At 49.3% G+C, this 62602-nt stretch overlaps 1 protein-coding gene across 1 annotated transcript; it reads right to left on the bottom strand.

The window, feature by feature from the left end:
* Positions 1-8339: 8339 nt before the first annotated feature.
* Positions 8340-45754, bottom strand: SLC6A2 (solute carrier family 6 member 2). Its single transcript, XM_082606724.1, has 14 exons — positions 45469-45754; positions 33236-33367; positions 32267-32504; positions 23837-23975; positions 18945-19079; positions 17153-17256; positions 15784-15908; positions 14931-15043; positions 13540-13668; positions 12484-12583; positions 11409-11509; positions 10689-10856; positions 9082-9153; positions 8340-8449 (listed from the first exon to the last, which is right to left on the bottom strand). Exons 1-14 carry the CDS (start codon positions 45740-45742, stop codon positions 8426-8428), a joined length of 1854 nt encoding a protein of 617 aa, XP_082462850.1. The 5' UTR covers positions 45743-45754; the 3' UTR covers positions 8340-8425.
* Positions 45755-62602: the final 16848 nt, after the last annotated feature.

The raw sequence follows: 62602 nt of genomic DNA on the forward strand, positions 1-62602 counted from the left end.
AGTGCATGCATATATAACATATGTATATAAAGTATGTAGGGCTTCCCTGGTAGCACAGTGGTTGAGGGTCCGCCTGCCGATGCAGCGGACGCAGGTTCGTGCCCCAGTCTGGGAGGATCCCAGATGCCGTGGAGCAGCTGGGCCCGTGAGCCATGGCCGCTGGGCCTGCGCGTCTGGAGCCTGTGCTCCGCAACGGGAGAGGCCACAGCAGTGAGAGGCCCGCGTACAGCAAAAGAAAAAAAAATAATAAAGTATGTATATGTGTACAAATTACAAATGTGTATACATATAAATAAATTTATTTTCATATCTAGTACTTATTTGTAATTGAAGAGGGTGTTGGAACTAGTTGAGGACCCATGCCCCTACCAGCTGGATGGCTGGGGACCAAGGAATACGGCACATCAGCGTGGTTAGAAGCACAGACTGCAGCCAGACTTCCTGGCTTCAAATCACAGTCCCACCAGCTAGTGAGTTGTCTCTTCTCTTTGTGTCTCCATTTTCCCCACTTACAAATGGGGATAATAATACTACCTCATCGACTCATTAAGAGGATTCAAAGAGTTGCAATTTGTAAAGCACTGGGAATAGTAACTGTGGCAGGATAAGCTAATGTGCTTGTTAATCGAATATCAGCCCAGTGCAGTGGCCTTGTCCAAGGTGCTGATGCTCCTAAGGTCTCAGTCCTCCTGGGAACCATGACCTGTGAGACCTGGATGGCCCCATTTTCTATTTTAACAAAGCCAGCCAGGTACTGCTTGTGCCATGCTCCCTTCCAATCCCAAAACTCCAGTGGGGAACTCTATACATTTAATTGCTTACCTAAAAATTCTAGTCTTGGCCCTGACACTCCCTGATCTGATTCTGCAGCTCACTTGAAATGTCAGAGTGGCAACGTCCTTCCTTATCTGTGAAGTGAGTTTGCCTCATTTATCGGCCCTGCCCTCTCACTCCTCTCCATTGATAGGTTATTGTTACTGTCAAGTGACTGGAGATGGGAGTCAGGGGTCAATGGCAACTACCAGGGAAGTCTGGGGCGCCGTGGTGCAAGAACAGAAATGTAGCAAGAACCTGGGAATAGACTCATGGTGGGCAGTAGGCAGGTACCCTGTTGTTGGCCTGACCATGGCCTTCAAGTCTGCCCCAGGCTCACCATTGCCAGAAGCTGGGTTTTTGCTTCAGGCCTCTCCTCTTCTGACTCCACATCTTCCTGCCCTAGGCTGAGACTCTGGACTGGAGCCTGAAGCTGCAGTAGGTGGGGTGGCTGCTCCCTCTATATTCTTTGCTGTAGAAACAATCAACCGTGGCTCAAGGGCATGTTCTGGCCATGACCCCTGCTGGGCATTCTCTGGGGACAGAGATGGTTTCCCTTGATTTCCTGCAGCCCAACCCCTTACCTTCATGCCCTGCTAGGGGCCCAGCTCAGCCCCTCCCAGGCCTGATGACAAGCCAGTAGCTAATAAGAAAGACATCAGAAGCCAATCACTTGCCAGCTCTTTCAGGAGCCTCTGGTTACCACACTTCTGTCTCCAGCTCTTCTGGGTCATAGCTGAGGTCAGGGCCTCCCTGAAACATGGCCCAGCTGAGGGAGCATCTCCCTTGCCAGCAGCCTAATGGGGACTGACAGCAGAGGGCTTGTGAGGCAGCCAGGTCCTGCAGGAGGTTGGCTGCTGCCTGGCAAGGCTTGTGGAGGATGGTATTTCCGAAGCTGGAACTTCCTGCCCAGTGGTCACATGCACTCAGGCCCAAGGAGACTCAGATTTGGCTACTCAGACCCCAATTCAAACCCCTGGGGCAGTTTTCTAAGGAGGGGACAAGGGAACAGAGACATTGTTTCGGCTACATGAAAACACAGCAGTAGCTGGGTTGCCTTTGAAATGGGCAAAGATGGGTGAGAAGGAGAAGAAATAGATCAGCATTATGTAACTGACATGTACTAAACATACAACAACAAGCTGTGTAAACTAGCACTATTCTGAATCCAATATTAATATTTAATCCTACCTATGATCCCATGAGTTGGTGGGGTCATTTTCATTCCCATGGATCGATGATAAACTGAGGCAAAGGGAGGTTAAGTAACTTGCCCAAGTCTTCACACAATTGAGTGATGGAACCAGGATTTGGATCCAGGCAATGTGGCCCCAGAGAGGTTGCTCTTAAGTGTTCATCATCTTTATTTGATCCTGCTGACCCTCTTGGCAGTCTTATTCCCACTTTTCAGAAGCTAGAGAGACTCAGATTTTACATAACTTGTCCAGGTCTCCTCAGGAGTAAGTAGTAGAGCTGGTATTCAAACCCAGGTCTAATCTGGCTCAAAACCTTTGTTCTTTTCACTAATCCAGGGCAAACCACAGACCTCAGGCCAAATCCAGCCCACTACCTGTCTTGTAAATAAAGCTACTTTTATGCTACAACAGGAGAGTTGAGTACTTCTGACAGAGACCTTTACAGAAAATGTTTGCTGAAACCTACACTAAAAACTTAGAATGGGTGAAAAGCAGCAACTCTCACTTCTGTCTATCAGCAGCTGCCTAGAAAGGTAGTCATTCACATTTTATTTTGAATTCAGCAATCACATCTGTGGTCGCTCCCTGAGAGTATATCATAGAGTCAAAAACAGAAGGCGGGACTTCCCTGGTGGTCCAGTGGTTAAGACTCTGCCCTTCCACTGCAGGGAACTAAGTCAGGGAACTTGATCCTGTATGCCACGCAGTGCAGCCAAAACGCCCCCCAAACAAACAAAAAAACAAAAAACAGAAGGGACTTTACAGAATCACCTAATCCAACCTTTTCATTTTACCGATTGGAAAACTAAGGTTTAATAACTGTTGCCAGGAAAACAGATGAGATATTGGATCTGGGGTGGATTAAAATGAAAAGTCAACATAATGCAGGGTGATGGAGATTTAGAAATGAACTCTGTTGTCATACTGATTTCATTTGGAGTGAGGACAGAGAGAGATGCCATGTACTATTGGAAGAAAGAGGCCCCCAAAGTTAATATATACCTGTGAGTCTTCAATATTTGAGAATCTGATGAGTGTATCAATTCTCTCTCCTGGAAAGGTAGACACAAACTCATGCACACAAAAATTTGCGTTTCATTTCAGAAGGTTCTTCTGATATTTCTGAAGCCTATCCATGAACACTTAGTGTTAATAACCCCTGACCCATTGCACAGATGAACAAATTGAGGCCTAGGGAGAGACTCCACATATCAGGGCCTTTTGGAAGGAGATAAAAATGAAGCTCTATCTCTCCAAACATAGGACAGGAGTGCTATTAAAATTGGGACATTTCAAAAGCCTACAAGTTTCTTAAAGTGAAGCCCACCTGTGAGGCTTCTCCAACTACATTTGTCAGCCTAGGGGACAGAGTGGCAGCCAGCCCCCCAGAAGAGCTGCCCTTTCCCCCTCTGCTCCAGGCTCCCTCCTCCACTCCCGCAGGGCCCCTTATTAAATGTTGGCAGGCGTGAGGGGAGGGCTGGAAGCAATGTGGCTGCCTTTTGTTTGATTCATTATAATAAACCCTAACTCCAATTCTGGAGGTAAAATTTAAATGATCAGATGATAATACCCCCTCTGGGATGTCTGCCCAACTCCAATTCAACAAGCCAAACCCACCCCGACATCTTTGGCATAAATGTATTTGACTCTCCCAATGCTGCTGTGCAAGGTTGGGTTCATGGCTATCCAAAAGAAAATTTTAAAAAATTCCATAAGTTCCAAATGGAAGGGACCTTAGAGGTATGCAACCCCCTCTCACACCCCTACCTGACACTGAGTTCCCTCTGCAACCTCCCTAAGAGACATCACTGGGGTGCTCACTACTTCTGGCACCATCCCATTTTCTGTTTGGCCTCAATTCAGCCCTCGGGCCCACCACCCACTCCCTGATAGCCTTTACATACTTGAAGACATAGACTGAATTGTTGGTTGTCAATACCTCCCTTATATTGGTGTCACTGTCTATCTGCTTACTTGCGTTAAAAATAACAATGTAAGGTCACACCTTCCCCAAACAATACAATATAGCACTAAGGCCCTAAGCGTAAGTGTATCCCTCTTCCCAGAAAAATGCACTCAAGTGTTAAATTGCACGTTCATTTCCATCCAACTGGAAGTTCTGATCCCCTTGAAATTCAGCCCTAGAAACGAAAAAGCGAAACTACTAACTTGGTATCCACTTTCTACTTAAATAAAAATGTGTCGGGCTTCCCTGGTGGTGCAGTGGTTGAGAGTCCGAATGCCAATGCAGGGGACACGGGTTCGTGCCCCGGTCTGGGAAGATCCCACATGCCACGGAGCGGCTGGGCCCGTGAGCCATGGCTGCTGAGCCTGCGCGTCCGGAGCCTGTGCTCTGCAACGGGAGAGGCCGCAACAGTGAGAGGCCCGCATACAGCAAAAAAAAAAAAAAAAAAAAAAAAAAAAGTGTTAATCTCAGAGCTAGGATTACAGATTTAACTCCCCCCCAGTCTTCTGTTCCATAGGTTATCAAAAGAGTTGTTTGGGTGAAAGGTGGGCCACTATGACCAGAAGCTCTACTTTCCTAGCTGGAGGCTGATCACAGAAGACCCATTGGACTTAATTTGTAGCATTTTACCTTCACGCCAGAAAGAATTCCACTACCAGATACATGGCACAGGAAATATCCTTTATTATTCTGTACACTTAATTTTCCATGAAGAGAACAGCTTTTAAAATAAACGCACACACCAGATATAGAAATATGCATGACATTGGAACAGTCCATGACACAGGGCACCACTGATAGAGTCCTTATTTACATAAAAATGGAGAAACAGAGGGATGAGGGTGGGAACCCCAAAAGCTACTTCACATTCACCAGAATTTTGGTGACTTCTATGATCGCAGCTATAGCCATGCTGCACATCGCAGAGCTGTGGATTTTGGGACTCATAAGAGCATGACAACTTACCCTCAAATTCCGCAAAACAAAAGGGTTGGATTTATTTTTTAAAATACCAAGTGTTTCTGGCATCAGTTGAAGAAATATTGTCGAAAGAGGAACTACTGAATGTCCAGAAAAATCATAGTTCTGATATGTCTCTGCTCAGCAGTAGGTTATTGGTCACTAGGTCATTCTGGAAACTCCTACAATAAACCGTGTGCTTCCTTCATTGTAAATTTACAACAATAACATTGTTACGGAGACAGGAAATTTTTTTTACTGGATGGGACCTTTGATCTCTGATCCAACCCTTGCTTTTACAGACAGAGAACTCTGAAGCCCGCAGAGGTGGAGCCCCTCTCCCCAGGTGACCCAGTAAGACAGCCGTAGACCCAGGTCTGTGCAACTCTAAATGCTGTGCTGTTTCCCCCATGCCACACTCCCTCTCTGTTCTTCTCCCTTCCATGGCTTTCAAAGGAAATAAAGAAATGAAATGAGCTCAGTGGGCTTCTTACTAAGAAATGACATCTTTGGTAAGAATGTTTGGTCTCACATTAACGGGATCATTTGGCAAGAGACTGGCTCCCACCTGGGCTGGAACCTCTCTGAGAATTAAGGCAGCTTTTAGGACCTTTATTTGGCATGATATTTGGCAAGAGTTGGCAGGTCCCCTTCTCCTCTGTCTCATTCGCATCTAGAATGAAGACCGACTCACAGGTCGACACTAAATGTTATAATTAGACATTGAATAGTTGTTAACGGGATGGTATTAAACATATTTTTACACTTCATGGAAAATAATAATTCTTTAAAAAAATCTGGTAAAGTATCAAAAGTGCTCTATACAGTACAAGGAGCACCCTTATCCCGGATAACCTCTACTATCAAAAAAAGGCCTCAAATAAGATGTCAAACATTACTTATGATAAAGCCCATGCTCCCTCTCCATCGAGTGTGGGTGAAAGGTGAACCCAGAAGGTCTGCCAGCACCTCCTCGAAAATGTCCATGGGTGTCCCGGGTCCCCCCATCTCCAGAGCCCCTCCCCAGGCTCGGGAGCCAACTTTCCCCGCAAGGCAGCACCACTGGGTTGGTTGGTGTTGGTTCAGGTAGCACCGCATCTCTGATTTGCCTTCGGACAAATGTCTGGAGGCAGAAGGGCCACGTGCAGATGGCAAAGAGCAAACGTCAGGCTCTCTCTGAAGGGTGCCCCTGATACACAGGCTTTTCTGACTCATTTCTGCCAAGTAGACTCAGCTTTTCACAACCCACTGTTCCCTAGAGTGATTATTTTCATCAAAGAGAGCAGCTAAATCATTTCCTCTCTAGCAACCAGCTAGAGGAGAATAAATGACATCCCACCCCCCTTCTTCCAACGCATTGTTCTTTTGCTAGGAAATATGCCTTGGCCACTTGACCGGATGGATTTTTGTTTATGTTTAATGACAGCCCTGGGTGGGGTGAACCATATTGTGCTGGGAATTTCAAAGTGCTCTCAGCTGAGAGTGAGGGGCTCTGACCTGAGGGTCCAACTGGATGCCTTAGTAGCTGGGGAACCTTGAGCAAGAATGACTGAAATGCTGGACCTTGGTTTTCTCACCTGGAGAATGGGGACACAGAAGCCAGCCCTGCAGTACTTGCTGGGCGGATGGGAGTGAACATGGATGAAAGTGCTTTGTTAAAAACAAACAAACAAACAAAACTGTCACACCTAGGGAGGAATTACCCTTCATGGGCGGACTCAGTCACTTGTGAGGCCAAATGCCATCAGTGACGGGTCACCTTGCTCTCATTCTCAGACCCCTACCTGTTTGTTCTACTCTGTTGGATGCTCCCAGGCCTCATCTTTTTCAGGGTCCAAGACACCTGCCACTTGGGCTGTCTCAGATTTTGAACTGAACTTTTTATATGGAAAGATCCAAAGTCTCCTGATTTTCCTACTTTTCTTTAAAGAAAAGAAATGACATAAGGACCCTGTCCCTGGGAGAAAACCACCGCCCTGCCCCCAGCCAGCCCATCTTCCACAGACTGCATGATCAATAGATTAGGCTCAGTGAAACCCCACTTTCCCCAAAGCACCTTTTGGATGTGTGTCACCCTCTACTCCCAGTGGAAATGATGTGGCCTTTTTTTTTTGCCCAAGATTCTGCAACAGGGGCTCCTACAGTCAGGACAATAATCCACAACTTTAGATTGCCAATGAGAGCGTAAGAAACTCAGACCATATGTTAAAAAAAAAAAAAAAAAAAAAAAATTCCAAATGGATGCCGCCGGCTTACCAAACTACAAATCGCTTCTCTGAATGAGCTGAGACTAGCCACCAGCACCACCAGAGGGCACCACTTATAAGTTTGTATCAGAAATCAACCTGAAATTCTCTACAACCGCTGCTCCCTCAATTGAGACTATTCTCCCCTCAACCTGAGTGACCGGGGTGCTATATGCTTGGTTCCATGCTGCCCTCCACGGTGCAAAGTATGGCCCATGAAGAGAGACAAAGGGAGTTTTCAGGGCCCACTCCCCATCACTTGAGACTCCTGGTCCAGGCTGGGTGGGATTCCCAGGGACAGGCTTTGCAGGTGTCTGTGAACAATACAGAAACAGACAGCCTGTCGGGCTGCCCTTGGACACCCACCTGGCCCCGTGAGGACAGCAGAGGATCCCGTAGCGGAGACACGCAGCTGGCCTTGCTGGGTTCCTGTCCTGAGTCCCCCAGGAAGGTCTCAGGAGCCACAGGTAGGTTCCTGAGCTCCGTGCATCTGACAGAGGGAGACCCGCATGTGGTCTCTACAGACTTGTCTGCTTCTTCTGCAGAAGCAACTCACCGTGACACCCATAGCGCTGGATCCTCTGAGCGCCAGAAACCAGAAGAATATTCCAGAACACACACAAATTAAACCCAGGTCAACCAGAGTGAAAACTAACTATGAAGATTTCTGCTCACGATCCCCCAGAGCTTCTATCCACGGACTTCATAACAGCCACAAATATCCCCAAGCTCCCCAACCAAGGTCCAAACAACAGAGCACTGACCGGGGCAGACGAGAGAGGCAAGATCTCTGTACCTCCCAAACTCAGCTGGGCTTTTTATTTGTGTTTTGGTTTTACAGTGTCTGACCAAAAAGCAACATCCTCTGTCTGATTTGGTGGACTGAGGATTTCTTCTGCAGCCCAAAGTACCAGCAAACGAGGTGGGGAGTCCTGCCCAAGCCCGTGGACGTCAGCTCGGGCCGGATCCCACACTGGGTGAGACTTCCTCAGAACTAAAGAGGTTCGACAGAAGTCATTTTTCCTGTTCCCTCCTCTCCTTCTCTCCCACAAGGCTTACCAATCCAAGCTCACAGCCCTCAGGCCAGGTGAACAGAAAGTGAACGAAAACCAGGTCACTAAATCAGTTGTAACTTGGAAAAGAGGAAGAGGGGGGTCAGAGAGGAATCCCCAGACACTGTCTGGGGTGGTAGGAAACCTTTGACCTGAACGTTGGTGCAGCAGGGTTCCTCCTCGGGGTCAGATTCAGATGGCCAGCCAGTGTTCCAACTGCAGAGGAAGACGGCAAGGCTGTTAGGCCAGGGCCAGGGCGGGCAGGGACTGAGGGACAAGGGCCAGCTGAGAAGGGCAGTAAGACACATGGAGGGGCAGAAAACACAGCTGTTTCCTTCAAAGACCCGCAGAACACGCAGGCCAATCCCCTAATTGTCACTGGCACCCAGAAAGGGCAAAGGAGCCTTCACCAAGTCACACAGTAAGTCTGAAGCAGGGGGGCTCACCGGGACCCTCCTGGCTCCCCCACCCCCATATTTTACAGGGGAAAAGGGTAGGACTCAGGTCAACATGTTACTGATGTACCTACAGCGCTTCCTTCAAGAAGAAATCCTCAGCCTAGTTTGGGGATACTCCGTGGTCACAACTCAAAGAGGGAGAACCGAGTTTAGGAAACTCTGGGCATTTGGTAACTTAGGACCAGGAGTGGAGGGGCAGGCGAAAGCTGGTAGAAGGCAGAAGACAGGCCCCTCTCCTCTGTTCGTAACCTCACACCCCCAGGGGCTATAGCCCACAGCTGCTCTGGGTTTTCTGGAGTGTGGCGTGTGGTCTTGCCTCCGATAGCACAGCAGGGAGCAGTAGGGCCCCCGCCCCGTGGCCCCCATCAAAATGGTCCAAGCTGCACCTACTTGGAACTGCCTGACGTCCCTCTGGGCCACCAGGTGATGCTCGTTCTCTGGGGTGATGCCATAGGCCAGTCTCTGTGAAAGGATGGAGAAGGGGAGGAGGCCTCAGCTTGGCCCAGGGACACCCTTCCAGCTGCCCAGAGGACACCACACATCAGGGCCACCTGCTATTTGGCCCTGAAGTCTCACATGGACAGCAGGAGAGGTTCGTATAAGACACTCCCCACCCTGGTTTGTGGAGCTGGTTGGTTCACTTTGAGACATTCATCCAGTGAATGTTTCTTGAGTCAATGACTGTAGTCACACACTGGCCTAGGCCCTGGGGATCCAGAGTTGAAGGTCACCCACACATTCTGCTTTGGGAGAGCTTACAGCTCATGGAAGGGGCTGACACTGAACAGAAACACACAGAGGCAATTTTACAACCACGATTGGAGTCAGTGCTGCGGAGGACAAGTTCAGAGCACAATGAGAACTCAGTGATGGGACCTCAGTCCTGCCTGGGGATTGGGGCCGCCCCCTTGGGCTGTAGACACAGGGTGGACTCAGGGAATGCGTCTGGAATCAATGTCTGATCACTAGAGGGGGATCCCAAAGTGCGGAGAATAAAAAGCTCAAAGCAGGTCCTGGTTCCACGTCCGGGATGAGCCCACAGAACACGGATCCTCCCAGTGACCTAGAGGTTCCTGGACTTTGGGATTTCATGGACAGGAAACATGTCACAAGGGGGAGGGCGTCCCAGCCCTGCCTAGGACCCTCAGCCCTAAGTTCCTGTACAGCTCACTCCTTTACGTCCTCCTGTGTCTTTCTGTCCCCTCATGAGAACATGAGCTCTGGGGAGTGTGTCTAGTGCTGAGGATACTGCCTGCCCCCTACAGATTCTCAGTAAATATCTGTGAAGGGAGTGGATAAAGGAATGAAGGGGTGAGATCTTTATAAATAAGGACATGAAGAAAAGACTATCACCATTATTTATAAAAGGGCATTTAACAACCAAACTATAGGAAAGACATAATTTTAGTTAAAAGGCAGATCATGCATATATGTATCTGCAATGTACACAGGTCAAAGAAGAAAATGTATTTTGGAAATCTCTGGTTTAGGCTGATCAGGTATCAGGTTCACAATAGAAGCAGGTGAAAGCCAAGATACAAGGTCGCAGTGAGTTTGGATGGGGAGAGTGGGGGACATCTGGGGACATGACAAACCTTAGGAGGTGGGACACAGGAGTGGGCACAGTTAATGCAGATTAACTGCTCCTTAGGGGACTGGAGGGCTGAGCATCTCACATAAACAACGGTAGGAACAGAGTGGGAGCACACAGTGCATATGACGTTCAACACAGTAGCAGGTGCCACGTGGTGACCATCTACCGTGTGCCAGGCACTGTGCTAAGCACTTCCTTTCACCTTTCAAGGTCTGTATGATTACCCCAGGTTACAAATGTGGAACCTGAAGCTTGGGGGTAAATAACGTGGCCAATGTGGCAGGTCCGTCTGACTCTAGATTCCGTGTCCTTCTGTCTCCCTCTCTCACCCCAGCGGGAATGACTCGGGATGCCCCCTCCCGTGCTGTCCCCCACCCTCCCCCAGGCTCGGCCCAGAGCTCACCTCGCGAAGGGAGCCCCGCGTGCTGAGGAACTTGTAGACGACGTAGGCGGGCACCAGGACCATGGAGGAGCCCGCGATGCCCCACCCGACCCAGTTGGCCCAGAGTGGGAAGATGTAGTCATCGTAGGTGAGCGGCTTGAAATTGATGATGCTCACGACCACCACAAACTGGGGGGGAAGGGACAGAAGGAAGAGGGAGAGAGACAGGGAGAGGGGAGAGAGAGGGAAGGAGGTGGGAGAGGGGAGAGAGAGGGAAGGAGGTGGGAGAGGGGAGAGAGAGGGAAGGAGGTGGGAGAGAGGGAGAGATGCAGAGAGGGACCAGAGGGAAGTGAGGACCAGCGGGTGAGATGGATGCAGGAACGGAGAAGATAAGGAAGGAGGGAGATCGAGAGAGAAAGGAGGAAGAATCCAAGTAAGGAAGGATAACAAAAAGGAGACAAAGAAACAGGAGCAATACAAAGAGAAGAAGACTAGAAAGGTGACCTTGGAACTGAGTGGTGGCACAGACAGCCCCCGGCCCAGACCTGGCCCCAGGCTGGCGACCCCTCTCATGTGCAGCCTCCTGGGAATCAACAGGGCGGAGCATCCTGAGCATCTGTCTGTGTGACCAGGGCCCTGCATCCCAACCTCCTCCCCTTAGAAGCAAAGATCCCCACCCCCACCCTCACCCCAGACACACAGCAGCCCTCACCCGAGGATGCCCAACCCCACACTACACACCAGGAGGAACGCAGGGCTGACAAACTTCCAGCAGAGTCTCCAGTACAGGCCCGGCTTGAATCCCATCATCTGCTGGATGTCGTTGCTGAACCTGTCCACACCTGTGCACACACAGGGCAGGCCCATCACAGCGGCCCCTGCAGAGCCTGGGGCCACCCCTGCTGCCTTCCCAAGAGGGTCTGTCCCCAGGTGAAGAGCAGAACAGTATGTCCTAAGACAGGGATACCCTGGCACTTAGGAGACCTAGGGACAGGCACTTGGCTGGTTCAGAACAGGGGAGAGAACACACTCAGGGGTAGCATCCCCTCGTAGGTGCCGCCCCAATTCCTTTTTCAGAGGGAAAACCAGGGCTCGGAGAAGGGAGGGGACTTGGCCCTGGTTACACAGCCAGGGTGGCCTGACTCCAAAGCCCAGCTCTTCCCGCCCGCTCCCTCTCTCTTAAAACAATGATGGCTGTGTATATAGAGCTTTCCCCGACTTTAATCTGGTAGAAGAGACCAGACTCTTTCCAATGAGTAGAAAAGAGTGAGTGACACATGGGGAAAAAATGAACAATGACAACACATTTCACTTTCTACCATGTTCTCCCCATTCAGCTCTGGAATAAGGTTGCCAGAGAAGATAGAGGACACTCAGTTACATTTGAATTTCGGAGAGACAACAAAAGTCATTTTAGTTTAAGTAATTTCATGCAATATTTGGGACATATACTAAAAAAATGATTCATTATCTGAAATTCAAGTTTAACTGGATGCGTTGTAGCCCAGATTTGCTAAACCTGGCAACCCTACTCTAGAATGAATTACAGGGCTTGAGGAGCAGCAGCTTCCTCTGAGTTCCTCTCTAACAGCTGACACTGATGCCTTTGGGGCCTTTGCCTCCTCCTTTTAAAGGGAGCTCATGCAAAGATGAGCTGAGGGCTGGAAGAGCTGTGTCCAATAAGCAACTTGCTCAACTCTGGGATCAGCCAGTGACTGCCCTGGAAATGGAAAGCCCCTGTGCACCTCCAGGTGAAAAGGCTCCAGAAGCACACGGGGCCCGAGGCTTTTCCACACGCTCAGGACCCAGCACGTACCATAAAACCAGGAGACGCCTATGGCCTCCATGAGCACAGCAAACAGAATGGAGGTCCCCGCCGCAAACGTGTCCAGCAGGGTCAGCACGTATATTCCACCCTGGAGCATGGACAGAGAAAGCCTGAGGCCATGATGGATAGAAATGGCTATCAACTGTTACATCCATCAAAATTTAGCTGTGCCCTGTCCCGCTCAACTCAGAACTCACACCCACCCCCAACACAGGTAATGGGCTTTCTGGTGCTACTGTGCTGCTGCTGTGTATTCTGGGTATTCACTGGGTCTGAGGGTGGGGACTTCAGCCGGTAAAAAGCAAGATGGATTTTATCAGTGAAAAAAAAATGTTGCCTGCCATATCAGTAAACAAAAGATGTTGCAGCCATCACATTAGAGCCGCCGCTCTGAAGGTGAGCTCTGAGAGAATTCAGGATAGAAACAGGATGCCCGCCATCTAGCAGTCAGCAAAAAACTCGGATACTGGCCCTAGAGAGCTGAGGTCCATATCAAAGGAATGACTTCAGTGAGCCCAACCTCTTGCATCTTCCCATACACGGAAAAGCACGAAATTCCTTAACTTGAGATGTCTGGTTTTCTTTAGTCAACAGTAATCTTTTGATGTAACAACTACCTGGTCTTTGTCACAAAAACTCATGTATCCTGGATCCTCCCTTACCTCTCTGGAGCAGTCTCTCAGAGCTATCTGAGATGCTGTGTCCCGGGCTTAAGTCCTCAGTTTTGTCCACCGAATAAAACATAATTCTCAGCTTTCAGGTTGTGCACTTTTTCAGTTGGCAGTTTAAAATGGACTTTTGCTGTCCCCCCAAACCAACAAGCAGTTGAAAGATTTGTCTGGATATCCTCAGGCTCAGAAGGGACAGATAACAACGGGATGTAACCCTAGGGGACTGGGCCACGGAGTTCAGGATACCAGGCACTGCCACGGTTCCCCTGAGCTCACTCTAGCCCTACCCCCCAGCTTCAAGTCTGGGAATATCTGGCTGGATTGAAATGCAGCCTCAGAAGCCCCAGGTGACCCAGAGCCCAGCCCCCCTCACCTTGGTTATGCAAAACAGGGCCAGAAGGAAGGTTCCAAAGGAGACACCAAATGTGAAGAGTTTCCGGTGTCGTTTCAGGACCTGGAAGTCGTCGGCCAGGCCCGTGATGACCGCCTCCATGCCTCCCATCTGAAGGGAACCAGGCAGGTGGGATACAGGGGTGAATGAAAAATGTTGTCCAACATATCAGCAAACAAAGGATGCTGCAGCCATCAAACCATCAGCCACTACCGCTGCCCCTGCAAAGGTGCACCTGAGGGGGACTCAGGATGGGAAGGAAAGGATACTGGCTCTAGATAGCTCAGGTGCATATCAAAGGAATGATTTCAATGAGCCCAGACTCTTGCATCTTCCCATATAGAGAAAAGCGCTAAATTCATTAACTTGAGATGTCTGGTTTTGTTTAATTAACAGTAATCTTTTGCTGCTCTGACCACCTGGTCTTTGGTGCAAAAACTCCTACATATCCTGGCTCCTCCCTGACCTCTTCAGAGCAGTCCCTCAGAGCGGTCTGAGAGGCTGCCTCCCAGGCTTGAAGTCCCCAGAAAGTCTGCCAACTGAAACATAATTCTCAACTTTTAGGTTGTGCTTTTTTTTTTTTTTTTTTTTTTTGCCGCACCACGTGCATGCGGGATTGTTGGCTCCCCAACCAGGGAGTGAACCCGTGCCCCCTGCAGTGGAAGCTTGGAGTCTTAACCACTGGACCACCAGGGAAGTCCCAGGTTGTGCTTTTTTTTTTTTTCAGTCAACACAGGAGTGAGGGACTCTCCGAACCCCAGTCTCAGGCCTCCCGGCTCCCTTGGACCTCCCGCAGCCCTGGACTCATGAACCCTGGAGGCTGCCTTGCTTCTCTAGAGAAATCAGCAGGTCCTCCCTTCTCCCCATCCTCTCACCCCACTTCTGCCCTGTTCTCAACCAACCTCAGAACTCAGAAACCATGTGGGAGAGGGTGAAGAGTTAACTCCTGTCTCCCCCTTATCAACAGGGACCTGACTCCTGTTCACTCCCTCAGCCTGAGTGGATGCTGATGAAATACCGTGGGAAGAGTGATTGGTTAGAGAACAAGAGTTCTAACCACGCCCTCTCTGAATTCAGTTTCCCATCTGTAAAAGACGAGTATTGGGCTGGTTTATCTGAGGTCCCTTCTAATGTAGAGTTCCATGATGCCAAGTAGGTTTCTCTTGGTTCTTGGTTTTGGCCTAAATCTTGCCTTTCTGAGTGAGTACTGATTTCCTTGTTTGCATTTAAATAAGGTCTTCTGCAAACAACTACTGATTAGGGGCTTGAATGGGGGGGAACTTTAGACTGAGTAGTGTGAGTGTATTTAGGGGAGGGAGGGTCAGGTTTAGTGGTGTCTGTGGGGGGATGGTATCCCCAGCAAGGTCACTCACTGAGCTGTCAATTCCCAGAGCCAGGAGCATGACGAAGAACACAACAGCCCAGAACGTGGATCCTGATAGGGTGGAAATGGCTTCTGGGTACAGGATGAAGACCAGGCCAGCTCCTGTAAGAAACATCAAGGACCTCATTAATAGCTGGGACTGTTGGTCTGAGCTGCAGATGATAGGAGAGCATTTTGAGGCCCAACAAGCCCCAGCCCAGCCCCATGATATTTGGGCAGTCATGTGTGGATGGAGCAAACCAAGGTCTAAAAATGACTGATGAAGCCAGCTTCAGCCTGAGTTCACCTATGCACCAAGGAGGTTGACCTCAAACAGCCAAGCCAGAGGGCAGTGCCTCTCCTGGAGAGCTACAGGCAATGGGCCTCAAACCCCACCTCCTGCACCCCATGAGGGATCCTCTTACTCTCAAAACTTTGTGATTTTCAGAGTCCATCAGAGGCAGCCCCTCCCCAAGTCTTGGCCTGTTTGTGGCCATAAGAATATGAGAAGCAGTGGGGAAGGACACGAGCTGCTTGAACAACTTCAGTCGCCTGAGTCTCAGCTTTCTGATCTTTAAAGTGGGTCTATTAACACTTGCCTAGTAACACTGCAAGAACTAACCAAGATACGTCAAGTGCTTAGCACAGGGGCTGGTACAGAGTCAGTGCTCCAAAATCTATCTGGTCTGGCCTGACTCAGAAGATGATTCTGCCTGGACTTCCTACTGATGGCCTCAAAGAAAGTGGGCAGCTGGGAAAGCTCCGTGTCCAGTCCTCTCAGTCCCACAGCCACAGGAGAACTGCTAAGAAAGAGGTGAGTTTTGCAGCCCCCTTCTCCTCAGTGGGCGAGCCTGCCCACCCACCTTCAGTGGCAACATCCTCAATGTTGACCTTGTGTTCATGGGCCATGTAACCCAGGATGGAGAAGATGGCGAACCCAGAGATGAAGCTGGTGACACAGTTGATGGTGCTGGTGAGCAGGGCGTCCCTGAGGGAAAAGAAAGCACTGTTAGTTCAAGTGGTCTGACTCTCCCCAACCCGCTTATGGACTGCTGGACCATCTACGGAATCCACGGCTTCAAATGCCAGCCCCCTCTTCAGCATCCCTGCTGCCACATGGACCCCCAGCACCCCACCATCACAGGGTCAGAACCTGTAGGTGCAGGAAATAGGTCAGCAGCTTCTGGATGAAGCACTTTGATACCAGAGCCTGACATCAAACTCTTGCTGGGAAATCGAGTCACCAGCCTCCTTCCTCAACAAACTGTCTGTGGCTCCCCAGTGCCTCTCAACTTTTCAACCGGGCATTCAAGAGCTTTGCTGAGATGACCCAACCTTCTTTCCAGGCTTATTTCCCATGACTCCCCAACATGTACTCTCTGAGCAAACCAGTCAACTTGCTGGTTCACAAACACACCACCCCCCCTGGCTTTGCTCATGCTATAAGCTGTCCACTCACTCCGTGTCTGCCTATCCCAACCCTAACTATCTTCCAAGGCTCACCTCAAATGCACCTCTATGCTCTTGCTGATCCCCCATCAGATGGCTGATCACCCCATTTCCTTAGCCTCCCTAAAGCCTGTCCCACTGGTATGCATTCATCCTACTCTGTCTTGTACCAGGGAGGTTATGATTCTGTCTTAAGCCTTTGATGGAGAGGGATGGAAGCAGCCCCATCTGTGCCCATGTCTGAAGCCCTCACAGCACTGGGGCTGCAGGAGGCAGCATTAAATGCTTACAGGACCAGATGATCTAGAGCATGGTCTTCTGACTCTACGGCACTGAGCAAACTTCTCATTCTGCTGTGTGGTCTTAAGCTCTGACCCTGCTAGGCCCTCACCCCTCAAGCAACCAGCCTGGATATTCCAACCTTGTCTGCCTGGGCATAAGATGGACAGACAGGCAGTGCTGGCTGCTCTGAAAGCCACACGGTGCCCCTGTGTCCCAGCTACCCACCCTCATGATATCCCAGTGTTAGTGGCCTCAACTCTCCCAGCTCTTCACCCTGCATCTATCTGGGAGGTGTCCTGAACTGACATATGTTCATCGGGACCCCCATAGGCCATGTCGGAGTTCACAGAGCATCCAGGATGGTCTACTCTGCTTCACTTCACAGGGAAAGAAACCCAAGAAGAAAATTTGACTTGTCCCAGACTGGAGCCCTCTCTCCCATCCCTGCAAGGGTTGATTCCCAGGATTTAGAGCTTTCCAGAGCCCCAGGAAGGATCTTACCTATAGCAGTTGTTGTCAAATTTGTTGTAACTAGCAAATGCAATCAAGACACCAAATCCAGCGCCCAAGGAAAAAAATATCTGAGTTGCAGCATCAATCCATACCTGAAATGGGCAGATAAAGGCCATCACCCTCTGTTTCCACAGAATTGGACTACCTCAATGCTCCAGAAGGGCTGGGAAGTCCCAGGGATGCCCTAAGACCTGAGGAAATGAGGTCTGAACTAGAGATGGGCAGCCATGCAACTCTTGCTCTCCAGCAGCCTGTACAAAATCACTGTGGAGAGAGGCTGGGGTCTCTCTAGCATCTCCCAGCCTTGGGTGGTCATGAGTGAGCTCACCCCAGAGGAACTCACTGGCTCAATTTGACATCCCGATTTTCAAAGAAAGTTAATAAACAAAATGTTCTAGGCTAGAATGTGGATAGCGCAAGGGCAAAGGGTTATGACTATCTCAGGGGTTATGGAGACATCTTCAGAAAGGGGTAATGATTCCTAGTAGCTTCTACCAACCCATAGACAGTGGTGACTCCTTGGTGGCCAGTGGGGTCTACTTCCTTCAACTTTTGGATGATGAAACTGCATGGCTGGCAGCCCGGAGATATGAGCTCCTCTCCAACCTCTCAGCCTCATGGTCTTGCCCTGGTCAATTTCACTGTCTATATCTCAGTTTCCTCATCTGTACAGTGGGGATAATTTTACCTAGCTCACCAGGACTAAGCCACAATTCGGATTTGTGAGACTTCTGTCATCTCCCCACTCATGCTATTCTAGACTTCCCCTGCTTTGTAAGCAAAGGGTGTAATGAGAGAAGCAATCTGACGGAGGAAGATAGATCTGCCCCCTGAGACGGCACTCAGGCTGAGCTTCTACTGTCCAGAAAGACTTAGGATATTTAAACAATGCAGAACAGATAGAACTCTGACTTGCTTCACAATTTACAAGGCTGTTTCATGTCTTAATGCTCTGTTGTTTTTCTGACAGTTACTAAGGAAGTACGGTTTTCTCTTGGTTACTGGGCTGTAACACTGAGTTGTGCTGGGACAATGGGAGGTGTGTACTGGGAGGCGTCCGTCCTAATCCTGTGTTCATGTTGCCTGCCAGGATTATTATGGGTTCAAGTAGAGTGTGGGGAAGTCTTTGGGGATTATGAGGGGAAATACTGAGGTGTGGTCACTGAGGCAGAGGCGAGGGAGGAGGTTGGAAATAATCTCAGCTGTGATTTGAAGATGCTCAAGGCACTAGGAACCTCTAAGATTGTCCCTGCTCCCAGCCTCACTGCGCTACTTTGGACTCCACTCCAAATTCACCCCACCTTCATTGTAATCTCTGCCTCTGGGCAGGACAGTGAGCTGGAGGGGCTGCGAGGGGAGAGTCAGCAGGGTCTGGGTCTCCCTGTGGCTGATGCTGCTCCTCATGCCAACAGCACAGATGGTATCAGAGGCCAGGGTTGGAGACCAGAGTAGAAATAGGGCTAGGGTGGCTGGGGTGAGGCTGGGGCCACGGCACAGGGCAGAGGTAAGAACCCAGGACAGGGTATTGCTTTCTTTGAAAGGAGGGGTCTGCAAAGGCCACTCAACAGAACCACAGGTCCCAAGCCATCCGAGCTGGACAGGCTCACGGAGACTCTCAGGTGCAAATCAAATTGGCCTTGGTCAGGTAGAGAAGCTGCAGCCCAGAGTGGGAAGGATCCATCCCAGGCTACGCAGAGCTGGGACCAGATTTGCTTTCACTGCCTGCACCGAGAAGCCTCCCCAACCCTGGCCCAAGGGTGGGTGGTCACTGGGCACTGACCGTGGCCTCTTTCAGACGGTAGAAGTCGATGTGCAGGTAGGCGTTGATGCCATTGGAAGCGCCGGGCAGCGTGATGCCGTGGACCAGGAGCACAAACAGCACGAGGTAAGGCAGCGTGGCCGTGATCCACACCACCTGGCGGTGGACAAGCTCGCAGTGAGAACCTGACTCTGCTGCCAGCGGGGGGCGAGCCAGTCACACCCTCCCCACACCTTCCTTCACACAGTGCTTACGCTAAATCTTCCACCGCTAGGCCAGGCCTGGGGCACTCCAGGACAGAGTGGACAGACCAAGGCTGCACCCAATGAGAAAGTCAGCACCCTGGGGGCACCGCTGCCAAGGAAGCCAAGGGCAGTGAGGACGCAGACTCTCTTGGTGCCCAGCGCCTCCTGCTCTACAAGCTTCCTGCGCTGACTCGCCCCCGGTAGAACTAGCACCCTCACCTTTACGCCCTCCTTCCTCCCTTCTCTCCCCTTCTCGTTTACCTTCATTCAAGTGTATCCTCCTAAGCTCACCGCCCAGGGAGGGATGTGGCTGGGCAGAAAGCAGAATCCTTGGCTGCTCTTTATTTGGGGACGGATTTAGGGCAAAGACAAACTGCCTCGTCCAGAAACCCATAAGGGAAGAAACTGTCCCCAGACTGAAAAGAGACACCAGCCCACCCTGCCCACGATGAAGAAACAGAGAAGAGACGCGGGGAGAGGAGAAGGCTGCGTAGGCTTCCTCGCTGTTCCTTCTCACCCCTGGCTATACATTAGACTACTCTGGGGGAAGTTATAGACAAAAATGTCCAAGTTCAGACTCCATTTTTGGAGTTTCTGATTTAATTGGTCTGGGATGGGGCTTGCACTCCATGCTTTAAAAGCTCCCTCAGGTGGATGCAGGGGACAAAGACAGATGAGGATCATTTATTGAGCAATTTCCATCTGCTAGCCCAGCAGTGAGGACCTCTCACCCCATCCCAACTGCCCTGGAGGCGGGCAGGATCATGAACTGCCCTCATTTTGCGGGTGAGGACACTGAAGCTTAGGGAGCATCATTCATCCCGAGGTCACCCATTAGGGAATGATGGTGCCGGGACTCCAACCCAGGTGGTCTGACCACAAAGCCGTGTTCTTAATCACTCACGCTACTGCATATTTGAGACCAGGTTCAAGTCCTGGCTCTGCCAAGATGGCTGTGAAACCCTGTCCCTCTCTTGGCCTCAGCTTCCCCATCTGTACAAGCAGGCTGGAGTAGATGACTTTGGAGAACCTTCCAGTTCAACATTTAGGCATTCGGTACAGGCTTGTAGTTGCTAAGTGCTGGTTCAGCCAACGTCTATGAGCGGGGGGTGGGCAGACAGGACTCCAGGGCAGCAAGCAGCACTGTGTGCATACTTGCCCGATGCCCTGGGGGCTGACTGGCCTCCGCCCTCTACCCCGCGGTGGTCGGTGGGCCAGGGTCACAGAGTGTGTGGTCTGCAGTAACCCCTTTCCCTGATTCAGACTGTACCTCGACCCCCAATATCCCAGCTGCCGGCTGTGGAGCCATCTTCCCAAGAACAGAGCCTTCACCGGCCAAGACAGGAAGTTTGAACACTTGCAATTCATTTCAGGCTGGCTCTGTGGCTTTGGCAGCCTGCTAAGAAAAGATCTGTGTCCTGTTCCAGACGTAGTCTGGGAAGAAATAAGCAATGCTCTTGGTTTGCTCATGAGCCAGAGTATAAAAACAATTAAAGACAGGACACAGCAATGTCCTGCATGAAGTTCCTTATTCTAGAAAGCCCCTCCCTATGGACTGCAGGGGTCCTCGCCTGCTCTGGAGGCAAAATGTGGGCAGGGACTTCAGGCGACAAGTTTCCATCTGCGGGGGGCTTCCTAGGGCAACACTTCTGCCCCACTCGTCATTACACTCCTCAGGGGAGGGCGTGAGTCCTCCTCCTCCAAAGGTGACTTTGCACAAAGAAACGGAGCATGCGAGGCTCCACTCCTTTTCTCTTTAGCATCAGTCTCCCCATAGACAACTCTGGCCTGCTCCAGCCAAGTGCTAAACAAGGTGGGGCAGGCTGTACCCCTTTGGTGATGGCTACAGGAAACTTAATCTTGGGGTGTAATATTAGAAGCCCGTGGTGGCCGCTCACCCAGGCCAGCAGCAGTGGTAAAGCTCATACACCTTCTGCAGCTCTGCTGCCTGCAGAGGCCAGGAAAGCCCTGCTCCTGATACCCAGGAGAGGCACAGAGAGGCTGGACAAGGCTGGCCTGGGGCTTCTGTAGTGCCCAATGCCACCTTCTCCATGGTCTTTGCAGACCTTCTCAGTCTGAAGAGCTTCCTTCTTCCACTAATGTAACATCTTATGCTTTTTGGACCATGGGAACGCATGGTAAGAAAAACCTTAATTATCGAGACGCATGGGTTGCTATAACTGAAACACAAAAATTCCACAAGACAGCTCTAACTTTAGTATGTGCAATGCACGCTGTTATTATCCAGACGATTTCATTTTGAAAAATTGTGGTGACCCACTAAATTGATTTAATGACAGTTGAAAAACCCACAGTTTGTATTTCAATTAAAGTGCAACCTACCTGATGTAAAATTGTCTTCAAGGTAAAGTTAAGTTTTTAAACAGCAAGATCTATAATAGTGCGTATAGTCTGTGACCATTAGTGTTTATTGAAAGGGGGACACACATATGTCTTTGAACGGAGATGCAAGAAAATAATAACATTGACCTACACCTACCTGGCTATAACACACATAATACTACAGTCAATTGAATCTGTCTTGTTTCTTCTTGCATCACTGGTACTAGCATCAAGCCTGGCACATAGTAGGGATCCACAAATGTTTACCGAGTTGAATTCAAAAGAACACTTAATGAAGTTCCCCAAACTTATTTACCCACCTACCCTTCTTCCTACCTTCCCTTCTTTCCTCACTAGTCCGTCAATAAATATTTACTGAAGACCTACTATGTGTCAGGTGTTGGGATGGTTGTGGTCCTAGCCTGGTTTTGCCCTATCTTAGAATTCCTCCAAGCCCTGGTCTGCATTTCATTTGGGTTCTTCCTTGGGGCAGATACCATGTCTCCAATACGCTGATAGGAAGTTCCACTTCAGGCTCTTGTCAAATTTCATTCCCGTTGGCTGCTGGTCCCCTGTCACTATCTTTGCTATCTATGGCATAACCAAGACTTTAGGAGAACCAGAGAGAACCCTGATGCACCCCACTTTTCAAAATCAGTTGCCTAGGTAGGGCTTCCCTGGTGGCGCCATGGTTAAGAATCTGCCTGCCAATGCAGGGGACACAGGTTCGATCCCTGGTCAAGGAAGATCCCACATGCCGCCGAGCAACTAAACCTGTGCGCCACAACTACTGAGCCTGCGCTCTAGAGCCCGCGAGCCACAACTACTGAGCCCATGTACCACAACTACTGAAGCCTGTGCGCCTAGAGCCCGTGCTCCACAACAAGAGAAGCCACTGCAATGAGAAGCCCGTGCACCACAAGGAAGAGTAGCCCCCGCTTGCCACAACTAGAGAAAGTCCATGCACAGCAATGAAGACACAATGCAAACAAAAATAAATAAATAAAATAAATACAAAAAAATTCAAAATCAGTTACCTAATGAAGCTTCTCATAAATTCATGCCTACCTGATTATTGTTGCCTTGTAACCCCCAATGAACATACACACTCTGTGTTCCACACTGACTCTGGGCTTTACCGCAAGACTTATCTTGTTCATTGGGACAACAGCAAGCATGATGAAAACAGAGACTGGAAGAGCTACTTGTATATTGGGGCTTGTCTGCTTGAAACATGCTCTTGGAACTCAACCACCATGCTGTGAGATACCCAAGCTACAGGGCGAGGCTATATGGAAACCACCCAAGGTGCTCTGGTTGACAGCTCCAGTCAAGCTCCCAGCCAGTACCAACTGCCATCCATGAGTGTTAGCCATCTTGGAGGTTCCAGCCCAGTCAAGCACCCAGACATGTAGCTCAGGCAGTATCACATGGAGCAGAAGAACCACCTTGCTGAGCCCAGTCAACCCACAGGATCATGAGAGGTAATAAAATGGCTGTTATTTTACATCTCTACATCTTGAGGTATTTTGTTACACAGCGATAGCTAACCAAAACACTGGACAGAATATTTCCCAGCTACAGCCTCTTTAATACAACCAAGCTCCACATGGACCCATAGGGTCCAAATGGAGCTGTTGTTCTCATGATATTCCTCAGGCTCAGAATCAATGTGGGCCATGACCTGAGTATACTCCACCCTGGGGTGCTGACTATGGGGAGCAGTGTCACCTAAGTCAGAATGCCAACTCTGGCAGGCTCTCCTAGGTCATCGAACCCTGTGCTCCTCTCTCCAGGAAACGTAGACCCTTGCGAGCACTCTGCACTGTGTCAGAAGATGCCCCAGGATTCATCTAGATATCTTCTGGAGCGTTCTCATTTACTCAAAAATTCAGAGGTGGGAACAATCAATTTTATAGTGAAGGAAATGGTTATCTGCTAGAGAAGGCTGTAATATTTGCATACAGTTTGAGTCCAGAATTTAAGATTTATCAAACACATGTCAACAGGTTGCTTTGGACTTTTTCCAGAGACCCTTGGGGTGTCCCGTTCCCTGGTCTCTGCTATTAGGGAGGCTTTGGTGGGAAAGTGTGAAGAACTCTGATCCACTTCACTCCCTCATCCTACTGCTGGGGAGTCCTGGGCTTAGGGAAGGGAGGGGATTCATCGAAAGTCTCCAGCAAGCCAGTGGCAGAGCTGGGGTGCAAACCCAGGTTTTGTACTTCTAGCACCACCTTTTCTTTTCACCAACTACCTGTTTATAGGTAGAAAAAAACATCTGTTTTGAGGCCAACCTCCCAACTGAAAGAGAAACAAAGATATTACCTTTCCTGATGTCTTCACTCCTTTCCAGAGGCTAAAAAACAGGACGATGACGACGACGATCAGACAGAGCAAGAGCTGCCACTGGGGCAGGCCGATGTCATGAATCCCACTGCTCTCGTGAAGGTGCAGGACACCACGTCTGCGGGGAGGAGAGGGGAGCAGACCAGGGAAGATGGTGTCGTCAGGGAGGATGACCAAGGCCTCGACAACAGGCCAGTCCTCGAAAGTGCACATTGATAGAGACAGGCCCTCGGCTGCCCCGGCTACAGCCCTGCATCACTTGGACCTGCCTTGCACAGTCATGGCCTGTGCCCAGCACCTCCCTGCCCTGGGCCAGCAACTCATCTGGGTAGACGTCCCCACCCAAGGCTGCTTTTTAAACGGTAACAGAAGCTTTCAACATAACAAATATCTCTTGAGTGCCACCTGCAAGCCAGGTCCTGGGGAGATGGTGGTAAATGAACAGAGGAAAGGTCTCTGCCCTCATAGCACTCATGGTCTAAAGCAGTGGACACTGGAACATTTGGCAGTGTCTGGAGATGTCTTTGATTGTCACGACTTGGGTAGGAGACATCTAGAAGATAGAGAAGTGGGACATCCTATGATGCACAGGACAACCTAAACATCCTATAAGGCACAGGACAGCCTCCAAAATTCCCATGTTGCTGAGGTTTAGAATCCCTAGTCTAGAGACTGAGATAAGAGTAAACTTTTCTCCTATTTGGGAATATCTACCCCAACTAAAGGTATGTGTATCCTCTGCCTTAGCAATTCCACTCCTGGGTGTTTGCCCAGTAGAAACATGTATGTATGTTCACCAAAAGACATGGTCTAGAATGTTCATAGCAGCATTATTCATAACAACCCCAAATTGCAAAATAAATATCTATAAACAGTAGACTACAGGGACTTCCCTGGTGGTCCAGTGGTTAAGAATCCACCTTGCAATGCAGGGGATGCATGGCAGGTTCGATCTGGTCGGGGAACTGAGATCCCACATGCCTTGGGGCAACTAAGCCCGTGCGCCTCAACTAGAGAGAAGACTGCACACTGCAACAAAAGATCCCACGTGCTGCAACTAAGACCCAATGCAGCCAATAAATAAATAAATATTAAACAAAACAAAACAACATCAGTAGACTACATAAATTATGATATATTCATAAATAGGAATATTATATAGCAACTAGTTCTGTATGGATGAATCTCACACACCTAATTTTGTGAGAAAGAAGTCAAAACCAAAAGAGGACTGCTGGGGGGCAGGTGACAAGGCTGTGGACAAGTAGGCGATGGCTCCAGCCACATGGAGCTCCTGGGTGACAATAGCTGGTGCAAACATTCCCCATCTTGAGCTATTTTCCTCTTCAGTAAAATGGCTCTCACAAGGCTTACGTTGCAGAATGTGAGACAGTGCCTAGAACCCAGGAAATGCTCAGGGCTAATGGGCATTGTAACTATCATTCTGATGGAGTCCCAGCCTTCAAGGAGCAGCGGGCATTGGCAAAGAAGCTAAGGAGTGCCCAGAAAACACAGCCAAGGGAGTCAGTGTGGCGGGCTCCACTGAGGGGGTGGCTGGTGCCTTCTCTGTGGGCCTGTGGGAGAGCCGGTGAGTTGAGAAGGGGTGCCCAGGTGTGGTAGGGGTGAGATGGGGAAAGGGAGGTGGGTGGTGACAGGCAAACAGAGGAGTCTGCAGTGAGCGCTCAGGAAAGAATGAGCAGAGCTGTGTGGCTGATCAAGGCCTACAAAGACCCGTGTCCCCATCTCCAGAACGGCCTTCATCCCCACTGCCCCCAGGCAGGATGCTGTGGCTTTAAACTACTCACCCTGCATCAACTTCCCTGAGCAATCTGTGTCTGGCCCCTCCTAGTCCTATCTCTTGGAAATCAGCTCAACCAACACCCCTGTCCTCATGGCCCTATGCCAGGCCAGACCCATATTCTGTTCCTCCAGGACTACTGTAAAAACCTCCCCATCCTCCCACCATCCCAGTCTCTCTACCTGCAGTCAGCCTCCTTAAATCCACAGTCTGTGCTGCCGTAGAACCATCCGATTCGTCTGAAGTTGTGTTCTAACTTTGTCACTCCACTGCCCCCAAATCCTCAGAGGCTCCTTATCACCGAAAACAGTGGTTCTCACCGGGGGCAATTTTGCCCCTGCCTTCCCTGGACACTTGGCAACAGCTGGAGACAGTTTTGGTTGTCACAGCTGGAGGGCAGAGGGGTGTTACTGGTTTCTAGTGGGCAGAAGCCCGGGATGGGGCTAAATGTCCAAAATGCACAGGACAGCCTTCCCACCGCAATTATCCAGCCCCAAATGTCAAAAGCATCAGCGTTGTGGAATCCTGGTAGAGAGGATAAAAACATAAGTCTTTCAGAATCGGAGGCCTTTCTCAATCATCCTGTACCAAGTGCACCACGTGCCTTGCCACACCATGACTTTGGCTCCTGGCGACCACCAGCCACGTGTCATTCCCGAATTATATGAAGCTCTCCGTCACTCTGGGCCGTGGAACCGTCTGTTCCTTTATGCCTAGAACACACTTCCTGGCCCAATGTGTCTGCCTGGTGAACTTCTATCCCTGCTAGTCTCAGCTCAGAAATGAGGCCCTGGCTGAGGTCCGTCTCCTATGCTGAGAAGGAGGGAGAGAGTGGGAGAGGGAGGGAGAGAGAGAGAAAGAGAGAGAGAGGAAGAAGAAGGAGAAGGAGGGGAAGGAGGAGGAGGGGGAAGAGTAGGGGGAGAGAGAGGAAAAGGGAGGGGAGGAGGGGGAGGGGAGGAGGGGGAGGGGAAGAGTAGGGGGAGAGAGGAAAAGGGAGGGGAGGAGGGGGAGGGGAGGGGGAGGGGGAAGAGTAGGGGGAGAGAGGAAAAGGGAGGGGAGGAGGGGGAAGAGTAGGGGGAGAGAGAGGAAAAGGGAGGGGAGGAGGGGGAGGGGGAAGAGGAGGAGAAGCATGGGGTTGGGGAGGGGAGAGGGGAGGGAGGGAAATGAAGGTAAGGGAGGAGATTGGAAGAGAAGAGAGGCCGGGCATATCTAAAAAGATGGAGAACCACAATCAGGTACTGAGCCCATCTGACTCTTAATCCTGCTTCTTCCCATTTCTTTCCATACGGGCCAAGTATTGAATGGTATCAATCACCATTTGGCCAATTTGACTGTTAAAATCATGAAAAAAAAAAGGCACTGAACCAACTGTGCTCGCCCTCAAATGTGCTAAAATGACTCTAGAATACAATCAGATGGCCGAAACGCCTCCTAACCGGCCCAGGTGACCCACATGTGTGTGAGGTCCACTTTCAGCCTTGCAGTGGTTGTCTAGATATTTCATCAGTGAAAAAGCCAGACTCCAGAGCTGATTTCCAAGAAAAGTGAATCCAGCCTCTTCCCCCATAACAGGCCCAAGCCTTGGGGATTAGTACAAGTAACTTTGTTGTTTGTTGTAGTTTTCCAGCAGTTTAATGAAAATGAATCATCGTGGAGTACACGGTCCAGACTTTCCGAAGTCTACAGGCCAAAAGGGCTCAGATCTCACTTGACATTTAAGTGCAAAGGGTTAGTGCTGGGGTGGAGGGAGAGTTCTCTTCCGCACCAGGAACACGCAGTGGGTAGAAGTTTTCTATTCCCTGAGCGTGTTCACCAAGGGTGCCCTTTACAGATTAAGTTACAGAGCCTCGGGGTTTCCTTCAGCCTTGGGCTATTTGGCTTCAGGCCTAGAGCGTGGGGAGTATCCAAGTTTTGTTCCCTTGAATGATATGTTCAATCTATCAGCTTAAATAAGTACAAGATGGCAAGAGAATCGGCCAGCAGGCTCTGAGGAAAGCAAAAAAACCAACTAATCTCTTCAGGGTTGGTCCTGGGAGTCCTACCTGCTGGGTCCCCAGACTGAGAGGGGGGGACTTTTAAAGCAGAAGCATTTAGATAAAAGGGCCATTAATAACAAATCCAGAGGCAGCTCATGACTTAGATACTGAGAAGCACACAAAAGCAGCTTCAAGGTGAGAAAGAGATGCATGAGAAGGGCTCCGATCTACCCACAGACACTCCTGCACTCCTGTCCCAAATACACCCCACTGGAGACTCTGATGGGATGGAAGAGAAGACAGGGGAGAGGCCTGTGGATGGCGTGAGGGCCTTAACTCAGATGGCCCGGGTTCGGATCCCAGCTCTGCCACTTCCCTAAAACCTGTACCACTACATTCTTATCTGTAAAATAGGAGTAATTCCCACCTCCATGAACTGCGAGGACTAAATGGGACTTGGATATGAGAAGATGCTTGGTGCCTGGCTCACGGCAGCTGTGAAGCTCGGGGTGGGGATGTACTTAAAAGGGTGGAGGAGGGGAAGGAAGGGGGAGGCGGGGAGGGGATAGGAGCTCTGTGGAGCAGAAAGCTGTAGAAGTAAGTCCTGGATTCTGCTCCCCATGACATCCCCCAAGCCCCTTCAGCCCCACGCAAGAGAATGTCCTCTTCTTCCACCTTATTCTGCTCACAGCCAAGCCGGGAGGAAGTTTAAGGCTGTAATTAAAGCAACCTGGGTTTCAAAACCCAACTCACTTCTCCCTCCAGCTGGGGCAGATCTGCTGGCTATGAAGACGTCAGAGAAGGAATCAAATAATAACTAGACTAGAGACAAGGCCATCATTTCTCATTTTAATTTATAAGGATGAGGGTTGCCAAGAGCAAAAAGAAAGATCATGTTTCCTTCCTTTATCATGAGATGATAAAGGAGAAAGCACGGAACCAATTACATGTATCAGTAGCACCCTCAGCTCCACTATCCTTTACCATCTCCCAGTCCAAACCACACTTATAAACTAGGAAGGCCTAAAACCTCCACCTGCAAGGTCCCTAACGGTTCTGGGATTGTCCGAGGCCACACCCCTAAGGAGAAGAATAAAGGAGGCCCTAGATTTTCCATGACATGGTACTGTAGGCATGTCAGCCTGAGCCCACTAAGAATCTTATTTTGTTTGAGATGGAGAGTGCAGTGCCTAAGACAGGGGCTTTCAACCTTGGCTGGATATTAGAATCACTGGAGGAGCTGTTAATACAAATCTCCACGCCCCACCGGCTGCACCCAGACCAATGAAATGAATCTCCGGGTGTGGGATCCAGGCATCAGTGTGTTTTAAAGCTCTCCAAGTGGTTCCAATGAGCAGCCAGTGTTTAGAATTGCTGGGCTAAGAGCCTGGACTTTGGAGCCAGACTTTCTGGATTCAAACCCACTTCAAATGTCACTTCCACATGCATGGCTGGGATATAATCTAAGCTGGATAAAGTTAGTTGTGACTATGACAGTATTTTGGAATAATAATAGCCATTTATAATGGCTAGAATCCAATATAACACAGAAGTTAAGCCTGCAGGCTCTGGAGTTTCACTGCCTGGCAAGGGAGGGGCCCGGGTGAGGAGAGTGAGGCTCCTGGGGGCCAAGTGTAAGGAGGCTCTCACTCTTGGAGTCCCGTAGCTGCAAACCATCTGGGTCCAAATCTTGGCTCTGCACGGGACTAGCCATGTGGCCATGGGCCAGTGATTTATTTATCTGCGAAATGAGGCCGCATCACGTATGCAATGAAGGTAAGAGTTACAGAAACCTCATCAGGTTGGTGTGAGGCTTACAATGAAATAACACATACAGAGAAGTTAGCAGAAAGCTTGAGGCACACGGTAAGTGATTAGCTGTTGATGTGATGAGGAGGAAGACAGGGATGATGGTGTTACTTAGATGCTTACTTTAAGTAACAGCAGTCCTTCAGATCCGTCTGGGGCTGTAGAAGGATTTCAAATTCCATGACAACTGTGGACCCTCTCCCCACAAAATTCCCAAATCTACATAATTGTGCACATGCCTGCTGGAAGTCTGCAGAAAACACAGATGGGGGCAGGTGGACACACAGGTCCAGGACCCTTAGCAAATTCTCCGCCATGGCTCATTGAGGGTAGTTCCTGGGTCCTGAGAACCCTGACTGAGCCCCAGGAGGCGGCAGACTTTCCAGAGGCCACCTTTAACCACACCAGGACTCCTTGGTCATGCTGCACCGAGACGGCAGGAGTGGAAGTGGTCCTCAGGAACCCCACTCTCTGGATAATCAGGACTCGTTCCAAGGTCCTTGGCTTAGGGAATACATAGGACCAAAGAAGAGTGGCCCTAAGGTTTTGGTGTTGGTGAATTTGTTGTTTTCCATCCTCTAGACCTGTACTGCCCAATATGGTAACCACGAGCTATTTACACATAAATGAATGAAAATTAATGAAGTTAAAAATTCAACTTAGTCACGCTAGCCACATTTCAACTGCTCACTAACCACGTGTGGCATGTAGCTACTGCACTGGGCTGTGCAGACGTAGGACATTTCTATCATGGGGAGTTCTCCTGAGCAGCACTGCTCCAGACCAGCAGTCAGCAAGCCATGCCCCACACCCCTGCCCCCAAATCCAGCTGTGGCCCATTGAGTTATGGCCTGTGAGCTAAGGATGGTTTCTATCTTTTTAAAGGGTAAAATCAAATAAAGAATATGCAAGAGACCTATGTGGCCCACAAGGCCCAAAATATTTCCTATCTAATTTTTTACTGGAAAGTTTTCCAACCACTACTCTAGACCATGAGTACCTTGAGAGTGAGGTTTGAGTGGGATTTACTTGTCCTGCCCCACAGTTTGTACCAGGGACTTTCTGCTTAGCTGCTAACACTTGTGTAGGGGTTGCTAAAATGGGACTCACCCCCACCTGAAGCATAAAGACAATAGATGCTACATTCTGAAGAGACCACCATGCAAACATTTGAAATTAGGTGATTGAAAGCAAGTTGACTATTACCAACCTCAAGGACTTAAAAGGATGGAGCAGAGGTTGAGAGGATTCTAGGGAGCAACAAAATAAATAATGATGGCTATGGGTTAAAACCACAGAATAAAATAAATACCAATGAGCCCATACTGATAGAATGAATAAATGAGTAAACAAACGAATGAATAAATAGGGGGAAAGGGACTTTTCAATTAATCTAGAGGGGATGATGGGACTAGAAATCACTTTAGACCAACACTATAAATAATAATCCTTGTTTGCAAGACTCATTGAAGGATGGTAAGAACTGTGGGCAAAAGTCTGATGACAAATGAGATATTGGCATAACCTCAAAGTAACTCCCCAGAAGACACTTACTAATTACAGAGAATAATGCTACCTCTGCACAGGAGGAAGCAGGTAGATAGCACTTTAGCTGAGTGATCAAGGTCAACATGCCTAGTAATAAGAGACTGGCATCCTGTATCCCCTGATATGATGCACCCAGAAGGACACAATGTCATTTCCCAGTTATTCTTGCCAAAAATGTCAAACCCATTCTAATCAGGAGAAAACAATGACCAACCCACACTGAGGGCTATTTTATAGAAAAACTGACCAGTGCTCTTCAAAAGCATCAAGGGCATGACACTCAAGGAAAGACTAAAGAACTCTCACAGATTGGAGGAGACTAAGGAGATGTGACAATTAAATGCCACATGGGACTCTAGGTTGGATCCTGGACGAGGATATGACATTAGTGGGAAAACTAACAAATTTAAAAATAGTCTTTAGCAGGTTAGTTAACCCATGTTAATTTTCTGATTTCAGTCTTTGCACTATGGTTGTATAAGGTGTCAACATTAGGGGAAACTGGGTGAAGGGTCTACAGGGGCTCTGTGTACTACATTTGCAACTTTTTTCTACCTCTAAAATGATTTCAACATAAAATGTTTCTTTTTTTAAAAGATGTTCTGTCTTCTACCACCAGTCAGTGCCTCTCATACACACAGTCCAAATAATTTCTCTGAGCTGTACACAGCTGGCCTGCCTCCCGCTTCCTAAATCTCACTCACAAACTCTGGCTACTTTCACCCACGGAAGCCCCAGAGAGACAGCAGCGCAGGGTGGACCAGGTGAGCTTCAGGATCAGATTGACTTGGGTTCAAGCCGCAGCTCCATCATCTACCAGCTGAGCCCTTAGGTGTTCCCCTGGCTGACTTCATCAGTTCTTATGACACCTCCTCCTAGAAGCCCTCCCTGACCACCGGCACTAAAGTTCCTTTCCCCTACACAATCACTGTGTAGCACTGGTTTTAGTTCCTTAAGAGCACTTATACTCCCTAAAATGTGTTTGCTTTCCTGAAGGGTATGTTCATGCTGTACAGCATTCTTGCTCCCTTACCTTTTTGCTAGTGTGTTGTCTCCCCACCCCCGTTCTGCGTCAGAACACAAGCTCCTCAAGCTTTGTCCACGGCTGTATCCTTGGCTTCTAGCCAGGATCAGGCCTGTGGTGGCTGCTGAGTACACATTACGGTGACTGGCGTGGCCCCCTCCCCTCCTGTGGTTTTCCTTAGCGTTTGGCTCAGGTCCTGCCCAGCACAGGTCTCGACGTGCCCGTGTGAACAGGACAAGGGGTTGATGACTTACTCATAAAACTCTGCTGCCGGCGTGAACTTGTACTTGGAGTACGTGGTATGGTTGCCCAGCACGGAGCTGTTGAGGAGCTTGGGATCGGTGCAGTTGGGGCTGTTCCAGGCATGGCCGCAGTCAGTCCAGGGCAGGTTAAGGGTGAAGGAGGAGAAGAGGTAGTAGAGTGACCAGGCAATGATGACATTGTAGTAGAAGCCAACGTAGAGTGCAATGAGGATCACAGCGTAGCCAACTCCTGGGTGGGGGGCAGAGGGGGTCAGGCAGGGGCTTCCCCAGAACCACCTCTCCTGGGGAGTTGGCTCCAACCATTGCTCTACCCGACCGCCCACACCTCTCTTTTTTTCTGCAGCAGATTGTTGGAGCCCTAAATCCCCTAGGGCCCCACCCCCCATTCCTTTGCCTGAGGGCTCTCTCTTGCCCCTGGAACCCCTTCTGTTCACTCATCAGGCAAGGTAAAATTGCCAGGACCTTTAATGCCCCAGGGAGCAGCCGGGTCCGGTGTTGGAGTATAAGTATCCCAGCTCCTCCCACCCCTTAGGCAGGATAACACTGAGGCATGATAACATTCTCTCCTAGCGGAATGAAGCCAGTTGCCCACGGTGGAAAGGCACGTGATCCATTTATCATGTCTGCTGTGGGAGCAAGAGGGGAGAGTAGTGGTATGTGTTCTGGGTACTTCTGACACTTCTATGAGTTTTTCCCATTCAGGAAAACAGACTCCCTCTGGTTACTCAGCTGTACAGCCTGGACTGGAACCCAGATTTCCAGACTTTCTAGGCTAAAGCTGTTCCTGACACCCCCAATGCATTCCATGTAACTTTGAATGGTGGATGTGCTTGACCTTGCCAATAACTGTAAATCTCGAGAGAGTTGGTCTACCGTAGATCCCACCTCTGGAGCAGATTCTCCAGGGGCACACAGAAGTCTTTTAGAACAACTTTTGACTCCCCCAGATTCCTTCTTTACCTTTGAAAAACGGGCAGATCTTCCACACGGTGGCTGCCCCTTCCCGGTTGTACTGGCCCAGAGCCAGCTCCATGTAGAACAGGGGCATGCCAGCGATGATGAGGAACAGGGTGTACGGGATCAGAAAGGCACCTGGAAGACACAGAAGCAGAGTGTGAGCCCCTAGATCCCTGCCCAGCCTTGGGCCTGCCCCTCAGAGTGTGTGGACCCATGTCAGCCAGAGCTGTGAGGGTCCTCATTCCTGTCACCCGGCCACTTCTCAAGGGATGTCTTGTGGTAGGTAAATCAGAGCAATTAATACAAATAGCCATAACATAATAATAGTTATAGCAGTAGTCATAATCATAATCATAATAATGAGGGTCTGTGCTCAAATTAGTAAAATCTGTTCATCAAAGCTAAATAGGCTTGGGCTTCCCTGGTGGCGCAGTGGTTAAGAATCTGCCTGCCAATGCAGGGGACATGGGTTCGAGCCCTGGTCTGGGAAGATCCCACATGCCACGGAGCAACTAAGCCCGTGAGCCACAGCTACTGAGCCTGTGCTCTAGAGCCTGCAAGCCACAACTACTGAAGCCCGTACACCTGGAGCCCGTGCTCCCCAAGAGAAGCCACCGCAATGAGAAGCCCACGCACCGCAACGAAGAGTAGCCCCTGCTTGCCGCAACTAGAGAAAGCCATGCACAGCAACAAAGGAACCAAAGCAGCCAAAAGTAAATTAAAAATAATAATAATTAAAAGAAAGCCAAATAGGCTTGTTTCTTGCAGGATTCTCCTAGCCTTTGATACACAAGCACAAGCTGTGACGGGCTATGGGGAAGATCAGGTGCAGTCTTTACCAAATTAATTTCAACATAGAACCCTTTCTTTCATGAATCACAACTCTGGGGAATGCCAATCACCCCAAACCCTTCCTTTTATAGGTAAGGCAATTGAGGTCAGAGAGGGAGAGACAGCGCCCAAAGTTACATATGACTGAGTTTTCATTTTGCTCATGTCTGTATCAGTTTAAGGTCACCTCGGGTTTTCCCAAACATGACCTCACTGGATTGTCCTTAGTCTCACATCAGCTCACAGAAATAATCAGAGAGGGTCATTATTTCCTCCCAGGGGAAACTGAAGGCAGAGAAGGGAGTCGAATTGGTTTTGTTTGCACTGTTGCTAAGTGACAGAAGCAGGATTCGCATTCATGTCTTCCAACCATCAAGCTCACTCTGTCACTGCTGGCTGAAGGTAAACAAACACTGGAGCAAAGAGGCCAGAGGGTCAAGTCTCTGACCAGGGAAGATGCCCACCCAGAACACTGCCGAAGCTACAGGGAGCCCTTGGCAATGGGCAGCAGCAAATCCCTGGGAAAATTCCTGGTAGAATTAGACACGTCTGAGTTCCAGAGACAGTTCTCGGTATGCCTGGTAGCCTGGGGTGAGCTTAACGGGCTCTGACGCCGTGAGGTGACTCACGGGGTACTTGCCACGTCAGCCTAGGCTGCTCCTTGGCCTGGTGCAACCGGAGGTGGCCAGGCCAGATCCACACTCCTCCCGCCATTGGCCTTTGGCTGAGATGTCGTAACCTTGGAAACCAAACACTCTCTGACCCGCCCATGCTAGGAAAGCGCAGAAACCGGGAAATGCGTAACGATGATAATGTTAGGAATATAATATTCCCTACTGTGTTCCAGGCACTGTGTTCCATGCAATATCTCATTCCATCTTCACAACAACCCTAAAAGTATTACTACCGCCATTTTACAGATGTGGAAACCGGGGCACCAGGCTAGCAGAGAATTGTAGCAAAGTCGCATGCACCCAGGGTCAAACTCCCCCAGCTACTCAGATTGTCAGTCTCCACTTTCCTCCCAGGGCTTCTCCTCAGGAAGCCCAGGGCTCTTAGGGACAAAGCATGAAGTTTTGGCCGCAGTGCTCTGAGACCCAGTCCTTCTGAAGCAGGAGATGGACCAGCAGAGTGGGCAGTAGGGAAGAAACCACTGGAACATGAGTACCTCCTATGTATCAAGCAGGGCACTGGGCACAGGACATCTGTGATCCCGTTTACCCTACCCAGAAACCATCTCAGGTGGCAACTGCTATACCCATTTTTCAGAGGAGGAAACTGAGGCTTAGAGAAATTAAGTGACTTGTCTAAGTTCAGCCAACTGGTCAGTGAGAGATCTGGGATTTGGGCCCAGGTCTGCCTGACTCCAGAGCTCCAGAGCCATTCCCCCAATATTCTGCTGATTCCAGAATATCCAAGCCTCGATGGAGGACATGAGTCTGCATAGAGGCTTGGTGGAGGGTGATCTGAAACTGGGACTGTGGGGCCAGCTGAGCCAGCTGGTCTGCTGGTCATGGGCTGGTCCAAGCCTCCAGCCCCTGCTCCAGGCTGGACTTTGAAACGGCCACATGCCAACCTCTCTCTTCCCCTCCTCATTTCTACTCTCAATCTCCACCCTTCTCTTTCCCCACACAGAGAGGGCTAGTCTGGCGCTGGGACCCACATCTGTTCACGCTGCGGATAGCAATGCTGGTGATGCTGATGGAGGTCAGGGTGGTGGTGGTGAGGGTGGAGCTGGTGAAAGTAACAAGTACCATTTATTGAGCTCCGTTATACGCCAAGCCACACACTAAGTTTTTGCATAATTATTCCTTTAAAACCATCCCTGAGAATTACCACCAATCCCACGTAAAAGACGAGGAAACTGAGGCTTAGAAAGGTCAAGATGCTTGTCCAAACTAGTAAGTATGCTTGCTTGGCTCCACAGCTGGATCTGTTGGAGCGCCACTCTGCCTTGTGGCCACCTGCCACTGCCCTTGGGGGCCTGGAGCCAGAGAGTAAGGGAAGTAGATGTATTAGAGTATTTAACAGGCCTGAAGACTGAAGTCAGTGGCCCAAGGGACAACAGGGAAGGAAAAAGCCAGGAGGCATGGCTCAGATCTTGGCACCATGGTTTGCCGCTGTCAACTAGATATTCTTTTCTACAACCAGAGGAAAGAGCAACGTCAGCCAATTCACCAGGGATCTCACATTGGCCAGTTTTCTCAACTCTAACCCTCTGGGTGGCACTGCCAACAGGTAGGTAAATTGCCCAGTTTGAGATTCATCTCCTCTTGTGCTGGCTGGGAGTTCCAGTGGAAGGAGAGGAGGAAAGATTATGGGTCTGCACAAGCCCAAGGCTCTTCCAAGTGCGTTTGATGCGGACCAGCCAAAGCTTCAGGTGGTAACAGATGGGGAACGTTTAAGAATGTTGGAACGGCTGAGTATGAATGAAAACCAGAAAGCTGCCCAGTGGCCAGTGTCTTATTCTAAAAGAGGACATCGACCAGGGAGATGGTCTAAGCCCCCTTGCAGAAAGATCTGGAGGAAGCCAGGACAGAGCTGAAGTGTCAGAAAGAGGTTTCAGGGGTGCCTGAGGTCAGCTAAGGATGCTTCTCCTAGAAACAACCCTGCAGCAGCTCCTGGGACACCAAGGCTGGTTGCAAACTTCCTAGAAGGTACTGCTCTGCAAGGCCCATAACTGCCACATTCCCACGGCCCTACCTCATCTCCATGCATGGCAGTGTCAGCTTCATCAAGCCTCATGCAGGGCCAGAGAGCTGAGAACCTGAGGAGCTACAGGCACAGAATCCTGGCTCTGGAATGCTCTGGCTGGGCTGACAGGGCCAGACCTCCTGAGGGTCTCAGCTCCTAGGGGTCTCCAACATCCACACACGTACACAGATGCACACCTGTACATCTTCATGCAAAGGTACACACGGATTCTGCACATCGACACACTCACGAACACAGGAAGAAAAGACTGTCAACTGCGAAAGGGACTCCAACCCGTGGCCTTTGGATGAATTCAGTAAGAAAAGCATCTGTCTGGCACACACTGCCTGACGCCCCACCATTAGAGAGGAACCCTACTGGTCAGAGAGGGGTTCTGGACTCCTCTGTGCAAATGTCAAGTCCTCAGAAAAGGGAAGCCAGTGGTCACTCAGTTCAGAGTGGGAAGTGCTGGAGCAGAACCCTGGTGGGTGAGGAGGACCCCAGGGGAGGGGACGGGATGCCTGTGGGAGGTGGCTCAGCAAGAGAAGGTGCGGGCCAGGCCTGGTGTGGAGGTGGAGAGACTGTGATCAAGGAGGGGCTGCAGGAGGGACAGGAGGGTCCCTTGAGACCTCACTGGACCAGCTTCCCAGTTGGTGGAGGGTAGGATTCCTCAAACTGGCCACATCCTGATATATTAAGAAGTGAAAACCCACAGAACTGTTCGCCTGGTGCCTGTAGCTCAGCTATGGGTTGTCACTGCCCGTGGCTTTCACCAGAATTCCAAGAAAAACTTGGTCAATGCCTACGGTAGCCAGATTTGTCCCCGCTTCCCAGGTACCCCAAGGGTATAGACATCAGGGTGCAAGAGAAGGTGAGATTTCAGTAGAGACAGGGCTGCATCCAGCAGGCCCACCCAACTTGCAGAAACGGGGACAAGAGCACCTGTGGAGACTTACCCTGCGATATCTACATATTTAAAGGTGACAGCTCAGGCCACAGCTGTTAAACCAAACCTGCTCTATCATCCTACCTTGACAACTCAGCATGGTTCTATTATAAAGTTCAAATCTGGAATCTCCAGTTCTTGGAGCTTTGCGCTGGAGTGTGGAGGCCTGGGGGGAGCCCGCACCCTGCTTCATCCCCACCTCAGCTCCAACCAGCAGTGTGTGAGGCCTTTTGCACGTACGTGTGGACTCTTGTGCCCACATGTCTAAGCTCTGTCCACAGCCTCTGCAGACGGGGGCCTCTGGCTTCCCCTTGGGCCTGGGGCTGTGCAGGCCTGTAACACAGTCCAGGCTGGGGAAGCAGGGTCCAGGTAAGAGGACCTTGTAGACTGGGTTGGAGTGTTTGGGCAGGGAATTCCGGAGTCCAGGTACCTGGAGTTTGATGGGGGTTAGAATCAGTGCTCTGGGTGGGCAGGCCCTCTCAGTCCTGGCCTGGGTGAGGCAGAGAGGAGGGCAGAGCAGGGCACAGGGCCCAGGGCAGACCCCCTGTCTCTGCTCTGGACTCCTGACACAGAACTCCTAAAACCCTTGTAACTTCCCGAGTGATGGGGGTGACAGGAGCATCTTACACAGAGCTCCTAAATCCCTGGGAATTTTCTGGGTGATAGGAGTGTCTTTTGTTCTAATGAAGCCACTCTTGGTGGGCTTCTAGGTGGGGGCTGGTCCCCAGAAAGATCAAGCCGTGATTAGAGGCTTAGGACTTTCAGCCCCATGCCCACCCTCCAGGGAAGGAAGAGGGGCTAGAGATTGAGTTAATATCGATCATGCCTTTGTGAGGAGCCTTCATAAATATCCCGAACGTAGGGGGTTTGGAAAGCTTCCGGACTGATGCACTAGTGAGCACATGCACATACTGGGAGGGTGGCGCATCCCATCTCCACGGGCTCAGACGCTCCTGCACTCAGGACCCTTCCATACCTCACCCTCCGTGTACTTTTTCACCTGGCTGTTTACCTGTACCCTTCATAATATCCTTTATAACAAACTGGCAAATGTTTCTCTGAGTTCTGTGAGCTGTTATAGCAAATTATCAAACCTGCAGAGGGGGTCATGGGAACCCCTGATTATAGCCGGTTGGTCCGAAGCACAGGTGACATCTTGACCCTTGTGACTGGCATGTGAAGTGAGAGGTTTCTTGTGAGACTGAGCTCTAACCTGTGGGGTCTGCACTAACTCCAGGTGGTGTCAGAACTGAACGGTAGGACACCCACCCCAAAGTTGGAGGATGGGTTGGTGTTAGGAAAACCCCCACATATTTGGTGTCAAAAGACTGTAGAATGTGTACAAAAACGGAGTTTTCCTCTTACCCCCTTGCCTCGATCTGAGGCAATCCTGGTCCCCCAACCATGCTATTTATGGCTTTGTGACCTTGAGCCAACGTGACTTCTCTGAGCTTTGGTTTCCCCTTTGTAAGGGGGGCTAATACCTGCATCACTGGTTTGCTGTGATCATTAGAGATAACGGAGGTGACGTCCCTGGCACTGAGGTGCTCTGTAGATGGGAAGCACGTCCTGCCATCACACGTAAGAGCAGCTGGGATGCGCCTTTGCAGACTGGAAATCACAAGCTAGGGATCGCCCGTGAGGTGGACGGTGGCCGGGTCCTCTGCAGAGCACAGCACGGAGGCTCCCAGCACAGAAGGATTTTGAGGCAAGTTGCTTGGGCAACTCATGTCCCCATCCCAAGTGAGGCTGGCTACTCCTCCTTGTGTCCGAACAAGATTGCTGACCATGAGGAATAGATCCAAGGATTCCCTGAGGCCACAGCCAGCCCCATGAGCAAAAAGGGCTCCGGCGGCACTGCCCAGATTCTCCTTCAAGAATGAAGGACCTGTTCCCCCGCAGCTGGGACTGCTCAGCCCTCGGCAGCAGCCCTTTGGGAATTGCCTCGGCTGAAGCCAGCTGCCTCACCCAAGGCCACATTCCCTTCCCAGGGCAGCTGGCATCCAATGACGGATGGACCCTGGGGCATACAGTCCTGGCCCCCTCACCCCAACTCAGGACCCGTCTGAAGGGCCATCCCAGCTTCAGAGGACACCATGGTCAGCTGAGGCTTTGCTGACCCTGGCAGCCCAACCTCTCCGTCTGGCCAGCTCTGCTTCCTCCCTTCTCCTCAATCCCTCTCCCTGCAGCCTCCACCTACTGCCTTCCTTCTGTCCTCCAGAACAAAACAAATCAGACTTTTCCAAAGCAATCCTTTGTGCCCTTTGGGTGCCAGGCATAGGGTCCCCCTCTGAGTCTTTGCCAGTGGCCATTTCTGTAAGGAACCATGCCAGTTCCGATAACAAATCACGCCCAGGTCATTCAAGTTTGTCAACACAGATTCTCTGCCGTGGGTAGGGTAGCTGAGCCATGTGGTGTCAACTTGTGTCTTCTCTACCCCAAGACCGACCTTCTCCTTAGGACACTCAGCGACCACTGTGGGGCTCTGCCCACTGGCCTCAGAGTTCCTGGGACCTCAGCCCAAGTGGAGTCTTGCACCTCTTCACTCCATCCCCTGCACTCTACTGAGACTAGCCAGCAGCATCTATACACGCTTCTACATAAGCCCCTGCTATTCCAAGAGGGGATTCTACAGAATGATCTACCAAGTGATGAGGACCGGCTTTTCTGGTCCCACAAGGGGTTGCTCCCTCATCTTCACTTTGGGTTCTTCCAGCTGATCTCTGGACCCTAGCTCTGAGAGAAGGACAGTTCCAATGAGGAAACATGCTTGCTCCTCTGGTAGATTAAACCCCGCTCCTCTAAGGAGGTCAGTGGGGGTGAAATTCAGGGGACTTGGAGTTGAGGCTACCCCTCCTCCTGTGACAATTCTCCCTCCGTGTCAACTTTGCAGGATCTGACTTGATTCTTACTAATGAAGCTCCTCGAAGATTCTGGTTTCCCATCTCTTCCATCCTGGTCTCTTTAAGAGGAACAAATTACAGGGTGTTTGGAATGGTCAGAACTATATTAGAGAAGGAAATATAACTCACAAAGAACAGAGTGGAACCTCACCTCCCTGATTGGGGATATAGTACCTCCAATAACAGAATTGAAAATGACATTAACTTGTAGAATATCTGTAATAGACTATGAGCTCCCTAAAGGCAGGGATTGCCTTTTGCTCATCTCTATATTCCTGGCATATGACGGGCAGTTAGTAAGTGGGTTTTTTTGTTAAATAAATGGATCCCGGCAGTGACTCACACAGAGGATGCAGCTAATGAAAGCCCTGGGGCCTTTCTCCACTTGTGCTGTGGCCTAATCCTTACTTAGGCAGTTGGGTTCGGGACCACAGGGCAGGATGTAACATTTATCCCTATGAAATCCCACCTTGTTGAAAACAGTCCCTCTAGATCTTTTTGGCCAGCTCAGAGCAATGGGCCAAGTCATGCTAGTAATGCCAGATCACGGTCTCAGCTCCAGCCCCTGATGAATGCCTCATTCCTGCAAACTTGTTAGCCGAAGGGCCATACCAGCTGGCTGGCTCATGTACATCTGAGCTGAACAATCAGCATCAGGCTTGGCAAGCTCAGGGTGTATATGGCTCCCTGCAGCCAGGCCCAATGTGAGGGCGATGAGTCTGCAAACTCCTGCCTTTTGTACCCGTCACCACCTCTTGCGTGACCTCAAGAACCCCAGATATTTTGGCCAAGAGGATTCCCAAAGGTCTGTGGGTACCTGAGACCCTGAGCTCACTTGAGGAAGGAAGGGAACCCCATTTGGGACCCAGAACTACATATCTCATGGGACCCCATATAGGAATGTTAATCCCCATTTTCCAGGTAGGGAAGAAACACTGGGATAAGGTTAGGCTGTTAGAAATCCCAGGCCCAAGTGTGACCACTTTCCAGCCTTATATCCCTTCTAACTTCCTCTTAGAATCAAATCTGCTCCAAAATCAGGACCCTGCCCTACTCCTGTATCTAGCCTGGGTCTAGCAGTTAAAAATCATTGAACAATAAAAATGACAGCAACAACTTCATTTACTGAGCCCCTACTATGTGTCGGACACTGTTGTAAGTACTTTGCTTATATTATATCTAATGTCATATCACCCTGTGGGAAGAGGCAGTCACCTTCCTTTTCTGCACAAGGAAACTGAGGTCCAAACAGGACGAGTGCCTTGTCCGAGGCCACACTTCTGGGAAATGTCAGGCTCAGATTCAAACTCAGGTCTGTCTGAACCTAAAGGACATCTCTCTGACAGCTCAGAGCTGTCAGCTGGACACATCTCAGAAGCGTTCATTTACAAAGGCTAATTCAGAGTGGCCTCTTCCATGGCAAGGAGACAGACATGGGCACACGACGGATCTGTCCATTCCTCCCTGGGGACCAACACAGGCCCGGCCCAAGACCACAGGAGCGGAGGACCTTGGAAAGAGCACCACGAGCACCAGCTCCCTGTTTGAGAAGGTTCTGAACAAAGCCTTGGGGTTTCCAAGAGTGGCTTTCCCGGCTGGAAGGAAGCCATCTGCCCCCGTGCATCCCAGCAGCTAGCTTATGGGAAGATGTTCGGACAGGCTGATCTTTCTCAGTAATTCATTCAAAAAATATTAGCCAAAAAAAAAAAAAATTAGCCAAAGGCCTAAACTACTGGCACCTTTATCATTTCAAAACATCCTCCAGTCTGGGCCAGCATGAACAGCTGGACTTGGAGGTTACCGTGTTAATACTGGCACCAGAAGAGAACACAGCCTGTTAAATAACAGGGTGCGTGAGTCCTGGCTTGGGTACAGTGCTGAGCCAGGCATTGGAGAGGGACGGATCTTGGGGGTCATCCAAGCTCACCTCCAGCTGTAGCGGGGAACTTGAGCTCAGAGAGAGTGACAGAGATGGGATTTGAACTTGGGTCTTTTGGCTGCTTCTAGAAGTACAGGATATCCACCTGCCAACCTGCTTGCCCATCTCTAGGGCTGACTTTATAATTGCTGGATGAGAATTGATCCACATGGAGCAGCCAGGAGGTCTCAGCAGAGACAAAGCCCAGGAGGAGCCGGCCAAGCATCTCCTGGAGGGGTGCGGAGTAAGAACGGGAGCTGCCTCAGACTCTGAGATGGGGGGCTGCACCGCTCCATTGTGCCAGCTGTAGACACCCTAGCCAGAAATGGAAATTCACTCATATAACTTCCCCACCCCGTAGCCTGCCAGCCAAGGTCTCCATAGCCTGGCCCCAACTTGCCTCTCCACCCTTATCTCTCCCGGCTTGCCCTTCAGCCAGTGTGCACTCCTAATCTCAGAGACGATCCCTCCTGCATTCTTGCACAAGTAGTAGGCCTGCTCCCTTCCCCAGGCTTGTCCGTGCTCCATCCGTCCCAAGGAGCTGAGTTCCAACCACACAGCTCACTTCCTCCGAGTCTTTCCTAAGCAGCCTCTCCTCAGGCCTTTAGAGCACAGGACACCTCTCCCATCCATCTCACGCATCATCGCAAGGATGTGAATAAGAGGTGACAGCTATCTTTACTAAGGCCGTACTTGATGCCAGGCCCTCCACAGCATTATCATGTTGAGTCCTCACAACAACCCTCTGAGGTGAACACCATTGTTTCCATTTGACAGATGAGGAAACAGAGGCTTGGAGAGGTGCCCAATGTCACACGGCTAGAAGCTGGAACCCAGGACTCCACAGCCAGGGCTTCTGATCTCTAGGTGCCAACCCTGCCTCCCACCAGCACAGGCTGCCTCACTTTATTAGTTCCTGCCGGTGGAGTCGGGGGTTCTGCTGTTCCTGGGTAGGCATTAGGTCTCTGAGGGCTTGAACCATTTCATTCATTTTTTTCATTCAACAGAAGTTTGTCGGGCACCTTCTACCTCATTGCTGGGATCTAGCCCTTATCTTGGGCGTTGGAAATACAGGCATGAAAAAGCCACAGTCTCTGCTCTCAATGTGCCCCAGTCTGTTTGGAAGACAGACCCACAAAGAGACAAATGACTCAACAACTCAGGATGGGTGATGTGCAGGGCTAGCAAGCCTAGGAGAGGGAGCTTCTGGCCAACTTCACCTAAAAATTGGAATGTGTGACAAATGAGCTGTGTTTGGTGCCCTGGGCGCCTGGTACAGACTACCTTGCATACAGCAGGCACTCTCAGTTGGTGGCGGTGGCCAAGTGAGCGGACAGTGTCAGTGAAAACCCCAGAATATCCATCTAGCTGATGTGTTCAATTGGCCATCTGGGGTGCTTTTAGTTTCAACAGATACTTACAACAATGGAAATGATGTGTAGCGCATGACAATGAAGCCCTTAGATGACTAGAGCTCCTGGCAGGCAGAAGTGGTTGTTAATACATCTAGGTGACCCCTGCAGAGCCTAGCACTGTACCTCATGCCAAGAGGAACCCAATAAGCATTGCTGATTAATGATAGAACCTTCTGCTGTCTAGGGACACGCAGCCTCGGACAGTCATGGAGAACATGCTAGACAGAGCGTCCTAGGTTCTCTTAGTCTGTCTTTCATTCCTCATCTCCCTGTCTGCTAAAAATACAGAGAATCTGCATTTCCTCCCTCCTTGAGTCCAAAGGGCCAGAATGCTTAAACCTGACCAGAAACTCTTGAGAAGCTGCAGCAGTCAAACGAGGAAAAGTTTCACCTCTGGATCATCTGTTTTCCATTCCTCACCCAAAGCAAGTGTCCAGAGTACACACTGAAGCAATCAGCAGGGTCCCAGACCCTATGGAACAAGGTCATGAGCTTTCCCTCTAGCTCCAAACCCTCACCCTACCTCCCTCTGACCCCCTGGAGTCCTGAGCCAGAGCCCCTGCCAGGCAGATGGCCCAGTGGATAGAAAAGTGTTTCGGTTGCTGGTGGCCCCCCTTTGCCGACTGCTTCCTCTGGGTCATTTTCCCAGGCTCTCTACAGGGTACTCCTGAGCTCATCCCAGCAAAGGGGGCAGGTCTGGGGTGGTTTGGGCAAAAGCTCTCAGGAAGGAGTTAGGGCTTTAGGCCCCAGTATCCTGCCCCCTGGGCTGCTCCCCCCAGGACTCTGCCCCCTGAGTAGTCTATAGTTGATGTCTAGGCTCTCATCCCAGGGCAGACAGTAATCGGTCACCCAGAAGGAGGAGGGGGAGAGAGCCTGGTTGCTGGACTGGGGTCTCCTCCAGGCCTTCCTCCCACTCCACCCTGCAACGTGGCCAAGACCCCAGGAGGTAGAGGCTTCATCCCAATCACCCAGGCCTCCTGTCTCAAGGACCAGGCCAGTTCTTGGTACCCACTGATGCAATCCCGCCTAGGCTGTGTGCTCTGGTCGCTCCAGCCAAAGGACCACCAACCTGAGAGTGGAGTTCTCTCTGCCACTAGCTTCTCTTTATGCGTCTCTGTTCCAGGGTTTCTGTCCCCAAGGGAGCAGGGCCTCCCAAGTGCCTTCAGGGTACCCAAGTCCTTTATCAAGCCTGAAGCGCTGGAGTTGGGGTCACCGTGGGCACTTTTGGCGCCCAGTCAAGAGCTCTCCAGATCCCCACCTCCCTTCCCGCGGACCACCAAAAGGTCAGAATTCCTCACCCAACCTGGTCCTTCCACGCATGCGCCGAACACTGTCCAAAGTCATGCCTCGATTTCCCTGTTCCACAGGGGACTCCTTTTCCCGTGAGCCCCATCCAGTCCCTTCCTGCGTCCCAGACTTGCCCTTCTGCCTCCTCTTCTCCCGCGTGTATCCCAGCTCCTCTCCCGGCCACCGCTGTGGACTTCAAGTAGCCTCCCAAGTACAAACCCCCAGCCCGTCAGGGGGCTCACCTCCGCCGTTCTTGTAGCAGAGATAGGGGAAGCGCCACACGTTGGCCAGGTCTACGGCGAAGCCGACCACCGACAGCAGGAAGTCGATTTTCTTGCCCCAGGTCTCCCGGGGCTGCTCATCGCCGTCCCGGGATGCCAGGAGGCACTGGACGCCGTTGCGCTCTTTCACCACCAAGAGTTCTGCAGCTTTGCGCTTCCGCTGGGGCTGCTCCGACCCCGGGCTCGCCCCGCTGTTCTCAGGTTGCACCTGCGGGTTCATCCGCGCCAGAAGCATGGGTGCGGCTGGCGAGAGGGGAGTCGATGATACTGGGAGCACGCCGAGGCTCTGCTGGAATCAAAGGAAAAGATGCGGTCGCTGGGCCCTTCCACCCTGCCCGCGCCTCCCGAGGCCTCCCGGGAGCGCCGGGATACTGTGGTCGGCGCGCGCTGAGCGGACGCAAGGTTCCTAGAAAAGGGCGCGCGTCTGTTGGAAAAATTTGGAAGCAGAGGTAGTGGGGCGCCCGACTGGGACGGCACTTCGAGGTGGAGACCACCCCTGCCGCTCTAGGGATCCTGCTAGGCACCCCGCAGCTCTTCCCTCATTCACCTGCTCTCTCTTGTCCCCAAACGGCGGAGTTTGGACACATCCAGGCAGAGGTTTCCCAGGGCGGTGACCCGGCCGGGTGCAGCTTGCTGCCCCCTACCCTCGGCTCGGGTCTGAGCCACGTCCGAGAGCCCCAGGAGTCTCCCCGGACACTTATTACCTCTGCACTTCAAACTCGCTGGCACCCTAGCTCTGCGCATCCCAACCTGGGCCTCCCCGGCACACCTAGCTCGGTTCCGCGCGCAGGGCGCACTCACGTGTTCGGCGGCGACGGGATCCCGGCTGCCGTGCGCCCTGCCTTGCCTGCTCCGGACCCGCCTCGCCGCGCCTCACCTCGCCTCGCCTCGCCTCGCCTCGCCTCGCCTCCCCAGGCTGTGGGGCGCGGGCTGGGGCTGGGCTCCGCCGCGTGGCGCTCGGGCGCGGCCCGAGGAGCGCTGAAAGCGCGGGGCGGCCGGCGGGGCGCAGGCTGGTTGGTTCTGACCGCGCCGGGCGGGGGCCGGGCTGGTAATGTAGCCTGCGCCCCAGGTAACGCGCCGATTGCATTAACCCAGCGCCGGGCCCGCTCTGTCTGGAGCCTGTTAGCGCTAATGGAGACTGACAGCGCGGCCGGGGATGGGCAGGGGCGGGAGCGCGGCGCGGGCTCGGGGGACGGCGGGAGTCCCACTCCCAGCGACTCACGGGCCCCGGGCGCCCATTCCCGTTGCAGCACGCACTGGGACACCAGACTCAGCTCCTGGGGGCACCAGGCTCTGACCTCTGACCTCGGGAAGAGAGCGAGACTCTCAGAACTAGGATCTGAGTCGCGTTTGAGAGGGGACGGGGAAAGGACTGGGGAGATCAACGACGGTTCAGTACCAGCTCTGTCATCCGCCGCAGGCCACTTAAACTACCTGGCCAGAGTTTCTCCACCAACAAAATGGGAATGTTCTGTTCAGTGCCTAGGAAGGCACACTGAGGGCCTGCAGGCCATTGGGTGGGTTTTGTTTAGCTGGCTCGAATTGAAAGGTCACCACTGGGCACTTACTCCTTCGTCTGTTTGTTATGGGCAGGCTAGCAAGGGATTTGAGGTTGTGACCCCTGTTGTATGAGGCTTAGAGTCGCTATTCATTCATTTATTCACCCATTCATGCACCCCTTTGCTCACGTGTTCCTACATATGCCATTTATGTGCCAGGCACTGTTCTAGGCTCTTGAGATACATTAGTGGACAACTCAGTCAAAAATCCCTTAAAAAATAAATCCCTGACATGATGGTGTTTACAATCTGTCAGGGGGAGTCAGGGGAAAACAAGAAACATAACAAGTAAACACATTATTATATAGTATATCAGAAGGTGATCTGTACTATGAGAGGATAGGGAGTGCTGTGTGGGGTGAGGGTGCAGTTGCAGTGTGACCAGGGAATTTGAGAAGGCGACGTTTAAGCAAGTAAAGGAGTGAGCCATTTGGACCTGATATTCATTCATTTGTTTACCTATTGGTTAATTTATTCATTCATCAGTAGATGCTGATCACCTGCTATACGCCTGAAGCGTGCTGGCTGGTGGAGCTATGGAGATAGTCCCTAGCTTCAAGGAGCTCTCAGTCCAGTGTGTAAAGAGTTGATCACAAATCAGCATGGTCAGAATTAGCTGTGACCACAAGGGTGTGGAAATTGGGTGCAGCTGAATTAGCGAGTAATGGGTGGGGTGGTGATCCAAGAAGGCCTCACAGAGGTGACAACTCTTAAGCAGGATAGGTAGGAGTTTGAATAAGCCCAGGCACACCGACCTTTCTTTTGTTTAAACATTCCAAGCTCAAACCCACCTCAGGACCTTTACACTTGCTGTTTCCTCTGCCTGAGTTGTTCAGGTCTCAGTTCAGTGGTCCCTTCCTGACCACTCAAATTGAAAGTGTATGCCCACTCTCTATCACATCACCCTATCATCCTGTTTTATTCCTTTCATTACATCACTATCCAAATTTTAAAATTTGTTTATCTATTATATGTCTCCTCTTGGTGGCTTATGAGCTCCATGAGGACAGGGACCTTGGCTGTCCTATACACTACCATATTCCTAATATCTGGAACATACTAGGGCATCAGTTATATAAGGTGAATGAATTAATGGTGGTGCATGAGGGTGTTTAGAGCATTTTCATCAGGGCGACCAGCATGACAGATGTCCTCTGTGAAGGATGCAGAGAGAAGAGAAAGGGAAAATAGTGGGGTGGTGGGTCAGCCTTGGCCTTCTGGAGGCTGATGGTCAGAGAAAGGAGGAGGTTTCAGGAGGAAAGCCTGGAACCACACCCATCAAGGACGTTCATCTCCTCTGACCCGTGGAACATTTTGATAAACCTGTGAGGAAAGCAGGAATGGAATCATCTTTCCATTCTGGGGGTCAGGAAACTGTGGCTGTGAAGTCTCACAGGTTGGAAGTGACAAGAGTTGAAGTGAGAACCCAGGTCTCCTGGCTCCCAGCCTGTGTCTCCTCCACCAGCTTATGGATGGAGACACTCAGAATCTCTCTGGGAGTCATGTTCCCCTCCTCTCTTCTACCCCATGTCCCATCCAACTGGTCCTGAGAGTCCCACCTTTAAATCTGCTACGAAGCCCCATTCCCACTGCTGCAGCATCCCCACAGAGGGTCCCCACCCATCACCTTCCACTGCAGCAGCCTCCTCGCTGGTTACCCCGTGTCCAGTATCTTTCCAGCCACATGATATTCACCAGCTGCCAGAGCCTTTTCTAAAACTCATCTGATCACCTCACTCTTCTGCATAAAACTCCTCTGAGAGACAACAACACATCAATGTGATTTAATTAACCCTGGATTTGAGGTAATTTTATTTTCTTCTTTATACTTCTCTTTATCTGACAACTTTTCTACAATGAGCATTTGATACTTATGCAATCAGAAAAAAGATAATTTCTTAAAATCTTCCAACCTTTCCAAGATAATATCAAAACACCTTCAGCTGTACAGGCAAGATTCTGCCTGCCTATTTAACCACATCTCTTGCTATACCAATTCTCTCCTCATCCTTCTTAAAATTCCTTTACCATCTCCAAAATGTGCTTTATTCTCCAGCAACATGAGAGATACTCAACTATTAATGGTTCCTTGGACACCTTGTGCCTTTTTACACTTCTGGATTTTTAAGTAGGCTGTCCATCTTCCTCTTGTCTACCTGGAGAACTCCTATTCATCCTTTAAAACCTCAGATGTCACCTCCACTGTAAAGCCTTCCCCGATAACCACCTCCCACAAGAGAGTAAACTCCTCCTTTATATTGCTTTGTATTTTTGCCTAGTACTTTATCTGTGTGACCTCCCTACTAGGGAAAAGGACAGTACCTGATATATCCTGTTACATAGCTTGCACTCCAGAAATGTGTACACAACAGAACTAGGAGAGATCTCAATTGTTGGTTGGGTTTGGTGTCTTTGGTTGGGTTTTTTTTTTCTGTTGGATTCTTCCAGAAACAGAACCTGAAACAAAGAATCGAATTCAAGAAGTTTATTTAGGAGGGGATACTGGAAGCACTGACAGAGGAGGGGGGAGGTAAGAAAGGGAAGGAACCCAACAGAGGGGACGTTAAAAAGCAGTTACTACCAAATGTAAAATCGATAGCTAGTGGGAAGCAGCCACATACCACAGGGAGATCAGCTCCGTGCTTTGTGACCATCTAGAGGGGTGGGATAGGGAGGGTGGGAGGGAGACGCAAGAGGGAGGAGATATGGGGATATACGTATATGTATGGCTGATTCACCTTGTTATAAAGCAGAAACTAACACACCATTGTAGAGCAATTATACTCCAATAAAGATGTTAAAAAAAAAAAAAAAAAGTAGTTACGGCTGTGGGCAGCTGTTGGTCCGTCCTGCTGGGAACTTCTGGGAGACAGCATTGACTGTGCCTCGGAGTTGTCCCATCCCCGGGCAAGGAAGCTGGAGTATTTATCCATGAAGGCTGCTCCCTTCAGCCTTCCCTGGAAGGGTGCTAACTTCCCAGCATTCCCAGCCTGTCTGGTGTGTGGGCTGAGCGAGCTCCTGTTGCCAGAAAAAGGCTCCCATCAGAGTCCCAGGTAAGGGCAGTAGGAAGCTGGTGGGTCAGGTCTGCGTTGGCAGGAATAGTAGATGACGAGTGGTGTTGGTGAGGCAGTGGAAGTGTTCGCTACAGAGATGGAGGGAGACACACCCCCATACATGCACATCACTGGAGGGGTGGCCAGCAAGTCCTGAGGGTTCCACTTTGTGGTTTCAGAGACTTCTGGAGGACAGCAGTGAGGATACCAGCCCGCGGCTGTGCTGAAGGGGAAGGCATCTCTCTCCATCTCTGGCCCAGACTCCCTGCCCTCAGTTCCAAGAGCCATGGGGCCATGTGGCTTCTCTCTGTGCCCTGCCTCCTGCCCCTCCAGGTGGCCTGAGGGCAAGTGGGTGGGCAGGCGGCTGGAGCATTATCAGAGCTAACGGGATCCCTGGGGAGGCGTCACTTCTACTTACCACGGCACTTGGTGACACAGGCCATGGGCACAAGGTGATGGCTGGTGCTGTCAGCCCAGCTCTGGCCATCTCCCTGCAGACACCAAGACCCTGACACACAAAGGCTGGTCTGGAGGTTATTTGGAATCCAAGTGGCTTGGTCCTGGAAGTGTCCTGAGGATACTATCAGAACCTGCACCTCTATTGCACTGATGAGGAAAATAAGGCCAGAGAGGAGGAGAGGTTCGCCTGTACATTTCCTCCCTTCCTTCTTTCCTCCTTTGCTCCTTCTTTCCCACCTTCCTTCCCTCCCTCCCTCCCTCCCTCTCTCTCTCTCTCTCTCTCTCTCTCTCTCTCTCTCTCTCTCTTTCTTTCTTTCTGATTCTTTTTTTCTTTTTTTTTTCATCTTTTGATCAGGGGCATTAGACTGATGTCTTTGCCACTGACCTGCCCTGGGTCATTGGTCATTGGTATAGGTTAAACTGCATTTACAAATAGCAAAAAAGTGTCCTCAGTAAAAGACCCCTAGGAGCTGAAATCAGTCTCCTTCAGGACACCTCCCACTAAAGTCCCCCAGGTGTCCTTGAGGCTTCCAACCTACCCAGATGGGACTCAGTCCTTAGACTCTTCTCTACGGAGCTCCTACCCCACCTGGGACCACATCTGGGCACAGGCATTAAAGAGCGTCTATCCATCATTGATGATGGATACAACCATTTACATCCCCTGCCTGGATCTAAATACAGACCGACATCTCCACATGGGTAATAAACGGCACCTGGAACTCCCATGTCCAGGATAGAATTCTTGATGCCCCCTTGCTGACCTGCATGCAGATCCCACCTCCACACCTCCAAGGTCACCACCCTGTTCCAGGCTATGTCATCCCTCACCTGGATTACTGTGGCAGCCTCTGAATGGCCTCCCTCACTTCTCCCTTTGCCCCCTGAAGTTTAAGCTCTACACAGCCAGCAGGAAGACCTCTTGGAAGCGAGTTCAGATCCTATTCCTCCCTCCCTCCAGTGGCTCCCATCTCATTCAGAATAGAATCTGAAGCCCTTCCACGGGTGAGATGGATGATTGAGTAAACCATCCTTTTGTGGATTTGCCAACACAAGCCCGGCCAAGCCTCGTGACCCTCTATGGGATGGACAGAGGCACTGGCAGGTGGGGTGGCAGAAAAAGCACAGGGCTGGGAGCCAGCACCCTGGGTTCTGACTCCTGCTCTGCTGCTTTCGGGCTTTTTGGTGAGGGCCAAGTCCATCAGCAAGATGGGGAGGGACAGTAGGAAGAAGAAAGACAGACAGAAGTTATGTCAGGACTGGAACTGCAGAAGGAGAAAGGAAAGGAGATGTTCGAGGCAAAGGAACTCAGTCTCCTGGGAGGAGAGGAGGACCTCCCTCTTCTGCACGAGCCACCACATACATCCTTTGGCCTGAGGTGGTCACGTGAGTTATGGGGACAGAGAACTCACACCTGATTCATGTCCTGCTCCAAGGCAGAGGGGGGTTGAGGTCCGCTGACCAGGATGAGCCATGATCAGGCTGACACAAGGCCTCTGTCCATCATGGGAATGAATATCAGAGCAGCATGGGACCACAGAAACCTTCATGCCCAGGTGTACTCTGTTAGAAGACCAGACACTCCTTAGATACTCCGATGAATGTGGACTCTCCCAGAAATATGCACGCACACACAGCATTTTAAAATTTAGTGTGAAATTTCTCATACATAAGAAAAAGTGTATAAAAATATATGAACAATTTATAGTTTAAGTATCAATAATATGAACATACAAGAACCCACCCTCTTGGATTAAGAAATAGACCATTTCCAATACCCTATGAGCCCCTGTGTGCCCCTCTTCTTACTACTCGCCCCCACTCCAAGGTAACCACTTTCCTGTATTTAGCAACTCATCAATTTCTTTGTTTTTCTTCACAGTATTGTCACCTATGAATTTATTCCTAACAATATATTGTTTAGTTTTGTCCTTCTTTGAACCTTATATAAAAGGAATCATACTACAGATACTGTTCTGTGACTTCTTTGGCTCGAATACGATATTTTTGAGATTCATCCATGATGATGGAGTTAGCTGTAGTTCACTCATTTTCACTGTTGTATATATTCATTCTATTGTCTGAATTATAACCATTTGTTTATTCATTCAGCTATTGAAGGACATTTGGATTGTTTCTAGTTTTTTAAATATTTTGAACAATGCTGCCTAGAAACTTTTGTACAGACAGCTCCTACACCCATGTGCAAGTTTCTCTAGGCTCTATACTTAGTGAAGTGCTGGTGTGCAGAGTATGTGTTTGTTCAGCTTTATCAAATAATGTCAAACTATTTTCTAAAGTGGTACCAGCTGAAACTCTAACACTGTTATTTCTTCACTTCCAATTTCTTTACATCCTTGCCAACCCTTGGCATTATCTGGCTTTTATTTTTTACCAATCTTTAAGATGTGATTTGGGGAATTCCCTGGTGGACCAGTGGTTAAGACTTGGCACTTTCACTGCAGTGGCCCAGGTTCAGTCTCTGGTCAGGGAACAAAGATCCTGCAAGCTGCACGGCACAGCCAAAAAACAACAAAAAAGATTTGATTTTAACATGCATTTCTCTGACTTCCAATGACCTGGACCATCTTTTCACATACGTGTGGGTCATTTGTGTTTCTTTTTTTCTGTGACATGATGACATGTTGTCGTGCAATTTTGTGTTGGCTTTTTTTTTTTTTTTAATTGATTCACAGTAGTTCTTAATATACTGGGCCTGAATTTTTGTCACTTACGTTGCAAACATCTTGTCTTGGTTGTGTAAGTCTTTTTTCTCTATATGGTGATTTTGATAGACGTTATTCATTTTAATGTATTTTAATGCAGTAATGCATTAAAATACATTATGTATTTATTTCAGAAACCCTTCCTTACCTGATATTTTCCTAAACTATAAATTTTGATAGTTTTTCCCTTCATATTTATATCGTTAATCCACATGGATTTGGTTTTGTGTAGGGTGTGAGGTAGGGATTCCACTTCACTATTTTTCATATTAATCACTGATAAACTGTCGTGGCCCATTCATTAAGTACTTCTATCTTTTCTGCTCTGCTTGGCAGAGAATGCTCACTCACCAACCACGTCTCCTTGTACAGTTGCGTTTGTTTCTGGGCTCTTCATTCTGCCCCATTGGTCGGTTTTCTGTGTCCAAGCAATACCACCTTGTCTTAATTAACATTCTTTTCCAGGTACAAACTTTCAGTCATAAGGTGACTAAGTTCTAGGGCTCTAAAGTACGGCATGGTGACTATAGCTAACAACACTCTATTGTATATTTGAAATTTGCAGAGTAGATCTTACATATTTCATCGCACACACACAAATGGTAACTATGTGAGGTGATGGATGTGTTAATTAACTTAATTATGGTAACCATATCATGATGTATATGTATATCAAGTCATCACGTTGCACACTTTAAGTATATAAAACTTTTTGTGAATTATACCCCAATAAAGCTGGGAAAACAAACAAACAACTTTGCCATATAATAAGTTTTTCCACCTGATGGGGCAAGACTCTCCAGCTCTTTTTCTTTGGAAGTGTCTTGGCAAACTCTTCTCTGCAAATTTCAGAATCAGCTTGTTGAGTTCCATGAAAAATCCCATTGGAATTTCAACTGTGATTACATTGAATCTATAGATCAATTTGGGGAGAATTGACATTTTTTTACAGTATTCAATATTCCTATCCAAGATAAGTATTCCTTATCTCTGTGTATTTGTCATTTTTAATGTACACAGCATTTTAAATAGAGGTTTAGGGGACTTGCAGATTCCTGCATGGACTCCATCTCAGAATCCCTGACATGACTGCCCACTAGTCTCTGTGCTCTGTTTTCTTTTCCATCAGGAAACACTCCCCAGTGGTGTCACTAGTCATACATAATACATACACATACAGCTACCTTCCCACCCCCTTCCCGCTTGTCTCTCTGGCCCTCTGATATCTATTCCTCGGAAACTTACCAAGTTGACCTTTTTCTGCAGTCTGGAGAGGCAGAATGGGTAAAAGCAGGAACTTAGGAGCCATATTGCATGAATTTTAATCTTGTCTCCACACTTACTATCTGTGAAATCTTGGTCAAGTTCTCCTACTTCTCTGTGTCTCAGTTTCCTCATCTGTAAAATGGATAAGATGGTGATGCCAAATAGGACTTACCTCATAGAACTGTTGAGAGGATTAAATGAATAAATACACGCAAAGCACTTAGAACAGTGCCTGGTATAGCATATGTGTTACTTCTTCTTGCTGGTGTTTCAAAAACTTTAATGTCTCCACGTCTGTGGGAGGTGGGGATTGTCTTCAGAATTTTAAGTTAGGTCTATCTGACTTCAAATTCCGAGGCTGGGGAACTTCCCTGGTGGTCCAGTGGTAAAGAATCTGCCTTACAATGCAGGGGATGCGGGTTCCATCCCTGGTCAGGGAACTAAGATCCCACATACTGTGGGGCAACCCGCACATGGCAACTACTGAGCTAGCTCGCCTCATCTAGAGCCCACCATACTGCAAATGGTCTGGAAGCTGTGCGCTACAACTACAGAGCCCACACACCTTGGAGCCTGTGCGCCACAACTAGAGAGAAGCCTGCGCACGACAGGGAAGAACTTGCGCGCCGCAACGAAAGATCCCACGTGCCGCAACTAAGACCCAACGCAGCCAAAAAAAAAAAAAAAAAAAAAAAAATTCTGAGACTGGGATGAAGTAGCAAATATGGGTTGGTATAACAGCTATGAGTGTGGATTTGGAGTTAAAAAAAAAAAGCTGGGTGGGTTCAAAACTTGCTTCACCATTTACCTGCTGAGTGACATTGGTTTCTGAGCCTCAGGTTTCCAACCTGTAAAATGGGGATAACACAGCTATTAAATAAAACAATCAATGGGAAAGACTTGGTAACACTACAGGAAGGGACTCATTTATCAACGCTCAGTGACATCAGTTACAGTCATATCCTTGAAAGTAATCTGCTTCTTCCTAGAGTTCTGTTGCCTCTTTGCCACTTTCCCAGTTCACATTAGTCTAGCAGATTGTTCAAAGTGCAGATTCCTGGGCCTGCCCCAGAAATTTAGATTCAGTGGATCTGCAGTGGGGACCAGGAATCTGCCTGTCTGTGGCATGTTTAATTCCTGTTTAAAAAATATATAATTCCAGTATTAGTGATATGTTTCATAAGTACAGAGTCCCAGTTTGAGAGTGGCTATAGCGATTCACACTGGCTTTGCCCTGCCTGAGTGCCGTCTTTCCCGAGCACTGGGGCTTCTTCCATTTGCTCTGGCTACACTTAGCAAAAATCTCACCACTTCCAGGCCGAGCTGTCTTCTCCCTGGGAGGGGTGAACGGGTGCCCTCTAGGGCATGGAAGGAGAAGAGCTGCTTCCTGCTCATTGTCTAAGGGACAGTTGTAGAGGTACCAGGAGCAGCCATAGAACCCCCAGAGCAGGTGTGGGGGATGGGCAAGGGGATGGAGGTGGGAACTGCACCCTCATCAAGGTGACTGTCAGGAGGCCTCAGCCCAAGGAAGCCAAGGGCTGTGGGATCTGCCCCCAGCCTGGGCTGGTCCTGCTCTGCCCTCGTGCCCAGGATCCTGAATCTAATAAGCCACTTAGTGACTGCAGCGCAAGCAGTAGCCACACTCTGTGCACCACAGACAGAAGATACCACCCTGAGGCACGCTCTTACGAAGCCTGTCTCCTCCTCTGCCTGTACCCTTGACCCCCAAGATGAAAGCTGAGTGGTTTTAGGGCAAGAGCAGGGCTCAGGGTAGTGATTTTCTGCCCCTCTTTATGGTAAACACCATCACCCGCCCCTCCTAGTTTCTCGGGAGACCCGTGACACGCTGGCCTCCTTTATGCGACAAGCAGGCAGAGTGGCACTCAACTTTCATACTAACTGCTTGGGGCTTCACATCCTGGCTCTGTTGCTTACTAGTTGTGTCAGCCTAGGCTGATGTGTGCCTCAGTGTTCTATACAATGGCGCTCATCATAGTACTTATCTCAGAGGGTACTCGTTAGGCTTAAATGCATCATGACTGCTAAACGCTTCGTGTTGGGCACATACTAAATACACAAAAGACATTTGCTATATATTTGGCAGTCTTTCCATTCATTGGTTTTAGGTACCACGCTAAGTATTATTTCATATAATACTCACTATTATTATCCCCATTTTACAGATTAAAGAATTAATGGTATTAACCAATAAAATTTTTTGAAATTTTCCAAAAAACCCCAATAATGGTGAAAGTGGTTAAATGCCTTGCCCAGGGTCACGTGGGTAGGATGGGACAGAGGGTGGGATTTGAACCTAGAACTAGGCTGGCTCCAGGGCACACGCTCTTAACCATTGTTCTATCCTGGTGGCTCAGGGTCTCCCTCTTTGGTCCCCACCTTCTTCATCCTCCTTACCTTCTCACCTTCCCTCTTCCCCACTCAAGCTCTCCATTCTCAGCAGGGCTCCTCTCGCTTTTTGTCTGGAAACCCGGAGGCTGTGGCTGATGCAGTTCTGAACCCCAGCATTGTCTGTTTGCTGCCACCATCTTCTCTGGCCCTTTCTCCTCGGAGCTGGAGTCCTTCTCTCTCCAAGGCTCACCTCCTCCCCACTCCAGTCCCTTATGTCCCCCCCACCCTCCACCTCTGGGACCTGCCCCAACACCATCCTGTTTCTCTTCTATTTCTCTTCTCTCCTCCCCTTCCCTCTGTCCTACCCAGGTCTTCTCCATCTGATGGCATCCCCCCTCCTTAGTGCTGTATCACACTCCTTTCCCTTCCTCCCAGGTAACTCGAAGAAGAGCCCTCCACTCACAGCTTCCGTGCCTCACCCCCAACTCCCAAGGTCACACAGAACAAGCGCTCAGACCCTGACTCCTGACATGTGGTCCAGGGCTCTTCCCACATGCCACATCCTCTCTGTGGAGCATTTATCAGACTAGGTAGTCTGGGCACACCCTGAAGGGATGAAACAAGGGACAGGGAAGCTGAGATGAGGAGGCTGACAAGACTTTGAGGTCTTGGTGGAGGAGGGTCCAGGCCGGGCAGAATTCTGGGTGACAGAGTCGAAGACAGGTCATCATTAGGTCATCCCTGCTTATTCCAGGGGACACAGAAATGCACACACTAACCCTTCAATGCACTGTTTTCCTTGTGAGGAGACCAGGTAGCCAGTTCATACTGCCCAGGCGCAGATGGGGGCTGTTGAGTTGAAGTCAGTCCAGACACTCGGACACCCCTGCAAATATACTGCATATTTCTGTTTGCGTGTGTGCTGGGGAGTATGAGGAGAGGGGGTGGTAAAGGGGCTTGTGGCCGTCGGAGACTGAGGGACAGACCTGCTGTCCTCATGGGGGGACACGCAGTCAGAGAGGGGAGGGGGCAGTTATATTCTCTGTGACCCAAGAGCAGGATCAAAGCCCATAAACACACACTGCAGGGAGTCAGCTCCCAGCTCCCCAGAGCACAGGAGGGGGCTTAAAGGGCTGTATTGGGGTGGACGAGGCCCCCTTCCCAGGCATGAGGGCCCGGCTCCTAGAGGCGTCCACGCTGAGCCCCAGCGTGAGAACAAATCACATGGTGGGGATTGTTTGCCTGACAGTTTTCCAGGCACTCATGAGGCCTGGGAAGGCGGTCGCAGGAGGAAGGGGGCTCTTCCTCAAGGCTTTCCCAATTCTGCCAATCATTGCTAATCATTTTACTAATAATAATCCCTCCTCTTTTGTCTCCCTGCCTCCCAGCCCACTCCTAACAAGACCTACTCCACTCCCCAAACCACTTAGAAGGCAGGATAGCCAGGGCTTAGAGGGACCTCGCTACCCTTTCCTGAAGGAGAGCAGCACAATGGGTCGTGAGATGCTGATGATTTAGGCCCATGCAGTCCCTGCTTTAAATGGCTTTGCCTCATATAGGAAGAAAGTGTGACCCCCTCCCCACTGTAATAGAGAAGAACAAATCTAACTCCATATTAGATCTGTTTCCTCTGTTTTAACCTTTGTATTCTATTGCTTTTGCTTCCAGTTAAGAATGTTGCCTATAGCCTGAAATATACAGCACAGCCCATTCTCAAGGCCCTGACCTTTAAGGGTATAATACTTTCCCATTCATATAGAGATAAAAAGTTGCAGAACAGAGAGAATAACATTTACCTCCTTGAAGGTTTACAGGAACATCCTGACCTGACCTACATGGACAGCTACAAGAGCAAACGATTCTGACACCAAGAAGTCTGCAAGAACAAGCCACGCTCCTCCCTCACCTTGTCTTTAAAAATGCTTTGCTGAAACCCTTCGAGGAGTTTGGGGTCTTTTCAGGCATGAGCCACCTGTTCTCCTTGCATGGCCCTGCAATAAACCTTTCTCTGATCCAAACTCCAACATTTCGTTTGGTAACACCATGTCCTTTTAACCCTGACTATTGAAGTAGCACCTCTCTCTCCTTCACTGATCCCCATTTCAACAGAGGGAAGCCGGGCTCAGGATCAGACCCTTCTAGCCCAAACAGTGTCAAAGTACAACTGAATAACAGCGTTTCACCTCACTGCATATCTATTGTTACGCTTACCATCTATTTATAGCATGTGGTAGTGGTTTTTGATTTCTGATATTATATAAAGTTTCTTTCATTATTTATTACTTAGTGATTTTAAACTTATGACATATCTCAGACTTACATAAAATTATAGACACTCCTATAACAAACAAGTAACTAACTTAAGAAGTAAAAACATTAGAAATATGGTCGAAGTTCCTGAGTCCCTTTCCCAATTGTATTACTCTCCCTCCCACCTGCCCGGCCTGCCGCCATCCTTATATAATGTTGATTATTCCCAAGCGTGTATCTATGATTTCACTAGACGGATGATAGACTGATAGGTAGATGGATGGATGGATGGATAAAGATAGAGATAGATATAGGGATATATAACTAAAATTGTATGTGTATACTCCTAAAATTATCTTACATATACATGTGTGTGTCTATGAGGCTTAACACACACAGAAAAATACAGAAAAGTGCAGTAATTATGAGTGCACTTTTTACATAATGAATATACTTTAAAAAAATGACCAGCACCCCAGAATTCCCCTTTGTACCCCCTCTCCTCCCTCCTCCCCTCTAATGGTATGGACTAGTTTTGCCTGTCTAAACAACAGAAAGTATCATTTTGCATTTTTTTTTTTAGTTTCTGCTTTATAACAAAGTGAAACAGCTATACATATACATATATCCCCATATCTCCTCCCTCTTGCGTCTCCCTCTCACCCTCCCTATCTCACCCCTCTAGGTGGTCACAAATCACCGAGCTGATCTCCCTGTGCTATGTGGCTGCTTCCCACTAGCTATCTGTTTTACATTTGGTAGTGTATATATGCCCATGCCACTCTCTCACTTTGTCCCAGCTTACCCTTCCCACTCCCTGTGTCCTCAAGTCCATTCTCTACATCTGCGTCTTTATTCCTGTCCTGCCCCTAGGTTCTTCAGAACCTTTTTTTTTTTTTTTTTTTTTTAGATTCCATATATATGTGTTAGCATACGGCATTTGTTTTTCTCTTTCTGGCTTACTTCACCCTGTATGACAGACTCTAGGTCCATCCACCTCACTACAAGTAACTTTGTAGCTTTTTATGGCTGAGTAATATTGCATTGTATATCTGTGCCACATCTTCTTTATCCATTCATCTGTCGATGGACACTTAGGTTGCTTCCATGTCCTGGCTATTGTAAATGGAGCTGCAATGAACATTGTGGTACATGACTCTTTTTGAATTATGGTTTTCTCAGGGTATATGCCCAGTAGTGGGATTGCTGGGTCGTATGGTAGTTCTATTTTTAGTTTTTTAAGGAATCTCCATACGGTTCTCCATATGGCTGTATCAATTTACATTCCCACCAACAGTGCAAGAGGGTTCCGTTTTTCTCCACACTCTCTCCAACATTTATTGTTTGTAGTTTTTTTGATGATGGCCATTCTGGCTGGTGTGAGGTGATACCTCATTGTAGTTTTGATTTGCATTTATCTAATAATTAGTGATGTTGAGCATCCTTTCATGTGTTTGTTGGCAATCTGTATATCTTCTTTGGAGAAATGTCTATTTAGGTCTTCTGCCCATTTTGGGATTGGGTTTGTTTTTTTGATACTGAGCTGCATGAGCTGCTTGTAAATTTTGGAGATTAATCCTTTGTCAGTTGCTTCATCTGCAAATATTTTCTCCCATTCTGAGGGTTGTCTTTCTGTCTTGTTTATGGTTTTCTTTGCTGTGCAAAAGCTTTTAAGTTTCATTAGGTCCCATTTGTTTATTTTTGTTTTTATTTCCATTTCTCTAGGAGGTGGGTCCAAAAGGATCTTGCTGTGATTTATGTCAAAGAGTGTTCTGCCTATGTTTTCCTCTAAGAGTTTGATAGTTTCTGGCCTTACATTTAGGTCTTTAATCCATTTTGAGTTTATTTTTGTGTATGGTGTTAGGGAGTGTTCTAATTTCATTCTTTTACATGTAGCTATCCAGTTTTCCCAGAACCACTTATTGAAGAGGCTGTCTTTTCTCCATTGTATATTCTTGCCTCCTTTATCAAACATAAGGTGACCATATGTGTGTGGGTTTATCTCTGGGCTTTCTATGCTGTTCCATTGATCTGTATTTCTGTTTTTGTGTCACTACCATAGTGTCTTGATTACTGTAGCTTTGTAGTATAGTCTGAAGTCTGGGAGCCTGATTCCTCCAGCTCCGTTTTTCTTTCTCAAGATTGCTTTGGCTATTCGGGTCTTTTGTGTTTCCATACAAATTGTGAATTTTTTTGTTCTAGTTCTGTGAAAAATGCCTGTGGTAGTTTTATAGGTATTGCATTGAATCTGTAGATTGCTTTGGGTAGTAGAGTCATTTTCACAATGTTGATTCTTCCAATCCAACAACATGGTATATCTCTCCATCTGTTTGTATCATCTTTAATTTCTTTCATCAGTGTCTTATAGTTTTCTGCATACAGGTCTTTGTCTCCTTAGGTAGGTTTATTCCTAGTTATTTTATTCCTTTTGTTGCAGTGGTACATGGGAGTGTTTCCTTAATTTCTCTTTCATATTTTTCATCATTAGTGTATAGGAATGCAAGGGATTTCTGTGCATTAATTTTGTATCCTGCTACTTTACCAAATTCATTGATTAGCTCTAGTAGTTTTCTGGTAGCATCTTTAGGATTCTCTATGTATAGTATCATATCATCTGCAAACAGTGACAATTTTACTTCTCCTTTTCCAATTTGGATTCCTTTTATTTCTTTTTCTTCTTTGATTGCTGTGGCTAAAACTTCCAAAACTATGTTGAATAATAGTGGTGAGAGTGGGTAACCTTGTCTTGTTCCCGATCTTAGTGGAAATGGTTTCAGTTTTTCACCATTGAGAACGATGTTGGCTGTGGGTTTGTCATATATGGTCTTTATTATGTTGAGGGAAGTTCCCTCTATGCCTACTTTCTGGAGGGTTTTTACCATAAATGGGTGTTGAATTTTGTCGAAAGCTTTTTCTGCATCTATTGAGATGATCATATGGTTTTTCTCCTTCAATTTATTAGTATGGTTTATCACATTGATTGATTTGCATATATTGAAGAATCCTTGCATTCCTGGGATAAACCCCACTTGGTCATGGTGTAAGATCCTTTTAATGTGCTGTTGGATTCTGTTTGCTAGTATTTCGTTTTGCATGTTTAACGTTTATACAAATGGCATCATTCTGCATGAATCTTTCTGCAAATGTTCTTGAGATTTTTTCATATTGATACTTCAGCTTCCTTTTTAAAACAAATGTATTTAATTTAGAAGAGTGAGTTGATTTAAAGGAAAACATCAAGGGCACACAAGGACAAGTTGAAATCGGACTGCCAGAGGAACAATCGCTCTAACTCCACTGCCTTCCTCCCTTACAGATGTGAAAACTGAGGCCCAGGAGAGTAAAAGTCATACCCTCAGGTCACTTTGCAAGTTCGGGACACAACTGGGATGAGGGCCCCAGCTCCAAATGCTAGAGGCCAGAGATCTTTTCT

The sequence above is a fragment of the Mesoplodon mirus genome, assembly GCF_964341445.2.
Source record: "Mesoplodon mirus genome assembly, chromosome: 19".
Taxonomy (NCBI): domain Eukaryota; kingdom Metazoa; phylum Chordata; class Mammalia; order Artiodactyla; family Ziphiidae; genus Mesoplodon; species Mesoplodon mirus.

What these genes read in the sequence shown, in the direction of transcription:
- SLC6A2 (XM_082606724.1), bottom strand. Translation starts at nt 45,742, where the DNA reads ATGCTTCTGGCGCGGATGAACCCGCAGGTGCAACCTGAGAACAGCGGG. An exon ending in TGAGGATGTTGCCACTGAAG is followed by an intron (nt 15,044 to 15,783) that starts GTGGGTGGGCAG and finishes TGTTTCTTACAG; the next exon opens with GAGCTGGCCTGGTCTTCATC. An exon ending in AGGCGTCTCCTGGTTTTATG is followed by an intron (nt 11,510 to 12,483) that starts GTACGTGCTGGG and finishes GTGTGTGCACAG; the next exon opens with GTGTGGACAGGTTCAGCAAC.